Consider the following 70,235-nt stretch of genomic DNA (forward strand, 5'->3'; position numbering starts at 1 on the left):
AAGCGATACTCTTGACCCGCAGAATAATCTCCCCGATGCACATAGACCACGTAGACCCAATAAATCTTCTGTTACAGGAAACCCAAGTTTTTTACAGCTACTCTCCTTCCTCACAAAATGTAAGGCACAGAAAGGAGCCTCGAGGCAACGCTCAAAAACACATCCCTGCGCGAAGCCGGTAGACATTTAAAAGCGACAGGGGCTTCCCGGGGATCGCTCCGCAACAGGAACTGCCCGAACTACCAAAGACGCTGACCATAAAATGACTTAGAAAAAGAAAAGGAACCAGGCGCGCATAGTGCGAGCGGGACCTCCGGGATCGGACACGAGCGGCACAGAGCTTCCACAACGCTGTAAGAGGTTCAAAGCCACAAACTGAGCGGATCCCACGCTGTGGGCCACCCCCCTCCTTGTGGACACCAGCGGCATTAAAGTGTCCAGAACCCTGCAGTGCTGGGACAACAATCTCCCCTGTCTATCCCTGCTCACCTGGCTCAAAATACTCGATCAACACGATCGATACACCGGGAGAGGAGCACGCGCGCTGGCGAGCCTGCTCTGACAGCACATCCCACCTCATTGCACACACAGGGAAGGGTAACGCTCGTAGAGAGCATGCACCCCTTTTCCCTCCCGGCAGGTCCCGACGCAGAAAGGCCTCGTGCTCCCAGCCCGGATGCTGCGGGGAGCGCGGCCGCAATTGGCAGCGCCGACGTGGGTCTGGGACGTTCCTACCGTGACAGGGACCCTGTGCACAGGGTGCACGGTTACTCCACACGTGCGCAACAGCTGCCGGCCAAGGACACGTGGACCTGCGCGTGCAGCCGCAGGTGTGCCATCTATTTTCACCCATCCCAAAACTGATAGACAAATAGTGAGAGCAATGGATCATCAGTAGGAGATGCAGGTTGCCGGCTACGGCAACAGAGGAGACGCGGGCTTTGTTTGGAAACGCCGTTTCGAGACCCGGTCCTTCCCGGTACACCGCCCCCGGAACGGGCTTGCCTCGCGCTACCCTCTCCCTGCCTGACGCTCCCTACGGGGCCTCTTGTGTTTCTCACCCCCTGCGCAGCCACGCGTGACATCGGTGACGACTGGGCCTGCGACGCTATTAAACCTCAGCCTGCACGGGCAAACACGCCGCTTCCGCCGGTACCGGGGTGCTTTAGGCCCACGTCCCGAGTCGGGGGGCACGCGCTGCAAGGGGTGTGCGTGGGAGATAAGGTGCAGCTAGGCTGCTTTGGGGGTGCAGCGGGAAAACCTCGGGCATGCCCCAAACAGAACAGGCTGCAACTCCCTTATTTTATCTTTTTAGACTTCATTGCGTTTACTTTCCTTCCGTCGGACTTGCCATCTCATTTCATTTCGCTCCATTTCCTTACAATAACTTTCGTGTCGATCCACCCGGATCCCGAGCATCCCCCCCGCCCCAGCGAAGCGCTCCCGCTGGCCCAGCCCGGTTGCGGGGACGGGGGTCCCCGAGCATCCCCCGCGCTGGGGGGGGCGGGATGCGGGCGCGGAGCGGCGCGGGGAGGCGCGGAGCGGGGCCGCTGCCCATTGCACATTCTCTCCGGGCGGCGGCGCCGCGTCCCGCTCCCGCCGGCCCCGCTCCGCTCCGCCCGGCCCCGCCGCGGCCCCGCACGCCTCGGCCCGGCCCCGGCGCCACGAACATGGCGACGCCGAGCAGCGGCGGGGCGCGCCGGGCCGCCCCGCTCCCCCGCCGGCTCCTGCCGCTCCTGCTGCCGCTGCTGCTGCTGCCGGCGGCGGCGGGCGGCCATTCCGCCCTGCTGCTGCGCGCCCCCCGGCCCGCCCCCGCCGCCCAGACCCCGCGGAGCCGCCGCGACGCGACGCGACCGCCGGAGCCCATCCAGGTGTACGGGCAGGTGAGCCGGACCCCGGGGGGGGACGGGACGGGACACGAGGGGGCCGGACACGACGGTGCGGTGCAGCCCCCCCCTTTGCCCCCGAAAATACGCGTTACATCACGCCCGAGCGGCGCTTCCCCCCTCCCGGGGGGGAGGACTTGGGGTACCAACCGCGCCGCCATCCCCCCGCGCGGCCGCGGGTCGCCTGTGTCCCCGCCCCGCGGTGCCAGTGTCGCGAGTGGGGAGCCGGCCCCACGGCCTCGGGGACCGCAGCCCCCCGCGCGTCCGCTGCGGGGCTGGGGGGTCTGCGTGTGTGCGTGCGCGCGTGTGTGTATGCGCACGCTTGCTGCTGGGAAAACAACTTCCAGGCGTGCAGGGGTCGGAGCGGATCGCGCGCGGGGATGGCCGGCATCCCCTCGGCACCCGGCGGGGATGCGGGCTGCTGGCGAAGCAGCCCCGGCTCCGTCTAATCGCTCCTTCGCCGCCCGCGACTTGCTCCGCTCACAAAGTGGCAAACGTTCAGACCTTGCCGAGCTCTGCCTGCAGCTGTTCCCACCTCCCCCCCTTTCTCCCAGATCCATCTCAAACTACTGGCACTGTCGGGTTGGCATTGGACACTCGCTGGTTCGTTTCCAGCAAGACTAGCAGCGGCAGCTGCCAGGTGGCCGAGGGCACGCGCCGGCTCGCCGGATGGGAACGCGAGTCCCTCCGGGAGCGGGTGGGCGAGGGCTCATCACCTACAGATGCTGGTGTGGACCACGGCTATGCTCGGATGCCAGGCAGAGGGAGGTGACTTCTGGCAGAAGGCATTGCTATTTGTGAGCCACCGTGCCCTTCTCCGTCAGAAGGGCTCCGCTCTGCGTTTGCGAGCCAGCCTCCACCGCTCCTTGAAAAGAGGGGGAGAGCAGTTGCTCATCGCAGCAAAACATAGAAACTGCTATTTCTGAGAGTATCCCTGCTCGAGCTCGATTCTCTGGTGAAATTTGCTGCCAGGACTGTCAGGGCTCCCCTCTCTCCCGGCTTTTCCAGGCAACCGTTGCTTTCGGGGTGATACAGAATTACACTCGGGCTGCCTGGACGCCTGCTAGGGACAGCTTCAGCCTTTAAGACTCTAATTAATTCCTTACCTCTCCACACGCTACACTATGCTAAGTTGCCCCACTTGACCCTCCTTGCTTACGCTGCCTGTGTCCCATCACGTGCCCGAAAGGCTGATGGGGGGGTGGGGGGGACCTGCCCTCAGGGGGACGGGGTGCGCTCCAGGAGAGGCTTCGAGCCTTCAGTGACACCCGTGTTTGCCTCCTCGCTACTGCTTTCCCTTCTGGGGGCCCTATAATTTCCCCTTTTTGCTACTTGTAGGATGGCAAAGAGCCAGCCACGAGGCGGGCCTGGCTCTAGGGCTGCCGGAGGGGCACGCGTGGGGCTGGCGCTGCTCCTAGATCCCTGCTCCTCTTCCCCCGCTTAGAGGATGGGAAAAGCTGTTCCTACTCCCCTGGACAATCTGCTTCGCCTCCCCTACCTCCTCGACGTTTGGCTGTTTTTAGCATCACACATCTACCCCATTTTAGAAAAAAACCATCATGCTTGTCTCTCCATCTACTGAAATACATTTATAGCACTTTCCCTCGTCCTCTCCCTGTGGCTTTCCTCTAACCCACCTGCCGGGGTCAGGGAGAGAGCTGCTTCGGCCGAGCGTCCTCTATCACCGACGTGCAGTGGCACATCTAAGAGGGTGCGGTAACCCTGGTGCTATCCGGAACAGGACTAATAGGAAGCGGTGGGACTTCACTACGGTCTGCGGCTGTCTGGTTTTTTCTTGTGGCCTGAAGCTTTCAGAGGGGATTTGCCCGGGGAACGGAGCCGCTCTCACCGGCGGCTCGGCGCCCAGTTTCAGACTAGCGTAAAAAACCCGGCCCTTCCGCCGCTTTGGGGCAGGACGCACAAAATTTACAGCCGAGGTACTGCATGTCACCAAGAAGAGTTTATTGACACCAAACAACAGTTCCGAGTTCTCCCGACCGATACAGTGCGGCAATCAAAGATACAAGGAGGGAGCCCGTGTGTTACAGCCCCCCTTGCAGATCAGACCGTACAGCATTACAAACACCCGGGAAGCCAGAAAGCTGCGTAACACGCTACTTGGAAGTCTCACACCTCGTCACAAGCCCCGACCGATACCCATGTCCCCCCCCTCTCCGTGTCTCTGATGCTCCTACCAGCGTAAAACCGCATGGTCAAAAAAACAGTCCTCTCTCAGGGACATCATCGTAAGGGGCGGTGCTTGAACCGAGCATCCTACTGCCGTGCGCTGCAGTCCCTTATCTGGGGCGCAACCTGTTCATGTACGTTTGGCAGGTCGCTCGGCCATATGCTATGTGCTGGCTCGCGCCCCAAAACTCCCTGCCCTTCCCCTGCTGTCGACTGCGGTCCCCGCGCGGCCTCGTGGCACGGCACAGAGCCCCGGCTCGGCGGCGCAGGAAAGTGGGGTGCGGGAGCTTGGTGCTGCCGGTTGCCGCCACGGGAGATGTCACCAGGGGACTGGAGCCGGAGGGAGGGACCCGTCGCCCCAGCTGCAATCGAGGAGGGGAAGAAAGTCCAAAACTTTTGTGGCTCCTCGGGAGCCGAACGCAGCTTACTCGACACCATCAGCAACAGGCTCGGAGCCCTCTTGCCCTAGATACCAAAGACACAAGCACAAAACATTACTTGGGTTGCTCCTCCGGATCCTCACCACCGATCGCATCTTTGCGCCGCTTCCGCGCCTGGCTACACCAACATTTTTTGGGAACCTCAACAAACAACAAGACCGGTAGCCTACACTTCTGTGCCTTCGTGATTTTGCCCGGGTTTTTCTGGCCCTGAAACACCGGCGACCAAGAGACCGAACGCACGACTCCAGCGACCGTCAGCTTCGAGACAGAGCGGGTTTTGTTCCCTTGCGCCACCCTCACCTCTACCAGACTCTTGGCAAGCGTTACAATGGACGGACCGTAACGAAGCAGGCACCGACACGTGACAGGTCTTTTCTAGGATGCCAATGACAACAGAGAAACATCCCCAAAGCAAAACAACTGCCGCTTATGCCCCCCCGGGGCCGGCGGCGCTCCCCGAACCCCTTCCGGCAACCGCCGCGCCCTGCCTTCCTCTTCCTGCGCGAGCCCCTGGCTACCGAGGCGGTGGCTCGTCTCCTGCCCGCCCTTAACGACCTCCTTACTCCTGCCTGCGCATCCCTACTCACACCTGGATGCAATTACTTGGCACCGTGATTGTACATTTCTCGAGTACGTTCCCACCATTCCACATAAATCCCGCCCCCTCCTGGGGGAAAGCCGGCCACGAACCGCATCGCCTGTGAGGATTTATCTTCAATGCAATAAACAAGGAAAAGAAAACGAGCCGCCGTGGCTGCCTACCTGCGTGCTGGGATGAAGCGTATTCCGTGACCGTGAGTCCGTCCGTCTGACGAGTGTCGGGTCGTAGCCGCTGCCAACAGCGAGGAGAAGCGCCGAGGCAGGAGGCCTCTGTGTGCCGGTCCTGAGGGGCAAGAGAGAGCATCACGGTTATGGACAGCATTCACGTTGCAGGGCTGCTAATACAGACACAGAGGTCCCACCTTTATCTGCAGACAAACCTTTCCCTTCTTCAGAAAAGGGCTTATCTAAATCCTCCCCCAAAAGCACACGACTCACAACCTTAAGCCTTAAACTGCGCTGAGACAAAAGACATCTTATCTAACTGCTGCTGGCTCCTGCGGCGGCCAGCTCGCCCTCCCTGCTGCCGCTGTGAGGCCTCCGGCCTCTCCCCGCGCTCCCGGCCTCCGCACGGCCGTCCCCGCTGTGCCTCCCCGTCCCCGTGCCCGGCGTTGCTGCCCGCCCGCACAGCAGCTCCTCTCTTTCCCTCCCGGGAGGACCTACTCTGTCTTTCTCGAGCTTCCTCTTTCCTGGCGCTAACCAGTCCTGCCTTTGAGGAAAAGCAGACCGGGTTTTCTTCAATTCCAGGCCATTTACTACTAAATCATCTTTTATCAGCCCACCTGCTTGACCCCGACACCCCCGCCGCTCCACACTGATGAAGACCTAAGGGGATCTCCTCAGCTGCTAGCGCTCGGACTCCTACACGCTACCCCAGCCTCTGTTAGATTAAAACCAACGCTGCAGCGTGATGCCACTCAGGGATCTTTATCTTTAAGACGGAAGTTTCTCTAGACAGCCGAGCAGAATTCCTCTCCCATTAACATAACGCCACTGCATTGACCTTGTGCAGGAGACGTTAACACCTCTGTCTCTGTGGCACCGCGCGCTTGCGGAGTACCAAGGAAGCAATGCGCTCCCTGGCAGATGAGCTCCATCCTCTCGCTCATCACCCCTAGAGTGGTGGGCACCGGCCGGCAGCTGGCGAGCTACCCTAAAATACTGCTAGCGCCACATCAAAATAGCGCCTGAGCACAGAGAGCTGAAGCTTCTCTTCTTTTAACACCATCAGTGCGTCCTGCACAGAGAGCCCACCTTAGCTCCCTTCCCTCACAGCCTGCAAACTGGCAAAGAGCCCTTCTTCCTTCAGAGGAGACGGGAAAGCGCCCGGCAGGGTCAGTGCCATCCAGCTATGCAAGCGGAGACATCAATCACGCTGCATCGGAACTGAACCGTAGTTAATTTTGACCTAGTTTGCCAGCCCGGCAGAGACCTTCCCAGATTAGACTTTAACCTTCTGGATGTGCCCTGGCTGGTGACGGCAGGTCCCGGCACAGGGCCGGCAGGCGCTCCGGGACCCCCGGTCCTTTTAACCCTTCCTGCCGTCGGCAGATACCCCCCGCCCTCGCCCCGTCTGCCTGGCCTTGGGGCATCCCTGCCCCTTTCCCCGTCACCCCGGGAACGTTCCCCGCTCCCGGCGCCTGCTTTTGGGCCGGAGTTTGCCGGCTCCCAGCATTGCTGCACCTGGAAAGGGTACTGGTGTTTTCATTCCTTGTTTTCCCTTTGGCAGGTTCCTCACGGACCCCGCTGTCGGACTAAGCGAGCGTTGCGGTGTCCCAGGGGCATCGCTTAAGCTTTCTGTAGCTGTAATGACGAGCTCATGGCACGCTTCACCGGCAGCACGTTAGACCTTTTCTGCAGCCTTCCCCCGTGCCTCGGTTATGGAGTGGCTTTCGTCGGCGCTCACCCAAATTGGCCGGGGCAGCCTCAATTCCCTGTCAATTTATAAAGAGAACCCACCTCCGGGACCCTCTCGCCCAGGGATCTGCTTATTTCTGTGGTGAACGGGGCTCCGGCCTCTGCCATCCCCCTCCCTTACCCTTTTCCTTCCTCCTAGAAACAACAGCTAACTGAGAGCTCTGTTGGTGGTAGCGGAGGGAAAACAGCTCTGCCACCAGATGATTTCAGTATTAACACAATTAACATGGGCCTGGCGCGCTCCGCGATGAGTCACCCGTGTTTCATATCAATGATTTCAGACCCTGGCATTTTCAGCGCGAGCCACAAGCAGCGCTACGGCAGGCACAGACTGTATTTTAAAATATCGTGGCAGGGCTAGAAACAGATGCTCGGGACCAGAGCAGAAGGTACAGTAATGAAGCTTTAGCGGGAGCGCACGGGGGACGCGGCATGCCGGGAATGCAATAGCCGCCCCTGACGCTCATCCTCGATGCTGGGCTATTGCGTAAGCCTTGCCGGGGTGGGGGGAGGCAGAGAAAACGGGGACAAAAGCTTGTCTGCGGCGGCTTCCAGCGAGCCGAAATGACGAGGACACTAGTGAGAGCACCTATCCTTTAAATCCCCATGCTAACCCAGCGGCGGCTTCGCTTCAGACCCCTTTTAGCTATAGCTTTCTTTGACGGCTTTGGCAGCCGCTTGCAACCGTGGAGGCCCATTGCTCTCCGATACCGTCACTTATCTAGCTGTAGTAATAACCTGTTAACTCATCAGAAATTTCCCAGGAGCTGCACTGGTTTTTAAGCATCCCATTTCCAGTTACATAACCAGGGCAGGAAAAACACATCAATATTCCCTAGGAGCCCTTTTCCTGCACACCCTCCATTTTACAGCATTGAGCCTCAATCCCCAAGCAGTTGCGCCGCGTCGCCTCCTGATTAATAACGAGAGCCTGGGTCGAGCTGCGGTCTGAGCCCCATAGCCGGAGCCGGACCTCTTGACAGAGCAAACCCATCGACGCACACCGGTAGCTCCCCAGCCTGCTTCGGCGCTGGAGGAGCTCGGCACCGCACGCCACGCACCCTGCTCCGCCCGCCTCCCGACGGACGTCGCCTCGGGAGGCTCGGCAAGGCACTGCCACGGTCTCGCCGCAGCACCACGCAGCCGCACGACGTTCCCCCTCCCAGCCCAGCCTGGGAGCGCTCGGGCTCCTGTTGTGCCCCTTGAGCCCTGCGGGAGCTCTTACCTGCTCTGGGACGTGCTCCCGTGGCGGGATGGCAGCTCTAGGGGCTGTCTTCTTGCTCGGTTTCTGTGGGGTGTCCATTTATTGGAAGATTCTGTAAACCAAAACAAAAAAATATAGTATGAGCAAAGCTAGCAGCACTAACTACAGCTGCAAGCAGCCTCCGCTATGTCTTGGCTCCCGTCCTCCCCTCCTGGACTTCATTTGGCACCTTACATATTAGGAGGACAAATTAAAATTTCATGCATATTTCATATACACTTAATCGCTTGGCAAAGACCAAAACACTTCCCCGTTAAGGGGAATTTAAACTTAACTGCTGCTTCCTTTGGGCACAGGGCATTGCTCGTTCGTAGGTTAAATCAGCTCCCGGGGAAGGTTTCCCCCATCAGGGGAGGGGGGGGGAGTCTGTGACCGTGGGCTCCTGCCAAATGAGCCTCCTCCTGGCAAATAGGGCAGTGTTACTCGTGTCGGGGACAACAATGGCCTTATTGCAAAAGTTTTTTCACATAAAATGTCCCGGTCACTGGAACATCGGGTGCTGTTCACATGGGGCACAATGCAGTGCTGCTGCCTGGACAGCAAAGGCTCGGGGTGCCGTTCCTTTCTCCCCTGAGCTCCAAAGGGCCACAGCAGGGCTGCCGCTGGCAGAGACGAATGTGTGAGGCTCCTAAACCTGAGACGCTATTGCACGAGCACTTCTCAGGGGACTTACGGCATAAGGCATCCTTCTGCTGGCTTCTCTTTCTTTACACCCCTTAGTAAAATATGCTGCAGCAGCCTGTAGGTGCTCCTAAGCTTTCTGCTGAGCGGAGCCCCACGACACTCGCTGCTGCTCTTCTCCCTCCTACCAGGGAGCCAAACCTTGCTTGTGCCCAGTTTGGCCTTTATATAGGGGCTCTGCCCTAATTAGGCTGCTTGAGGTCACATGGCTCCTAATGAGTAACGAGGCTCAGCTGGCTCCTCTGAGCCCAGGCACCTTACCACCGCCCTTTGGGCTTCACTACAGCTCACAGGTGTTCCGGCTCAGAGGAGGGGTCTCTCGGGAGCTTGCTGTCTCTTCTTGCCTGTGGGAAAAAAGAAAACTGTACAGGTTTAGTGCTGAGGTTACAGCAAGGCACAAGTAGGAGCCTCTTGTGGTTTTCCTGGTTTGAAACTGTCCTAGTGTCAGATTTCTTGCAGAAAAAAAACACCCCAAAGCGCTACTGAAACTGTCACGGAGGTGGTGAGAAGCCCCTCTCGGCGGAGAGGAGCTGGGGAGGGCAGGGATGCTCGGGCACGTCTACACCAGCGGACGAATCTCCCTCTGGAGGGCCTCTCCCGGGGAAGGGCGCCCGGGCAGGGTCGCTCGCTTCAGTTTCTGAATGCGATGCTACGGGCTCCCCCTTCTCTATCTCCGCCCCCCTCCTCCAAATAACAACACAGCTCTAGACAGGCTGATAAACCTAGCCCTCTGCCTGAACCGGCAACCTCAGCCCGGGCGCGGCTGGGAACCCAAAAAAAAGCTGCACCCAAAATAACTGATACAGATGTCGGAGATGGAGATGAGGTTATTCTGCTTTTACGGGACGGGAGAGGGACTGGGAGCACAGAGCCGCTCCGGATTCCAGCCCCAAGGCTGTATGCGGGCTGCCTGGGTGGGCAGCACCAATCCCTTCTTCTCCGCCCCGTGTCCCTGCATCCTCAAACAGCATTGCTGTTTTTTTCCGGCGGGCGCGCAAGGCTACCGCTGGCTTGCTTTGTAGCGCCTGACCTAAATCTCCGCTGCCTTTGCTATCTGGGCGCTCCGACGTGGTCTGCCCGGAGGGGGGGGGCTCTGGCTGGGCAGATGGGGGTGCAGCCGGGGGTACTGGCCCTGGGGGCTGCTCGCTGCCCCCCCTGCTAGTTGTTGATTATTTAATTTTTTCCCCCTTGCGTGAGCCTATTGCATAAGAGGGATTTGAAGGCTTCTGCTTTGCTCGCCCCCCCGCCCCTTCCAGAATAAAGATCTAGTTTTTCCAAGCGTTTTACTTGCCAGTCGCTGGCGGAGGTTAAACTGGCTCCTAGCTGATCCCAGGGAGCCAGAGGGTATCAGGCCTAAGAAGGACTTAGCCCTGTGTTATGACAGCTTCCCAAGGACATGAGCTTAGGGGTTACCAGCCGTGGGCTGAGCACACGCAGCCGCATCTGCAGCCGTTGAGGTGCCCGTCCGTGTCGGAGAAACTTCACCCAGCGTCCCCAGCGATGCTGGCTGTGCCTGCATGCAGGCAGCGGTCGTTTCGGGCACCGGGTTTGCCCAGAGGCTCCTGCACTTTCAGTTCCCACCGTTGATGATGCTCCGATAGTTTTCCCTAGAAACCATCCCTTCATGGCCGGTGCTGTTACAGCACTGCCAGATACAATGCGTGCACGGGGAATGACGGGACGGCATGTGGCTGTGATTGTGTTGGAAACCAGCACGTCCTTTAGGGTACAGAAGAAGTCGCTGTAGAAAGGTGATTTTGTTTCCCATGGCCCTTCACCTGTTCAGCCTGGATTTGAAATCACTTCTTGGTCCTTGCTTTTAATTTTCGTACTTCTTATGCCCCGAATCCTGTTTATCTGAGGACGAATAACGGGAAAACTAACCCCTTTAGGCACACGCATTTTGCCAGCGTGTTCATGGGAGATGCTGCTTTGCTGTTCTCAAACATCACTCCCCAGGGAAGCCTTCTCTTCAACTCTTGGTGGCTTGCAGCGAGCGCATGAATACCTCGCTGAGGTGGCCTCGGTCTAAGTGTAACCCTCGTCATGCTGAGTGGCCGCTGGTTCGCTTGGCTCTGCTTTCAATGAGATGGCAGGAGGAGGTGGGAGTGGGATGATGGCACAGCAATCTCGGAAAATGGAAGCGGAAAGGCAGAGCCCTTAGCCCTATAGCGGTGGGCTACGCTGTTGCCTTTTAGTTCTCCAGGCAGGAGCTGAGCTCGCCCCAAGTGTGCCCATGAGCACAGCCTGGGCCCCTCCGAGGTCTGAAGAGCCTGACACACGGCGCCCCTCTGCCTTCTGGCCTGTTCAACTTCTGCCCCGGGTTTGAATGAGTTTCCCCAAAGTCTGTGTGTTTCCGAGGAGGAGCGGCACGAGCGGGTGTTTGCTCTCTGTCCCTGCGGGCGATGCTGTGGCTCAGGGTGCCCATTTCCTTGGCGTTGCAGGTCAGCCTCAACGATTCCCACAATCAGATGGTCGTCCACTGGGCGGGAGAGAAGAGCAACGTGATCGTGGCCTTGGCCAGAGACAGCCTGTCCTTGCTGGGTCCCAAAAACAGCAACGTAAGTTCTGCAACCCGGCTCTGTCCTGGGGTGCCTTCGTGGTTTCTGTGCTGGCGGCTGCCGAGCTACGACCTGCCTTTCTCTCCTGGGCTGGGAAGAGGGAAGAAAGGCCCCTGAGTCTGAGTTCAGAGACACACAAAACACCATTTACTATCCTCTCTCTTGCCCCACAGGTTCAAGCCGTGAAAGGCTGGCTCGGGCAATTTCTAAACTGTCCCCCGCTTTTAGTTTTCTGAATTTTTAACCACATCTGTCAGAAGGGGAATGAGAGCTTTGCGCTCCTCACGCTGGGGCTCCTCCTTTACAGGTTTACGTGTCATACGACTATGGCAAGAGTTTTAAGAAGATCTCGGAGAGGTTCAGCTTCAGTGGGGGGAATGGCAGCGAGGTGGCCATCGCCCAGTTCTACCACAGCCCGGCAGACAACAAGAGGGTAAGGATGTGGCAGGGGTTCTGGTGCGGCTTGTACGCAGTGTATCACTGCCGATAGCGTGATGGCACAGCCCTCGGGCCAGGGGACCCGGGTGTGTGGCCGCCCCGATCCGCGTCCGTGAGTCACGCTGAGAACCTACCTTTGCACGGGGCAAGTGCGTGCATGGGCCTTTCTGCTACGGCAGCAGGGAGGGACGGACGCCTCCCACAGATGGGGACCAAAAGCAGTTTTTGCAAGGGCCTCTGGCTTCCTGGGAGAGCCCCCCTGGTCATCCCGGGGGTCCCCAAGGCAGAGGTGTGACGTGCCAGCCATGCTGCTGTACCTCCTCTACGGCTCTGAGATGCTCAGGAGCATCAGAGTGTGGCGGGAGAGGGGGCGACTGGGCCAGGGAAAGTCCTCCCCTCCAGAGCTTGCCCTCCCAAAGGCTCCCCGGGACACGTACCTTGCTTACTGCTCCCCGAGCTCAGCTCTGACCTCCTGGAGGCTAACCGCCTGCTTGCTTTCTTCCTTATCGACCCCTCTCTTCCCAGTATATCTTCGTAGACGCCTTCGTCCCGTACCTCTGGATCACCACTGACTTCTGCAACAATATTCAGGGCTTCTCGATTCCCTTCAGAGCGGCAGACCTCCTCCTGCATGCCGGGAACCCCAGCCTCCTCTTGGGCTTTGACAGGTCTCATCCTAAAAAACAGGTGAGCACTGTGGTTTAGACGGGAGGGCCGGCGTCCTGCCTCTACCCTGCCGTCGCATTCCCCTGGCCCGTTACGTGCCCCACAGCCCTTATGGCATGCCGAAATCCACCCTGCCTCATGCCATCGCCGTGTGGTTTTGTGCTTTGACCGTCCAGAGTGTCTGATCTTGAATCGCTGTATGTAGAGCTGTCCCAAATTGGCCTGGACACCCCTTCCCTACAGGTCAGGCTGGGTTCTGACGTCTGCTGTGGTGAGGATGTGGTACCTGCAGGGTGGCTGCCTTAAACATTTGCTTTCCCTTCTCCATCATTTATGCTGGTCCTTCATCCACACCGCTCCTGACCGTATCGATCTCCCCGAGCATTGCGGTCGTAACTCACCGCGCAGCGCTGGCAGCTGAGCCAGGACTGACCTCTGCAGTATTTCACGCGGGCAAGTGGTTTGTCTTGGGGTTTTGCATAACAAATTGCTTCTTGAACACAAATCCTTTTTTTTTTTTTCTCCCCCGGAGCTATCGGCTACAGTTTGTAAGTAATTACCGCACCCTCAGATAGATACAGGCAGCGTAAGCCAAACCTGGAGGTGAAACAACTATCCCCCAAGATGTGAACGGGGACAGCGTACAGGCTGTACTCACAGTTTGTGCCAGTTTGAGTCGGGACAAAGCAGGGTGTGTGCTGGGCACCCCCGATGCCTTCCTGGGCGACGGAGCTGGCCGGGAGCGGTACCTTCCTCGGGCATGATGCTGGACTGACTGTCGAGGCTGGAGTCTGGCTGGCCGTACCCACGTACCTGCAAAAAAGAGGCAAAAATTGCAGCTCAGGTGCCACCGTAGGGCTTGGAAAAAAACCAGGCAGGTTTCAGGGACACAGGCCCTTGGAGGGATGGGCAGAGGGGCCGATGTGCCTGCGGGCTGGCGTGTTTATCGCTGCTACTTTTGTTGGTGCAATGACAGATACTATCTCTCCTCTTGACTTTTTCCTTACTGATGCCCACAGATCTGCAGCAACAGCATGTCGCTGTGCTCGAGGCTGTAACGGCCTCCGAGGGGGAGACGGCTCTGCCCGGATATTTACCCTTGCTAACGCAGTCCATGAGTACATTATAATGAGTTATTTTTATTTCTGAGGTAGTATAAAACCAAGTGGATCGACAGCCAGTGAGAATTCCTTCTGGTAGGAGACTAAGGTGCAATTTTTTCCCTTTTGGGTTATTCTCCCCTGCAGACAGAAAGGTTGCTGTTGCTTTGGGTAGCTGGCATATAAAGAGAAGTCATCAAAGCAGTTCACAGTTTTGCAATGGACGCGTGTCTGTCCTGCCGTTGCTGCCCGAGGTTGGGTCTCTCAAAGGACTGGCTCTGTTTGGTTGCCCAGTCCCACTGCCATCTCCCACCTTTGTCGTTGCAGCTCTGGAAGTCGAATGATTTTGGCCAGACCTGGATAATGATTCAGGAACACGTGAAGTCTTTTTCTTGGTACGTGTCACCCCTGTGTGTTACACCCAGCTCCTGTCGTCTCTCGCTTCTCACCTCTGGCCTCCTTTGCCGCCCTGCGCGAATCAGGGACCCGGGTACCACAGTGTGCTCCGGCTCGGGTCCCCTGCTCCCCTTGTCCAGCCGAGACCCTGCTACCGGGGATGGGGCACGGTGGGGTGACAAGAGACAGCCACCAATGCAGGCTCCTGGGATGCTCCACATTCCCCTGGTTCTTCCATGCCCACCCTCTTGATAAGGCTCCCGCTCCTTGCTACCCGCTGCCTTCTGCTTTGCTCTGCGAGTGCAGAAATAACACCACCGCCGCCTTCTTTTTGTTCTTCCCAGGGGAGTTGAGCCCTACGATAAGCCAAATACGGTGTACATTGAGCGGCACGAGCCTTCTGGGGCTTCCACTGTCATTCGCAGCACCGATTTCTTTCAGAGCCGAGAGAATAAAGAAATAATCCTGGAAGATGTTGAAGACTTCCAGCTCAGGGACAAATACATGTTTGCAACCAAGTCCGTGGTAAGTATTATGCGAGCAAATCACTGTGATGGTGGATGCTTCGGTACAGTACCACGGCCGCAGCGGGTGATCGCTCTGCTTGTGTCTAAAGTGCGGTGAGAGCGTTTGCTAGGGACGGTGCTGCTCGCTGCTGCACCTCGCGTTTAGCTTGTCCCGGAGGTGTTGCTCAGGCTGCCTGCCCCGCTTCACCTCGTGCCACCGTGGACAAAGCAACACCTACCGACGCCAGTCTCCTGGCGGGGCTCGGAGCAGTGGCGTTTCCCTACGCCTGCCTTCATCAGGCTGGGCAGAAGTAGGTCAGGCTGCGAAGTGCTGGGACCGGGGAAAAACCCTGGGAAGGCGGGCGAGGAGGGACGCGGTGGCAGGGGAAGGGGGGATGTGGCGCAGCAGCTCGGTGGTTAGGAGGCCGCTTGTCAGAGAGGATTACCATCACACATAGACTAGGTCCAAGTAGCCTACCGTGCTCCAGCCTGGTGAGAGACCTGGATTTTCAGTTTGCTTTCCTACGGAAAGAGGATGCGGGTGAGCAACAGCACTCTTTGCGGTCCCTTTGCAGCCCAGGCCCCCTGTACTTTTTGAAGCTGTTGGCCAGCTTCAGACAAATGTGAAAGAAAGCTAGCAGTCATCTGTGCTTTCTCTGAGGGCAAGTCCTTTACGGATGATCAGAGACACGACAGCGGAGAGGTTGAGTCCCATTCCTTCTAGAAGTGGTGGAGCAGTTGTCTTTATAGAAAATGCAAACATTGCTTTGCTCCCCCGCTGCTGCCGTCGAGTCTGTTTTAACGAGCAACCTTTGCCATTTCAGGGTGACTCCTTGCAAAACCCTGTAGCGTTTCCTAGGTGGTTCGCAAGTGTGTCACCTCCGGCCACCCGAGCAGCCGCAGAGTTGCTTGATGCTGGCGGGGGACGTGTTTGCGGAGCAGTTTCAGTTTCTCGGCAGCCTCTCTCGCAGGCAGTACAGCCTGCACCTCTTGGGGCCCGGCCCCTTGGCGCTACGCCTGCTCTGCAGCCTGCTGTGGTTTGCAGAAGATTTTATCTGGGCTCGCTGGTGGTGCAGAGGGAAACGTGGGGGATGGTCCGCGTCTCTGCCGAGAAGTCACCGGGCTCGGGGAGCAGCGCCCTGAAAGCATGGGGCTGGTTTGAGTCGCTACCTTTCAAGGGGTGAACTCGGTTTGGGGGTTCTTCGGGGTTGTTCCAGCTTCCGCGGGGCTCAGGGGTTGCCATCGCGCTTTGTCCTGCAGCTCTAATGACCGGCGTTACACTAAACGACATTAAAATCACCCGTATTCCAGGCTGAGGCAAAGACCTGTGGGAAACACGGAGGCTGAGAGAAAGGCCAGCCTGGCTGCGGACCCCTGGGCTTAGAAGTGATATCCCCGGGTGTGGGATGCGGCACTCACGTCAAACCCCAGAGCGGCGCTGGAGAGGGGACAGGCTGGGCGACAGAGGCGCCCAGGACTCCCAACTTCTGCTCCTCTCCGTGGGAGGTGCGGTTGCTTAGCGATATGGAGCCTAGGAAAATCAGGCCGCTTATTTTTGGAGCCTAGATCTGGGTTTAGGTTCTTACCGTTGGCATCCCATATGAAATAGGCTGCCCCCAGCTTTTTACCTTTGTGGCTTCGCACTGGTGCCTTTCATTTAGCGCGAATCATTAAAAATAGGAAGGAAAGGACAGAGTGCTCTACAGAAAGAGGAGGAATTAAACCCAGCCTCCTTACTTCCATCTGGCCAGCCAGAAAGGGCAGTTTCTCTCCTTGCTGAGCGCTGCCCATGTGGATGTACAACAGGAGTGGGCAGCTGCCAGGCTTTGCCCGCACGCAGGGAGGCACACGGTTTGTGAGTTTGCCCCAGTCTGTCTTTCGGCCGCTGCTGGAGGTGAGGGTGATTTCGGGGGCGAGAGCTACTCCTAATGTGTCCCTCTGCTCTGCTGCAGCGTTTGCAGGGCAGCTCGCAGCCGCCTTCGGTCCAGCTCTGGGTTTCCTTCAACCGCAAGCCGATGCGCGCGGCACAGTTCATAACCAAGCATCCAATTAAGGTAAGTGGCCATTTCCGAGAAGACCTCCTCTCTGCCTCCTTTGCCAAGGACGCCCTCAGATGTCAACAGCAGTTTTTTCTGCGTTTCATCAGACGCTGCGGGAGCCGGAGCTGGGAAGGGACCTCGTATGACCCCGTTCGGGGGATTAGCTGAGCAAAAGCTCATGTTCGGGTGATCTTGTTGTTTACACGATGGTACTTCATTCTAGCGATTCGTGCCTCTGGAGAAATACTGGAATACCCAGAGCACTGTGTAGGGTCAGCACTGTCCTGGGCGTGAGGCTGTCTGGAAAGAGACAGTCACCGACTTCCTCCTGCACTGGTGATGGAGACTGGCCGCAAAGCCCAGATACGCAGAGAGGGGCTGAGCTCGGTGCTCAGTGCCTTGGCTCGGCTTCTGGGGACCTTACTTCTTCCCATGGCCTGGCGTGCTAGGTCACCGAACACACACTGGTTCCACCATCATGGCCCGGAGCATCCATCTTCTCTGCGGGCAGGGGAAGCCCAGGGGGACAGCCAGGGTTTGCAGAGCTTGCGATCCCTGAGCCAGACTTGCTGTGGCGTCCCCAGGCTGGTGGGGAGGAAGGAGACCGCGAGCGGTGCGCTCCGTGTTTGGTGAAGCAGCGGGGCACGCCCCTGGCTGGGAGACGCCCCAGGCCTCAGAGGGGTCCAGGCAGAGAGAGACCTGTCACCGATGGGGCTCGGCTCCCTGCGCTGCTCCCGGGGGAATGCTGGCGGGTTGTGCGGGGCGGAGGGCAGAGGATAGCGGTCGGGGGAGGGGAAATGCAAAAGTAAAAGCAGAGGGGAAAATACCTCCTTGCAAAGTAGGAAAAGTACAAATGGGTAGAGAGAAGATTTAGCTTTCAGCTAGGTAAGAGGAAACGCTAAAGCAGCCTGTACATAAACCCTGCTGGTGTGCCCACACCTATGAAGCCTGCTCGCCTGTCATTTCCATCCAAAGGAATATTATGTTGCCGATGCCTCGGAGGACCAAGTGTTTGTGTGTGTCAGCCACGATAACAACCGTACCAACCTCTACATCTCGGAGGCAGAAGGCCTGAAGTTCTCGCTGTCTTTAGAAAACGTGCTCTACTACAGCCCGGGAGGAGCTGGCAGTGACACCTTGGTCAGGTAACGTGGGACACGCTTAATCAGATCCATCTCTCTCTAATGCGATTCTCTCTAATGAGAACATTGACCAAAGTCCCTGAAGTTTTTGGCTGCGTTTGATGGCTTGACATTCCCCACTCCCCAGACCTAGGGAGGCTGCGATTCCCAGACTCCACCTTTGTATTTCCTCGCAGGTATTTTGCCAACGAGCCCTTCGCGGACTTCCATCGCGTCGAAGGCGTGCGGGGTGTCTACATCGCCACCCTGATCAACGGCTCCTTCAGCGAGGAGAACATGCGCTCCGTCATCACCTTTGACAAGGGGGGCACCTGGGAGCTGCTACAGCCCCCGGCGCAGACGCGCTATGGGGAGCAGATAGACTGCGAGGTAGCGTGGGGCGAGAAAGGCCAGGGGGGCAAGCGTGGGAGAAGCCCCCCCCCCCCAAAATAGGCTGCAATGGCAGTCCTGCCATAAGGAAGTCCCTCCTTGCCTTTCCAAGTGTAGAGAGATGGGATAGGTGGAATGAGGACACAGGTGAGTGCGGGATGGAGGGTTAATGCCGCTGTGGTTTGCTTTTCCAGTTTTCTCAGGGCTGCTCTCTCCACCTGGCCCAGCGCCTGAGCCAGCTGCTGAATTTCCAGCTGCGTAGGATGTCCATTCTCTCCAAGGAGTCAGCGCCGGGACTGATCATCGCCACCGGTACCTCCTTCCTTCCCACAGTGTGCCAGGGCTTAGGGCACGTTGTTGTCAGGACGCGAGGAACTTGGCAGCATTTAGTTTGTATACACAGGTTACAAAAACACAATTAAATTGTGCATTTTGCTGTCCTGTCTCTGCTGCAGTCCCCGTACAGTAATTACAGCATGTAGCTTTTACTGCAGCACGGTGATGTGAGAAACCTTGCCCGCTTTATTCTGGTCCGCCTTCCTGCCACTATCCACGTGAAAGGTTTCTTTAACATACAGGAATTCCTGTTTGTCTCACTCCTTTACTGAAGAAAACACTTACGTGTTTTGTTTCATCATCTTTATAGCCGTAGGTTTTTCCCCAGCTGCTTTTAAAGCTTGGCTTAGTCTAAAATATTTGCTTCTGAAGAGATTAGTTTATAGTGTGAAAAATCAGCTCCTCAGTCATCATTTTGCTCACAGATAAAAATAGTTTAGAGGTGTCTGGCTTCGTTCTAAGCACTCGCTTTGCATTCCTCAAGAAGAATGATTTCTCTTGTTCTCCTAGGCTCCATTGGCAAGAACATGGCAAGGAAAACCAACGTCTATGTCTCGAGCAGCGCCGGAGCAAGGTGGAGAGAGGTAAGACCGCTCTTGTTCTTGCCGGCTTGGCCGATGCGGCGGTGCAGCGGGTAGGAGGTTAGCAGCAATAGAGATAAGCGATGTGCAGCTCTTGGGCATTACGGCTGACCTCCACATATGAATCCAAGAGCTGTAGCTAGAAGGTGCGGAATGTCCTTGAGACCAAGGCAAAAAGGGCTTTAAATGAAGGACCACGTGTGGGTTGGCATAGAGGTGAACAGTCGCGGTCCTCTGGGTGAAGGTGGTGGGTTCAAACGCAGGAGAGCTCCCTCCTCTAGTTCTTCTTTTTGACTGGCAGGACTTGCCATCAGCATGGGTCATCTGGCCCCTTTTAGACGGGACGGACAGGCAGGACTCTGTATGTGAGAGTGTCCGGAGAGGCTCGACATCTTCCAGAAAACTGGGATGTCGGCCTCGCTGTATGAGGAGTTTGATGCTGGGTGTTCTGGTCTGCGGCAGCATTTGTGGTCTGCCTGTGCATTCTGCTGCAAGTGTAATATGGTATTTCAACATCTGCAAGCTATTTAATCCTGCGAATTAAACGGCCTCCTTTTCCTCCCGTAAGTGCTGCGCGGTCTGGGTTAAGGTCTGGGCAGCTGCAGCGGCGGTGGGGACACGCCACGGGTCTGGCTGCTGCCAAAGGCGATGGGCTGAGAGCGGGCGCCTCCGAAATTCCGCTGGGAAGCGGCCATGGGGAGCCACCGTTTCTCCCCGCGGGAGCCTTGTGTCAAGACAGGAGCGCTCCCCAGCTGGGGAAGGGTATCCGCAAGCCAAGACTCTCAGGTGCCAACCTCCCCTGGCTCGCGGGCAGGTTTGCATTCAAGTGCCGTTAAAACATGCCGAGGAAGCGTTGACCCACGGTTAACAACACTGAGCTCCCGGCTTGTTTGGGCCCTTTGTAAGGCAAGCAGAGGTGCAGAATGACCCAGCTCTGCAGTTCCTCAGCTGAGAAGCAGTAACCCAACTCCTCCTCTCGGCTTTGGCAAGCGGCAGGCTGGAAGGCTTGTTGCTCTCCAGATCACCGGTACGGTCTCACAGCACAGAAAAGAAAGAAACAGTGCATTCAGTGCCCTGCGCAAGCACAGCCCCAAGCACGTTAGCGTGTCCTCCGAGCAGAATCAGGCACGTTCATGCTCTCTGTTTTCATCCTGAGCTGTGCTGGGCTTCCCAGACAGGAAAAAAAGGTGGTTTTTGTGTTGGTGGTCACTAGATAGAGCTGGAGATGAGCATGAAATACGAGTTTCTTTCCACAAGACAGATGTATGAACTGTCTCTGGGGCTTTTTTTTTTGCATGCCATGGCCCCACTTCTCTGTGAGCATTCAAGAAACCTTACAGCCCAAAAGCCAACGCTTACCTGCGGTCACAGGGAGGCGGGGACTCCTTATGGAGCGTCGGGAAATCCTCACAGACATAACAAAGAGCTGCAGACTGAGTCGGGGAGCGATGGACTCTGGCTTCATGTCATGGCACTTTGTTAATTCTTTCCCGGGACATGATGTGGGAGGAGCAGAATCCAGGGCGCAGTGCTGCTCTTCAACACAGCTATACGTTGGGGAAACTTGGTCTGGCTGCTCTTGACAGGAGATGTTGGCCTGTAACACTTGAATCTCTGGTGCTTCCAGATACTTGGCTCGGCCCAGGCAACCTGAAAGATTAGCTTGGGTCAGACAGCGTTTCTGACAAACCATGCTTTCCAGTCAAGCTTTTCCCTGCTCTGATGCACCCCTCAGCACCCTTTCTCTTCCAGGCACTATCTGGACCCCACTATTACACCTGGGGCGACCATGGTGGCATTCTCGTGGCCATCGCGCAAGGCACCGAGACCGACCAGCTCAAGTAAGTGGTGGGGCAGGGGCATTGCCTCTGGGGCTCGGGCTGGCGCCGGCACAGAGTGCCCTGCAGCGGGCAGGACCTGCCCCTGGCAGCTCTCCCAACCCTCGTTCTCCAGGTACAGCACAAACGAAGGGGAAACCTGGAAAACGTTCACTTTCTCAGAGAAGCCGGTGTTTGTGTATGGCCTGCTTACTGAGCCCGGGGAGAAAAGCACCATATTCACCATCTTTGGCTCATACAAAGAGAACGGCCACAGCTGGCTGATACTGCAGATCAACACCACGGACGTGCTGGGTAAGGGGACGGGTGACAGAGCCATCGCTGACACTGGTTGTGCCGGTGGGAGAGACGTTGTCTAACCACCCCATAGCTTTGCAGGTTACACGCTAATAAGCCCTTGCCTAAAATCAGCCGGTCCCCACGCTGCACAGCCTGCCCCGAGCATCCCAAAGGGTGCACGTGGGTTTTGACATACCCCCTCTGAGGGGCTGAGAGCGAGGAAGGGGCACGGGAGACGCTTTCAGAAGCCCAAAGCGATCTAGAAACCTCAGGCTACAACCTACACTATTTAATCATCTAAGCTCTTGCATTGCCACTGACGCACACGCAAAGTTGGGCGCCTAAATACGAATCGGGCAAGGAAAAAATCTTTGGTACTCTTGCCCTTCATCCTATTTTCCAAAAGAGACCCTGGAGAGGTGTCCTCGAGTCCCGTTAGCAGCAGACCCTGCTGCCCCAGCTGTCCCATGGGAGCCGGGGAGGAGAGGGCATCGCCTGTGGGGCTATGGTACCACCGTCCGTGTTTGGGTGCCCCGTCCCTCGCAGCCCGTGTCCACGTGGACCCGGCTGCTGAAGGCGGTCGCATCCCCTGCGCTCTCCCCATACCCCTTCCCTTCGCCAAGGGATTTGTTGAAAAGGAAAAGGGAAAAAAAAAAAAAAACCTTCTGAAGGCTTGTGCCTATGAATGTTTTATAACCCATTTCAGCTTTGATTGTGAGGCAGCATTTTAATCAAAGAGCAGTTAAACCCAGCAGAGAAATTTGCTTGACTAAAATTTATAACTGATTCCCTTGACATTTTGTTAGAAACGGATCTGTTTGGTAACGAGAATGACTTCATTTAAATGAGGCATTGCAAATTCACTGTCACCGCGACGGAGCTGCTTGTTGCCTCCTGTCACCGAGTGCCGCTGCACGCTCCGAGCTGAAATACTTTCTGCTCTGCCCTTTCTTTTGGGCCCGGGTTTGAGCCTTGAAACTGTGTGTGTAGGGGAAACTCCTCATTTTGTGCTAGAGGAGGGTGGGGAGGGTAAAGGGACAATGGGCATCTTCATGATGCATGAGTGGGTCCCAGCATGCCTGCCCTCGCTCCGAGCATCCTGGGTCTCCATGCCACTAGCCATGGCAAGAAGTCGAGGTTAATGAAGCCTCCTCGGAGGCTGGGCTGGCTACTCGGAGCCTGTGGCTCCCCTCGAGAGGCCTTTACACCCCTCTCCTGAGAGCAAGGCTCTCTGTGTCCCTCCCGGTCCCCGGGGTGTGGCGCAGGACACGGTAGCGTGCTTTGCACATCCTCGCCGGGCACGTATTGGCAGCAGTGACCAAGGGACATCTGTGACCCTCTTGCTTTTAAACCCTTGGTCCGGGTCACGGCAAGGAGCGCACCTTTCTTTACCCCAACCTCGTTCCTTCTCTTAGGGGTCCCTTGCACGGAGAATGACTACAAACTGTGGTCGCCCTCCGACGAGCGAGGCAACGAATGCTTACTGGGGCATAAAACCGTTTTCAAAAGGAGGACTCCTCATGCGACCTGTTTCAATGGGGAAGATTTTGACAGGCCTGTCATGGTCTCCAACTGCTCTTGTACAAGGGAAGACTTTGAATGGTAAAGACCAATTAATTTCTTTTAGTCTGGATTGTAAGTCGGAGATAAATATCTGTGACCGATCACTCAAAGTGAACAAACATCCAATTTACTTAGCTCTTTGTATCGCTGCTTGATTTTATAGCAAAGAGGAAACTAAATAGACTGAAAACATCCTTTCATTAATAACGGGGCCTGAGACTTAATTAATGTCTTTAGAGCCTTTCAGGAGCCTTTGAAAGGTTCTATAGAAGAGGGGAGTATTGTTAATGCATCACCTTTCAAATGATGGCAGACAATTTCCCATCGCGCATAGAGATCCTCCGCCAAAAAGCTTAGTGACCCTTTAGCCACAGGGATGCAACTGTCCCGGCTCTATCATTTTATCTGCGATTTGCCCATTACTGACATTGCACAGCTCTCAGGATTGGGAAACACACTCCAGGAATCTGATACAAACGTTTGGGGTCAGCAAGTGAACTGCTTTTCAGGGACCGGACTTTGAGCGGAGCTCACGGCCCGACCAAGCACGTGCCCGGTGCACACAGTGAGGGACAGGGCTCCAGACCTGCCTGTCCGATGCCGAGACAGAGACCGAGTCCGGCTCGTCGTGAGCAGACTGGGAATAGGGCTGGGGGGGACACGGTTCCTGCCTCAGAATTGCAGCCCTGGCCTCTTTGCAATATCAGATTGATGTAACCTCTTCCACGGCATTTTCCAAAGAACAGATGCACCGTCACTCCCATTTTACCGACAGAAAAAGCCAAGAGACAGACCAGTGACCTAAGCCAGCTAGCAGAACCGGGACTTGCGGCCAGATTTTCAGGGCACGCTTGCTCAGCTGTGCCTTGCTGCCTCACCTACCCCAGTCTGCTCGGCCACTGGCAAGCTTAGTCCAAAAATGTTCTTGAAATGTCCTGGAGACGGACGCTGGCTGGCCGTGAGATATTATTATGCAGCTAAATACTGATAATAAATGAATGGACTTCTGAGATCCTTCGGGTTCTTAAAACTTCTATGCAAAAATACAGCGGAGTAATAGCATAGCATAACTGCATTTTTTCCTTTTCCCCTCATCCTTCCTTACATCTTTCTTTCTCCTTGCAGTGATTTTGGCTTTAAGCTGAGTGACGACTTATCCTTAGAAGTTTGCGTCCCTGACCCTGAGTTTGCCGGGAAACCGTACGACCCGCCGGTCCCTTGCCCTGTGGGCTCAACGTACAAGAAGACTCGAGGGTACGCGTTGTGCTTGGGAGGGGAACCTAATCTTCTAAATGCTGGGTTTTATCCTCTTGGTGATTAAAAATCCCAAACAACCACAAAACCACACACAAACGCCCCATGAGCGGCAGTAAACAAATTGCATGTTTGGATATACGTTGCAACTAAGCAGCACTGCTTATTCTAGCCGTGCAGGGTGGCATGTTAACAGTTTCCATGACATAAAGTGCCTGGCTGGATGTGTTGCAGCTACCGAAAGATCTCTGGGGACACTTGTACGGGTGGAGACATCGAGTCACGGCTCGAAGGGGAGCTGGTACCGTGCCCGCTAGCTGGTGAGTACGTACGGGATTGCTTCGGGCACAAGGGCTTCATTCATAAAACCTTTGGCCGGTGCCGGAGGGACCGCGCACCAATTCCCAGAGGGCTCTCAGACAAAACCTATGACACAGGAGCTGAAATGCTTCGGTCAGTTATAAATCCATCATCTCCTGTCCTGTCCAGCGCCAAATGAGCTTCTGAGGGACCTGCTGAGGCGCAGCTTCAGCCCGCGGAGCAGAGCCCTCTCTGCTCCTGAAGACACAGAGGTGGAGCCCCTCAGTGCAGTCTCTGGGCAGGAACCCTCTTATCCCCATCACGTCCTCACTGTAGTGGGCTTGAAGCCAACCAGAAAGACAGTTGATCGAGGAGTTAGATCAAAAATACCCCTCATCCTGAGGAAACCCTTGGGAAGGTGCTGCCCTGAGACAGGCCGCCGTACGCTGTCGAACGACGGCTGTTTGGGGCCAGACCGGGGCAGATGCTGCCCTTTAATTCTCAGACACGTCCCTGCCACACTTCGCCTCCGTCCTATTTTCTCCTCTCAAACGTACCAGGCACTGAAACGGTCTCGTGCTCCTGCGCTGCCAAAGTTATTTGCATTCTGCTTGTTACAGCTTTAATTTAATCTGCCGTCACGAGCTGCGTGATTAGCATGCTGCCGCACAGCAGCTCAGGAGCGAGCCCGAGACATGGAAGAGGCTTGTGTAAGGGATGGGGCGGCACGTAACAGGGGCTGAGCTGAGCTTTTCCTGCACTGGCCTAAGATTTTTCAGGATGCAAAAGATATTCCAGGTGCAAAACAGCCCAGCGAGTGCCTGGGGAAGCGTTTCCTCTGCTGGGATTCAAGCCAACGCCGTGCTAAGTTTTCCTCCTCGTTCAGAGCCTGACACGTTGTTCACCCCTCTGAGCCCTCTCGAGCTATTTGGAGAGCTGTGTTAGTCATGCTGAGAAGGGCCCTGCCGATCGAAAAATAAACCTGCGGTCCCCATCGGGCTGGGCTTTGAAGTGCCGCGTTCCCAGAGTATTTGCTGATCGTCTTCAGATACATGTTGGCTCGCACCATGGTAACACTTTCATGTACGGTATCTGTTTCGTATCTCCGCATAATCTCATTAGGGATGCACAGCCAGAGTTACTTACTGACATTAGCTTTACTCATTAATAGCATTATTGGACTTTACCGGTAGTGTGCTAATGCTCAGGAGACTTGGTCCCGGACCAGTATCCCATTACACTGGATTCTGCGCAAATTAGAAACAAAACCCACCCTGGGATATTCACTGCGGTGGTGGCGTCCCTTAGGACTTGCAGATTTACATCACTCCCACCTTTTTTATGAGATTTTTGAGGAACAGGAGATCAGTATTTTGTTTCTAATGGGCGGCACGCTGACGTGGGAAGGAAAGGGGCACGATGGATTTTGCCGTCCTTACCTCCTCCTTCAGCCCCTGGAAGGAACAACGGCCGCAGTGTGTTCCCTGCACAAGTGTGCGCGGGACCCACATAAGGCTATTAGCGCGTTCTCATTAACCTGATCCCACCGAGACAAAGGGCCTTTGCCTCCCTTATGCTGAGGTGCTAAAACGTACAAGTTGGGGGGTAAGAAAAAAATACCTGGTGTTTTCTTTTGGCCCCTCGAGCAGCCTAAAAACGGCAAGAGGCGTCTAAACAAGGCGCTCCCTGTTCTTGCAGAGGAGAACGAGTTCATTCTCTATGCCACCCGCTACTCCATCCACCGCTACGACCTCGCCTCCGGCGTCAGCGAGGAGCTGCCCCTGGCTGGGCTGCGAGGGGCCGTCGCCCTGGACTTCGACTACGACCACAACTGCTTGTACTGGGCCGACATCACTCTGGACATTATACAGGTGAGCGCCCGTGTCACCGCGTCCTTGCACCAAGGCAGGTGTTGCGTGCACACCCTGAAATGCAAATATTTATCTTGGGTACTCCTCCTGCCTGCCCTGTCTGTTAGGGCTTGCCTCGCACACCTGACCGCGCTTCGCCTTGAGGCTGCGGAAGTTCCTCATCTTTTATCCTGATTTATTTTTTTTTTCAGCGTCTTTGTCTCAACGGCAGCTCCGGGCAAGAAATAATCATAAGCACCGGGCTGGAAACAGTGGAAGCTTTGGCCTTTGAACCTCTCAGTCAGTTGCTCTACTGGGTCAATGCCGGCATTCCCAAAATTGAGGTACGGCTGTGCCCACCCCTGCTACCAAGAAGTGATTATATCAGTGCATCTTTTGAGGTAGCCGGGACCTAAGTTGTCTGCCACCCTAAAATCTCACTGCTGGTGGGGCATTACTGAACGCTGACCCTCGTCCCACATCCCGCTTTATTGGATCTAAATGCAAACAGGGTATGATAACATTCAGCCCTGTGTACTTAGACAGAGATCAGTTCGTGAGGCCGAATCACGCAGCAGAAATGGGGGGGAAAAAAGCACCATCCTTGCGCAGTACGCATGGAGCGCTGCCGCAGGCGGCTGCTCGCTCAGTCACATGGAATTGTCCATAACTGCACCCATCTATCCTCTTTTATCGCCTGCCTCACAGTAACTGCTCCCTGCGCCCACGGCGGCTATTTTATTAGGGAGCAGTAATTACCTGCCACAGACTTCACGTAACTTTAACCAGTGCAATTGCCCTCCTCGATGCCCACAGTAAACACACCCCTCCTGGTTTTGGTTGCGACTCTAGGTTGCCAATCCAGACGGAGACCTGCGACTCACCGTCCTCAATTCCTCGATACTTGAACGGCCCAGAGCCCTCGCTCTGGTTCCCCGAGACGGGTAAGAAAGAAAGCATCGCAAATAATCTGCTGCCTTGCTATTCCCGTCCTGCACCGCCACCCTCATAAGAGGCGAACACGAGGGAGGGTGCTGCACCCTCCTGCACCTCCGAGCTTAGCAAGGATGGGGACGGGAGCGGTAGCAGGCAGTGCGGCTCCCAGTCCTGCATCCCTAAGGTGCCAGCCGCCTCGGAGCAGAGGTCACAAACTGTTTTTTTCTTTCGATTAAACTGCTATTTTCCTCCCCATACAACACATCTACCAGTAAATCACTTTTGCTGCCAGTAAAACTGGTCTGGTCAGTGGGGAAAGCTGCAGCGACGCGCGAGAATCTGAGCCGTGCTCAAATTCCAGCGCCAAACGCAAGTTACATCTGAGTATGGCTTTGGCGCGGCTGCTGCGTGCAAATGTAGCGCTGACTGTCCCGAGCTGCCTTCAGCCATATGTGCCAAAGCAAAGCGGTTCGACGCAAGGTAACCCCCAGCTGCACTCACAGCACAGAACCTGCAGCTAAATAAGCCTCTCTGCTGCTCGTAGATGTGCCAGTCGTGTTCCTTAGAACTGCAAAGAGCTCCCTTTCCAAAGGCACGTCTTGCAAGAGATGTGCAATGTCAAGTATTCAAAGCTCTGCTTCATAACCTGTTTCCTTTTGATGAGCTGTTTTGTTATTATTTCACATAACCTCCCTGCCTGTTGTCAGGTTGATGTTCTGGACCGACTGGGGAGACTCCAGAGCCGGCATTTACAGAAGCGACATGGATGGCTCATCGGCCGGGTGCATTGTTTCAGAGGGCGTGCGGTGGCCAAACGGCATTTCTGTGGATGACCACTGGATCTACTGGACCGAAGCCTACATGGACAGGATCGAGAGGGTCGATTTCAACGGGCTGCAGAGATCCGTGATCCTGGACAGTCTCCCTCACCCTTACGCTATTGCTGTATTTAAGGTAGGTATGCGGCGCCTCGTTTCTCATCAGCATGCGTTTCCATAGCAGACAGGCTCAGAGGTCATTGCGCTTATGGGGCGGGTAGTGGAAGAGCTTTGAGCACACTGGATTTGGGGGGTAGGAGCAGGCATGATGCTTGCTCTCTTTCTGCTCCGAGCAGAAAGGTGCCGTTGAAACCAGGCCCAACATCCAAGAGACGTGCAGCTTTCCGAAGCAGCTGCACTGCAGTATCTTCCCCAGATTGTTTGCCACTCAGTAGGCGTGCCTGCTGCTTCCATCCCTGCTCAAATCCCAGCTCAGGTCTTCCTCTACTTCTGCCCCTTGGGCTGGGGAGACTTTGTGCTCTCGATTGCCCGGTGTGTCCGGGTGGTTAGGGTGGCTTAGTGCAGGTACCCGCTGATGAGCGCGGCCCCAGCAGCGTGGCTCCTCGCGCTAAGAGCAAAGCCTTTGTTTCAGAATGAAATCTACTGGAACGACTGGTCACAGCTGAGTATTTTCAGAGCATCCAAAAACAGCGGCTCGAGAATGGAGATCTTAGTTGGCCGATTAAATGGAATCATGGACATGAAAATCTTTTACAGAGGAAAGACAACAGGTAATTGCATGAGTGTGCAGATGGTCTTTCCTGCAATTTAGAAATGCGTTCATCCCTCATTTCCACAAGTCCCCAGGCCACTGGGCCAGCCCGTCTCACATTTCGTGAGCCTGAATACATCCCCTTTCCTGCAGGATTTGAAGCACTCGGGAGCTGGTGTAAGGAATGTGTTTCATTAGTGGTGTGCTGGACTTCTCGGCTGCCACAATATACTCCCCATCAGGGAGGGAGTCCATAGGGCACTCAGATGTGGTGGTACCTCCTAGTTTGGGTCACAGACCACGGCCTTTCCATGCAAAATGCTGTACGGTCCAAAAAAAGTAGAGAGTCTCAGAGCTGCACCAGCTTTGTCCTCCACTCACTCGTCCGTCTGGCCTTCAGTCAGGTAGCAGCAGCCCCTGCACGGTGTACGCGCTGAAGGGACTGGCTTCAGCTTCAGATGGGTGTCAGACCATCAAAGGGCTTCGCTGGTCAGCAGCCTGCAAGAGACTGGGAAGCCCTTTAAGGCCCTTGATCTCCCCGGAGCAGACGGCTCTGTGCATTTCTAAGGGCAGCCTCAGTGCTCAGCACCACAGAGCTGGCTCCTAATGGGGCTCTGACCCCAAAGCCTGGGATGGCAGCTGAAATTGGGCTTCCCGTGGCATCTCCAGCCCTCCGTCCTGACTGTGTGCCCTTCCTCCCTCTCCTCGCGCAGGGGAGAACGCCTGCATCGCCAAGCCCTGCAGCCTGCTCTGCCTGCCCAAGTCCAACAACGGCAGGAGCTGCAAGTGCCCCGAGGGGGTGTCCAGCACCGTGCTGCCCACAGGAGAGGTGAAGTGCGACTGTCCTCATGGCTACGTCATGAAGAACAACACTTGCATAAAGGAAGGTAAAACCACGCTCGGTTCTTGCTGCTGCTTTACATTGAGAGGCGGCTTCTGCCCTTGCGAGAGGGCGGCTCAACCTTTCCAGTGCCCTTTGGGTGAGGAGGAGTACGGCCTGTCTTCTGAAAGCACAACGTCATGCCTCATGCCAGCTTGTTTTTGTTTTCCCTTTTGCACCAGAAAACACGTGTCTGCCGAACCAGTACAGATGCTTCAACGGGAACTGCATAAACAGCATTTGGCAGTGTGACAATGATAATGACTGCGGGGACATGAGCGATGAGAAGAACTGCCGTAAGTGTCCTGCGGTGGCATTCGCCCATCCAAATTTAGATGTCTGCTGTGTCGGCATTGCACCTGAGCCGATGGTCTGCGCTCCCCTGTAGTCACGGAGAGCAAGAGGTGCTCTAGGGGTGCGATTCATCTCCTCCTCGGGTACGCAGCTGCAGCTGGTGGGATGAGTCGTGTCCTGCAAGGGCCAATATTTCCCCTCTGACCAGCTCAGGTGTAAGCGTCTAAAATTCGGTGAGACTGATGCCAGCTCTCCCGTGAGGGAGCGTGTTTGTCTCTTGTAGTAATTGTCTTCTGAAGCTAATTGAGGGCACAGCAAATGCTGAGGAAAAACGTGCAGATACAAAGTGACTTTCTGGCTTCATGGGGGAGACGTGGGCCTTTTGTTGAACTAATAAATCAAGTTCACACATTAAGGATGGAGGTCACCTTTTCAAGTAAAATTAGGGACTGCCAACGCGTGCAGGAAGGGCAGATGTTACCAGGCATTGCAGAGCCTGAAGGGTTTGGATTAGCGCTCTGTGGAACAAGGGCCGGGTTTAAAGTTAGGAATCATCGGAGGAGCAGGTGTTCCTGGAGAGATGCCATTTATGCGGTTTTGTACTGATAAAGAGCTTATTTTCCTGCCAACATTGCGATACCAGTAAGCAGGGTCCAAGCCTGAGTTCGTTGCCTGGCTCTGGGTGAGGGACAGCCTCTGTGGGTACCCGTTCCTCTGCGTGGGTTTGCTGGGGGTCACCAGTTTGGCGCAGGGACCGGTTAGCAATGCTCATGCCCAGCTTTTCCCCTCCTTTGGCTGCCACTTGTGCTTTCGAGTCCCCTTTGTGGGGAGCGGGCAGCTCTACACCCTCGGCTTTCCTGCTCCCTGGCTGGGAGGCACTTGTGAGTGGACGCAGTGGGTGGCACAGGCTTCAGCCCTGGTCCCCTGACAGATAGCTAACTCTTCTTTGCTCTGCTTTACACCGAGTTCCTAATAATGCCATTAAAATGCCATAACAGTAACTCAGGCTGCACTGAGCAAAGCTCGCAGGATGCTGTCCCTCTCCCCTCGGTTCCCTGCACTAAGTGCATGCGCTCGGGCAGCAGGAACACATTGTCTAACCAGAACCTCGACTTCTTTCTCCTCTCCACCGCATTAGCCACCACCGTGTGCGACGCCAACACCCAGTTCCGCTGCCAGGGCTCGGGGACCTGCATCCCGCTGTCCTACAAATGCGACCTGGAGGATGACTGCGGTGATAACAGCGATGAAAGTCACTGTGGTGGGTGCCCTCACTCAAACCTCCTTCCCCGTCCCTCTGCAAGGGTGGAAAACCCAGCAGTGTTTCAGGCAGGGCGCTACTCGTAGACGCTGTAGGGCAAGGCAGTGCTTCACCAGATCTCCCTGTTAATCCTGGCTGCCAACCGCCGCCTCCCATCATTTAATAGGTACTGGGAAATGAGGGATGGGAGAAGAGAGTGGGGCTGTGCGCTGGTTCTCACCCTCGCTGTGGTCTGGCAGAGAGACTTTTGTGCCATTATCATCCAGCTCTCCTGCTCCGCTCCTTGGGTATTGCCATGACCTGAAGCCAAATATTCACTAGAGATCACAAGCCGACCTTGGGCAGCTGCCCAGCAAGCGCACAGGAGGCATGGGCTGCTCAGTGGTGTTGTGTTTGTGGCCATCCACCTCCGGCTCGGCGATTTGGAGAGGTGGGCTGCTGAATTGAAGGAGACAAGAGTCTGCAAACAGCAAAGCGATACCTTGTTGTCATTCAGGGCTAGGGATGAGGCAGGAAAACATGCTTTCAGGACAAGTCTGTTTTGCAGGGCTGTGTAGGCTGCCACCTCTGTGATATCAGCCTCTTCTGCTCGGTCAATAGCCCGTGTGAAGTTTTGCTTCTCCTCTCCCCTGTCCCCTCAGCATCTGATCTGTGTGTGTTTGTTTGCAGAGGCTCACCAGTGTAGAAACGACGAATTCAGCTGCAGCTCCGGGATGTGCATTCGTCTTTCCTGGAAGTGCGATGGTGATAATGATTGCAGGGACTGGTCCGATGAAGTGAACTGCACTGGTAAGCCCTTCGATGTGATCAATAACCTATTGCACACACTCATTACTTACAGCCTGAGGTGCTGCAAGACATCAGCCAATGTCTTGTGCCTCAGTTTCCCTGCCTGGCAGGGCAGCCAGGCAGCCCACAGCTCAGCTCATGGTGATGTAATGTTCCAAAAGCGAAGGGTTTCATTCCGCTAGTGCCTTCAACAGGCCGTAGGGCTTGCTCTGAATTTGCTGACTGCTTTGCGATGCTCGCGCAGCGATCCAGCTTTGCTTTTTACTTGCAAGAAGATTGCACCGACAGGCGTGCATTGCTGCGGTGGCCACCGGGCCACAGTCTGCGGCTGCCAGGCAGCCAAAGGATGCTTCTGCGCAAAAAGGGCTCCCTTGTTGCACGGAGCCAGCAAATAGGCCCATGTGCACTCATCGGATTTCACAGCTCACACTCTGACCGTTTTCTTGCCCTTAAATACGTTGCAGAAAACAGGCACGCTCTTTGCGCCTTCTCCACAATCAACTGATCTGAAGGAGGGGCAGATTTAGTTCGGGCAGTGGCTCCCTCTTCTGAGTGGCCCCACACTGCTCCGGGGGTTTGGAAATCTAAAGAGGGTGTCTTGAGTATGGAGTCACGCCTAGAAGATCCGCTCCTGTTTTTGCTTATGACTCATATTGATGCAACCTGGTTGCCAGAGATAGTGTTGTTCCTAGTTTATGCCTCTAGTGCAGCAAGGCCTACACCTGTAAGACTCATTCTCTATTTGCAGTTGAAAGTTAAAACACTGAACCGTCCTCAGCACCACAGTGTAATACCGAAGTCCTTCAGCAGTCGCTTAAAGTTAACAGACAGATGGAGCCTCATTAGATAAGGCAACAGATAACTATGTGTTGGTCTTTTCCACTAAAAACAAACAAAAACTCCAAAACCCAACCAACACAACCCAAAGTATTTGCATGAGAAGAGTTCTGAGAGTAGGCAGCGCTTCAGTCCATCAGTGAAAGACGTCATACTTGTAAAACAATAGAGGCGATATTTTAAGATAACAGCAGTGTTTTCCATGCCATGTGGAAAGAGCAAATGCACTGGTGGGCCAGGGGAGCCCCCCAGGGTACTGGCAGCAGCCCCGGAGCCACTGGGACAGACAGCGGGGCTTCCTGCTCTCGTGGGGCTCTGGCACGGGATCCAGGAGATCCCTTTCAGGCCTCCGAGCTCCTGCGAGCTCACCCCCTGTGGCATTTGCTGTGCCTCGAGCACATGGGGTTTATAGCGCAGCGCTGGGGAGCCTGGTCGTTAGTATTCCGAGTGCATGGCTATATAAGAAGGTTTAATTTATATTGGTATCACTTATCTCTCATATGAGTTTCTCTGTAGAGAATTACTACAGCAAAGGAACCTACTTCAGAAAGCATATCGGGTCTATAAAGCCTAAAGTTGAAATTATCTAAGAGGATCACAATTATTTGAGAAACATTTCATCTGACTTCACCGGCTGCAATTACTGCTCTTATCTAAAATAATTACATTTCACACTGAATACCAAATAGAATATTACTGCCACAAGATTGTAGTATTTTGAAATATCTGCAAGTGCATGTCACTTGCCAACCTAAAAATCCAGTAGCATGCAATTTAATTAAGTTGAACATTGCTTTTCTTCTCAATAACGACGAGTGCTCTCCTGGTTGAAGAGCGGTATTTGTCTGTAAAGTGACAGCACAGACTAGGCTTCAACCAAGACACCCCACAGGCAGATATTTTCGTGACAGGAGCCTAAGGAGAGCCAGGGCCCTACTCCCTTGGAAACCCAAAGAGAATTGTAGTTCTAATTTGCTTTGGCAAGAGGGAATAGCCTTGACTGCCTTAATTAAAGGCTGTCTCTGAGTCTGGCCTGCATGCTCCGCCAAGGCTCGCTTGCTCGCTGTGACGTTTCTTGCCATCTCCATCAAGATGCCACCACTGTCACCTTTGCCCACACACACCGAGGACTGAGATCAAAAGGCAAGAGGTTCTTGGGAGCTTTGTGAAGGCTCACTAGCCTCCGAAAGCCATCCCTGAGGCACGGCAGGCTGGTGAAGCAGCATGGCACAGAGAGGAAAAGACCATGGCGTGATCTAGGGAGGACCCGGACTCCTGGCAGCCTCTTGCCTGGAGCCCATGAAGTGGTCGCTTGTGCTTGCTACCTGGGCTTGGTGCTGGGACCTGCCACGGCGCGAAGTCCCGGTGCAGGCGGAGGGTGCTGGGCTGCGTGGCCTGACACAGCGTGTGCCACAGCTCAGCCCGGCGCCCCGCGCTCAGGCAGTTCCCCCCACTCTGGTTTCAGCAGTATATCACACCTGCGAGGCCTCCAGCTTCCAGTGCCAGAACGGCCACTGCATCCCGCAGCGCTGGGCCTGCGACGGCGACGCCGACTGCCAGGATGGCTCCGACGAGGACCCGGCCAACTGCGGTAACGCGCCACACGTGTGGAGGGGGCTCTGCCACAGGGCGGGAGGGATTTCTACAAACTCGCCGAGATAACCCCGCAGCAAACTCCGGGGAACGATCCCCATCCCTCCAAAAGCAGGCAGACACAGGGAGAAGGCAGCCGGGGCTTTTTGTAGCTAACTCAAGGCAGCTTAAAAAAAAAAAAACAAAAGCCACACAACATCTACCCAATTCTGAATTTCAGAAAAGAAGTGCAATGGCTTCCAGTGCCCGAACGGCACTTGCATCCCAACCAGCAAACACTGCGACGGCATCAACGACTGCTCCGACACCTCGGACGAGCAGCACTGCGGTGAGTACCGGGGCCAGGGGCAGCTGGCGGGGCCCTGGCAGCGAGGGCTGACAGCCTTCATGGCCTGCCAAAGCCCGTCTCCCTGGGAGAAAAGCCGTGGTGAGATAATGGGAAAGACTTAGTTAGCATTCACGAGCCCCCTGGGAAATCGGCTGGTCTGCGAGTGTCAGCAAAAGGCGCAGCAGGCAGGGCCGTGACGGACAGGGAGGGCGCGCTGTCGGGAGCTGTATTCAGGGGGGTGACCAAATCCTTCCTGACGCCTCTGCCAACCCGCTCGTACCCCAGCACGTTCTCGGCCTGTGCAGGGACAGAGCCCGAGCGATTTGTCTTGGAAACTTTCTGTAACTTGCTGAACTCCGGCCGCTGTGCCCAGGTCTGGGCAGCTGGCGGCATTGCTGCTGCCAAGGGCTGCGGAGGTGCCATCCCCTCTCCTCCTCACCTCCTGTTTCTCCAGAACCCCTGTGCACCCGCTACATGGATTTTGTGTGCAAGAACCGGCAGCAGTGCTTGTTCCACTCCATGGTGTGCGATGGCATCATCCAGTGTCGAGACGGATCAGATGAAGATGCCAACTACGCTGGTTGCTGTAAGTGTGATATTGCACATCTTTGCAAAAGGAGAGTGAAATAGACAATGAAACCAGAGGCATGGAGAGGAGAGCGAGTTCCCCATGGGACCAGAAAGCTGCCAGTTCTCCTGAGATGTGGCTTTGGACTGTAATGCTCTGCTTATCAATCCATGATTTCCTCTGAGTGTGCTCCTTCCCTCCTCCTCAGTGATGAGTTTCCCTCAAGTCCTTGATCTTTACACTAAACCTCTGCTGTCTCTCCATGCCACCCTGCAGCCCAGGACCCCGAGTTCCACCGGACCTGTGACCAGTTCAGCTTCCAGTGCCAGAACGGGGTGTGCATCAGCCTGGTGTGGAAGTGCGATGGGATGGATGACTGTGGCGATTACTCTGATGAAGCAAATTGTGGTGAGCAGTACCTCAGGGTCTCTTGTCACCGTAGCTCCAGCCTCCTTTGATTTTCAGGAGCATCGAGTACTGGCTTCTTCATGTTTTACACAGGCGCTCATGTGTGTACATGTACGTGAGTGGGTGTAGCATTCCACTTGCACATCGCAGAGGGTCTTACATAGAGATCAGTGTCATTTCCCCATATGGCAGGTAGGTAACGTGAAGCACACTGAAAATCCGATGTGGCTGGCACATCTTGTGGTTGACTAAGTGGTATGTGACCATATTTACTCCACATGTTCCCAGCCCAAAGCAGACAGGCAGTTTTTCCAGCCAAACTCAATATTTGCCAGTGTTCCCTGGGTAGCTGTAGGAGCTGTACCCAGCCAGACAAAGCAGCCGCGTCTTCATTTCAGAGTTGCAGGGTTTGCTTCTCCATTTTTGCAATGCTCTGTCTGAATTTCGCTGTCAGCTCTGGTTCCGAGATCATAGGTGGTGTCTGGCCATGAAGGTCCCAGCACACAGACAGTATATAATAGCAGTGGCAACAGGCTAGCGAGGGCTGTGAGGACTGGGGATGCTGGAGAAGAAGAGAAAGGACCCTGACCATGATGCTCAGGGGAATAGATAGCTGTAGCCTGGCCTGAGACGCTCCCACACCTCAGCCATACAGAAGACTGGTGAGATAACACTGGGGCTCACAGGACTCTCCTCTCATCGTCAGAAAACCCGACAGAGGCCCCGAACTGCTCCCGGTACTACCAGTTCCAGTGTGGGAATGGGCACTGCATCCCCAACCGGTGGAAGTGCGACGAGGAGAACGACTGCGGGGACTGGTCTGACGAGAAGGACTGCGAGGGTAAGGGCACAGGACTCTGCCCGTGGCAGCCCTAGCCGAGGCTGGGCTGCGGCATGCTGAAGGACCGCTCTCAGCATCTCAACCTTCCTGCAGGGCTGCTCAGGACAGCCTGCACCAGCCCCGTGCCTCCAGAAATCCCCCATGAATGGGCTGTGTGTGCACACTCATGCATCTTTTTACTCTGTGTTTTTAAAAATCCTGCTTAGGAGCTGTGCAGATACAAGGCAGGTGAAAATATTGGGCTTGTAATATTCCTGCGTCCCTCCGCTGATAGTGGCTTTCAGTCTGCTGGGAACAGGCACAGCTTAGAGCCCGTACGCGGGAGCAGGCCTCTCGGATCAGCTCTGAATGGTGTATTTTTAGGTTCTCCGGTCCATCCCGTTACTACATCGATCCCACCGACGTGTTTACCTAATCACTTCCGTTGCAACAGCGGCGCCTGCATCATGAACAGCTGGGTCTGCGATGGCTACAAGGACTGCACCGACGGCTCTGACGAGGAAGCCTGCCCGACCTCACGTAAGCTTTTCTCTTCCTCGCGCCTTTCCTTTTTCTGTAGGATCACATCTGCCAGGACTGTCAGGTCTTTCAGTCTCGGGGCCTTGCCAGATACCAGGGCTGAGTTGCACCGTGGTGCAAAAGCCTACCGCCTCCTCTCTCCTGGGGTCAGACCCCCTGCCACCAGCTGGGACGGTGCTCCAGCCCCACAAGCGACATGAATTACTACAGGTCCCTGCTCAGATGAGGTTGTTCAAACCCGATGCCGTTGTCTCAGATTGTGTAGCGGCATGGAGAGCAGGGCTGCAGGGTGGGTTTCCACCTGCGCTGAGGGTAAAAGAGGGGCTTTTCTTGCTGCCGTCCTCGCTAAGGGTTGCCGAGCTCCGAGCCGGTGCAGGACGTCTTCTGCAAACCAGTTGCTTTTCCAGCCCTCTGCAGTCAGGAGAGAGGATGGCTTAGGCGTCATCCCAGCAGAAGCCATCTACCTGCTAGATGGGAAGAGATTGCCATCTAGTGGAGTCGGGACCTGGGGACAGGTTTTTGGTGTCCCTCCTGGTGGCAGCAGCAGCCCGGCCGTGCCTTAGGCGGTCTCCTCACTCCCTGGCTGTCGTGTGCAGGACCCAACGTGACGGCCACCTCCCCGGTGCTCCCGGGACACTGCAGCAGGTTCGAGTTCGAGTGCCAGCAGCTGCACAAGTGCATCCCCAACTGGAAGCGGTGCGACGGCCTGCGGGACTGCCAGGATGGCACGGACGAGAGGAACTGCCGTAAGTGCGGGGTGAGGAGAGCGTCTTGCCTGGCGCTTTCCCTTGGGAAACTATTTGTCAGGATGGGGGTGCCGCCGAGGAGTTTTATTGCTGGTGAAATCCTTGCAGTAAATGCAGCATTACAGTAAAAAAAGGAGTAAAAATCCAAAACAACCAGTGCCATTCCCGTTAGAAGTCCTGTGGTTGTTTTTAGTGGGATAAGCTCCAGGTTCTTCTGATACCACCACGACAGGAGATGCCATCACAATGAGATAGCCCTATTTCTGACACTGTGCCTGGGCTCCAGCCCTGATGTAAAGCCACCCCAGCATCGTCCCTGCTTTTGAGGCAGCAATGCCAGCAGTGGCATCGCAAACAGCCCAGTGCTGGTGAGGGAACATTCCTGCCCCAAGTCCTGAAACCTTCCTGCCTCTTTCAGCTACTCACAGCACCCTGTTGTGCCCTAATGGTTATAAATGCGAGGACGGAGAGGCCTGCATTATGGTGACAGAGCGGTGTGATGGATATCTGGACTGCTCCGACAGCAGTGATGAGAGGAACTGCACTGGTAAGCAGCAGCCCTCTCCCGTTTCTCATGCCCTGCTCTGTGTTAGCACGCAGAGGTGATTTCCCGGATACATGACCATTCAATTCACAACATCCTAGACGTATCTGCCTCTGTTCAATTGTCCCAGCTACCTCCTTACCCATTAATAACCAGCCAGGACAAACTTTCTGGCTAGTTTCTACACTGACAATTTGTCTTCCAGCAGCCTCACACGCAGAAAAACAACTTTAGGACGGGTAAGAGCAAAGCTGTCTATTTTACACGGCCCACAGGTGAAGCAATAGTCTCCGGCTCTGTCCTCCTTTGCAAGGTGACCCTGGGAGCCACGGCGCATGCCTGAACACCATCACTGGTCCTCCCACGCTGGCCTTTGGTGGCCCCGCGGAGGCAGGCGGGACGCACGCCGCAGCCCGCCCTGGGCAGATAATGGTGATCGATCGCTGTCTCTGGCCAGCCATGAGATTCAGCTGCTTTTCTACCCAACTGCTTGGGGAGTTGAGCATCAATCAGGTTTTAGTTCTTTAATTAAATATTGACTGGGAGAGGCTAGCAGGTTTAGGGGAGGGAGAAGGAGCTGCCGAGATTCACAGCTTGGCTGCTATGCCAAAGGGAAAACCATCTCTTTTCCCTCGGATAGCTTGTCTTGCCGTGCCTGTCTGCGGACCCGCGTGCCTGCTGGGTTTCATTTCCAGTTGGGCAGGGAAAGCGAAGCAGCAGCGGTTTGGCTCTGCTCGGTTTCTGTACAGCACTGGGAATGAAGCTGAGCACCCAAGCGGGGCCAGGCCACGGCGTTTGGATGTGGGTTCCGACACACGGTACCCAGAGGGAGAGAACAGGGAATGGATTTGGGCTGTTTCAGATAAGCACCCCGAGTCCCCACCGCTGGGTCTTACTGTGCTGTTATCCCCTAAATGCCTCTCCCAAGGTCAGGCAGCAATTCAGGTGCAGAGCTGGCGTTCCAGGCAATCCCCAGACTACTGCTTTAACAACCAGCCTTCGCTTGGGTCCTTCTGCTGAAGGCAAGATGCGATAAGGAGAACCACGCAGAGAAAGGCCCTGGATGGCTTACAGTGACGGCACAGATTCGTCATATGAGTAGAAAAGTGACTTAGCTTGCACTGATCAGTTTGCACTCGTACACTTTTGGGGAGAACTAAGAGCACCGGGGGTACATTCATGCTCTGAACTGCCGTCTGAAGAGCCCACTCTTCTCCACTGATAACGCCTGCCTAAATTACACATCTAATTTGAATGCTGCAAATACTCTCTTCGGTCATCCTACTGCTTCTACCTCCCCGTGTTGTTTGTGCTATGAACATCACTCCTGTTTCTGTTCTGGGCAAAGGGCTTGTTTCCCTCCCATAGACTAACTTTTCCCGTTGCCTGCTTAGATGACACAATCGTGTACAAAGTCCAGAACCTCCAGTGGACGGCCGATTTCTCTGGCGATGTGACTCTGACATGGGCTCGGCCAAAGAGAATGTCCTCGGCCTCCTGTGTCTACAACATCTATTACAGGTACGCTGCGCATTACACTGCGTGACCCATTGCTATTCGTATCAAGTAAAAGACAGGAGAAACACAGGCATGGTATCAGTGCGCGCATGTCTACAGCAAAGTGCAGTTCAGAATCAGGCCTGAAAGGCTGAGGACTGTGCAATCTAGTTCTGCTTGGATAGTCTTTGTACTTGGTTGCAAAGGAGACCCAAAATAGCCGTAACCAGGGGGCATTTGTAAAAAGCTGTATTTATTTCCTCCAGATTGTTTACACAGACAGTAAAGTGGCTATATTTGGGCTTTTTTTTCTGCTCGGGTCTTGTCTTTGTGGGACGGCTAACAATGAGAACAAAGTCAAGAAATTAGAGCACAGCAGTTATAGAAAGCCTCAGAGGACGGTGCTTATAAGTCACTAAACTATGTTTAGTTCAGGCTTTCAAAAAGCGTCCTTTCAAGCAGGTGGTGTGGCTTTACTGAAAAGGAAACTACGCAGCAAGCTCTTAACATACAGATAGATGGTTTCACCCTTTGTTCCTAAACACTTTCCTGACTGGAGGGGTGCAACTCTCTCATGCAGGACGGTCGGTGAAAGCATTTGGAAGATTTTGGAAACCCACAGCAATAAAACCAACAGCGTTCTGAAAGTCCTCAAGCCTGACTGTACCTATCAGGTGAAAGTCCAAGTGCAGTGTCTCAGCCGAGTCTACAACACCAACGACTTCATCACCCTCCGGACACCCGAAGGATGTAAGCGGACCTGCATGGCTCGTATCGGTGACTGAGGCATGCTGCTTTGGCCAAGAAAGTAGATACCACGGAGGTATCCCCATTAGGAACAAAAGGAGTCTTTCCACAGGCCTGGGAATTGTGCTGGACTGGGAAAAAGGGCTGTGGGTTCCCTGCCTAGAGTCAGTCCTGCACTGAGTCACCAGCCTGCCCTCTTTCTTCCCCGTGATTTAGTGGTTTAGTATCACTGGGAAGTTCATCTCTTGGTACAGTGCAGTGCTGAGCCTGCAGGACTCTTCAGTACTGCACGCAAGAAGCAAGATCTTTCTAGCTGCAGAGTGGAGGTCAGGTTAAGGGATGAAATGAAGAAAAGAGCTTAGCATAATCCTAGCTTCACCCCAGTTAGAAAAAACCCCTTTACTGCTCCAGAGCAGGAGTGAAAGGGACTCGGGACACAACTGTAGGAAGAAAACCTCTCCCGTGAGCCAGGACCACGTGGCCATTCCCCCTTTATCGCAAGATTTCAGGGAGACCCTGGCCTAATCCTGCTTTTCCCTGTGTGATCCGGACACACAACTGCGACCGTCACTGACACCTCTGTTTCTCTCCCCAGTACCAGATGCTCCTTTTAACCTGCAGCTGTCCCTGAAAAAAGAAGCTGAAGGAGTGGTGTTTGGCTGCTGGAGTCCCCCCGTGATCGCCCACGGCCTCATACGGGAATTCATAGTGAGTCCTGCTGCCCAGCGGGGCCAAGTCTGGACTGGTGGTGGGATGGGGAAGGCTGCTGGGGGCTCACGGCAGCACGGCCTATCTGAACACAGATATCTCTGCAGAGGGGTCAGGCCAGGAATAGGACAGTTTGTAGAAGAAATCTGCTAAGAGCATTGGGCAAGTTGGGAGCAGAAATGCCGCAGGGCTCTAGGTAGCGACAGAGCCTTCAAGTTCATAATTTCATTTCCGGCTCCCTTTCTGAGCTGTTGTACGTCTTTCTACTGACCTTTTGACACAGAGGGACCTGTCACCTCACGGTATTGTTGACTGTGGAGCCCTCATCCCTTGTTTTGGTGCTCCTAGGTGGAGTACAGCAGGAGTGGATCCAAGGAGTGGTCATCCCTTAGAACCACCAAGAACTACACTGAGATCCAAAACTTACAGGTCAACACGTTATACACTGTTAGGGTGAGTACGTTTACAGTTCCATCTCATTACTTTTCACTAAATGGTCTAAGTCCTGCACAGTCAAGTACTTGCTAAAAAAGTATGTTGTTCAAATCCTGCCCTTTAATGACAACCCTCAATGGGGGCTTGGCATTTGCACTGCTAGTGTATATAGTTTCAAGGCCCAGATTAAGGCCCTTCATTTGCACCTTCCCCCAGAAGGCCCGGCTGTATTATGAAATCTGCACTACTAATTGCCCATTCCAATGTCACTGCAATTGCACCTGATCTGGGCCAGAGATAAATTTGGTCCTGACTGTATCACTGGGAAAAAGAAGCAGATCTGCCTGTGGGGAATGTATGCATATGGGAGAAGCTGGGTAATTATAGACAGAAGTAATAAGAATAGGAAATGAAAGTCTGCACAGTGTGCCCTGGGAAACATATACTCTGCCATTGTCCATCCTCCCTGTGCTGAATGAGCACAGGTTCTTGGGGAAGTTTGCTGGAAGGTGGCATAAACCTCTCGCCCCAGCCATGAATCAATATTATTCTCACACTTGGTTGGAGTGAGTCTTTCCTTCCTTGGTATTCCTTCCCATACTAATCTGTTACTGAATAACTCTTTGAAACTGGATTCGGTGCTCACATAGAGTTCCCTGGTGCGGTTCTTACCTACACTGCAGCCTTCACAGTCCAAAGCTCCTTATCTTGATGGACTCCTCAAAGATCTCATAAGAGAGTGGTTATCTGCAAAGAGGATGCACCTCCCTCCTTTCAGATTCCTTTAATTGACTTAAAGTAGTCTGCTTTATCTCTGTAATAAGCATTTTATGGCCAAGTAATTAAGCTATTGTTTGCTTCAAAGTCCTTTTCCCATGAGCTCCGCCACGTCCGTAACCTTGCTCTAACCTCGTTCTGTTTGCATTATACAATGTTGGCGGGGTACATTTGTTCATATTAACTAACCCTCTTATTTGAAAAGGTTGCTGCGGTAACTAGTCGAGGAGTGGGAAATTGGAGTGATTCCAAATCCATAACCACCGTAAAAGGCAAAGGTAAATGTTGTTGTTTCGGTCGACTCGGACCACATATCAAAAAGGCAGCATATAAGCCCGAAGTGTTAGCATCAGCATGCATAACCACCTCCTCGTCCTTCATTCTTCCCTATTGAGCGTTTTACACTATTTAACAACTTTGCCGTACCATTTCCCTTAACTTGAGCTGCGTCAAAGTTCAGTGGCAAGTCTGAACAGGTCACCAACTCTTCCTCTGAACTCTGTGGCACGTAGGATGGATGTACTGCCCTGGAAGCGGGTGAGAAGCCTGTCCAGAAAGTGCCTTTCTCTGCTGGACTGCAGATGGATTCCCTCTGACTTGTGTAGGCTAGATCCTACCTTTGGAGAGGCGAGACACATTACCGCTAAACTCCTTCACTATCACTGCCTGAAAGGATGCTTTCTGCACCCTCTTAGGTTATAATTATGATGGTTTCTGCATCTCATGTAGGTTAGACCACTAAAAGACCACTAAGACTCCCAGCAACTATCACAACATTACAGTCTGACAGTTGATAAATTCGAACAACACAGTAAATCATTTCCTTCCAAACTGTTTTTAGAAAAGCCTTTTGAAATCGTTTGTATTCATGCCAAGTTTTCCTTCCAAACCTATATTCGGATGTCAAAATTGTCTGCTAATTTGTTAGATAAAAGTGCGTCCTCACTATGTTAACAAAGGAAGGAAAGAAAACACCATGCTACTCAAGTTGCAGGATTCAGATAATATGAAGTACATGAGTACCTGATGGTTAGAAAAACAGAGGTAGAAAGAATCGTAACAACTTTCCCTTCAGGTTTTGCATGAGCGTTTGGCAGCTGGCCCCACCAATAGCGCCCGACCTCCCTCACCAGGAGCCACTAGCTGTGATATGAACTTGTCCCACTGAGTTCAGAAGTAAATACCTGTCTCCAGAGCTCTTTGTGTCCCGCCTGTACTGAGCCAGGCACAGATAAGGCAGCTTTTAGGTGGCTGAAAAAATGACAGAGGTACAGCGTGTCGGTGCCTTCTTTGAGCGGCGCGTGTCTTAGAGACAGGCAAGGTTGGGGCTGGAAGATGGGGGGATTCCTGGTCCGAGAGGTGATTGTCATAATGGAAGCCTGTATTTTACCTGTCCCCTCTCGATTAGTATTTGTATTTCTTTGAGTTGCGCTAACAGCTGTTTCTCTCTTTCCTTACAGTCATTCCTCCGCCTGTCATACGCATTGAGAGCTACAGCGAGGACTCCATCAGTTTCAGCCTAAAAATGACTACTAATATTAAGGTAAAATTTCAAGCTTTACTTCTGAAACTAGAGTAAAAAGGCCTGCATTGGGTAAATGCTAAATACTGGATGGGATAAGCTGTCACCTATTTAAGTATTGCAATTAATTTTTGAAGCTAGTTATTTCACGCCAAATCATTTCTTTCTACCCATAAACCGCCCTGGCACTCTTAATTAGGATAGAAAACACAATGCAAAGACTTTCAATGGCGAGTTTTTCACTGCATGCAAAACCAGCTGAACTGATAGTTCGTATTGTGTGCCCTTGCTGCTTGACAGGTCAGCGGTTATGTCGTGAACATCTACTGGACATTTGATACACACAGGCAGGAAAAAAGGACTCTGATCATAGAAGGAGAAAAGTCCATCCAGAAAGGTAAATTCTGTGCAAAGAGTAAAATTCTGCTTTAGTCAACACCCAACGGAAGGTTTTATGGAAGGCTATAGGATTTTTATTTCTTTTTTTGCAACTGAGCAGTTTGGTTTTAGGAAAACGTAAATCTTGGGAGGACAAACCAACAAATCCTTGACCTCTGTTCTTAGGACTTGGAGATTTCAATCGTATTTGGGATTTATCCCCCAGAGCTGCACTAGCCTTTTCTCATCACACAGGATTTTGTGTGTGGTTCCTTATCTACTCTCCAAAAGGTCAACAATTTCTAGGGCTTGCATACAGTACACGTCCCTGTTAATCAAAAGTCTGTTTTGGAAAAATCTCTGGTGTGCACAGTCTAGATATGGGAAAGTATAGGCTAGGTTAGATACCAGAGTCCCAGGTGCGTCTGTATGAAGGAAATTACTCAAAATTAATGAAAACACAAACCAAGAGATGTGGGCTCCTGTCTAACACTTTTTGATGATGCTGACCATTTCCTAGTGCTCTCTCCCTGCCATTGCAGTCCTTTGCCTCACCTAATAGTGCATGTTTCTCTTCTTGCTCAGTGGCAAATTTGACAGCACACACCCCCTATGAAATTTCTGCTTGGGCTAGGACGGAGCTGGGTGACAGCCCTCTGTCTTTTGTACATGTGGTGACCAGTGGGACAAGACCTGCATCGCCAAGTCTCAAAGCCAAGGCCATCAACCAGACTGCGGTGGAGTGCAGCTGGACCGGACCAAGGAATGTCGTAAGGCACCGACTCTCTTTTCTCACCAGCCAAAATAGGGTCTAGCTCAGGGCCTCAAAACACAAGAAAAAAAATCTTAAAACAGGGTTATTAGTTGGGACTGAGTTGTGAGAACCTGAAAATTTTACGCTCAAAAAATGAGGGAAAGCACCTGCTTCCCCTTAAATAGAAGAAAAGAAAACCTTCATGTTGTCTATTTGTTCAGACACTGCTCCAGGGGAGAAGTGGCTGAAATACAGATAGCATGATGCTCCAGTAGTCTTTCAGTTGACTGCTGTGTTATCAGAGCTGAGCCCAGGAATTTTGGGGTGGGGAGTGTGAGCGGACAGACTGAACCGGAACGTGGCCAGGAGAGAGTGCTCAGAGGAAAAAGGGTCTTTGCGTCATGTCCCTGAAAAGCGACAGCCAGAGAAAGTTCGGGTGGGAGCCCTGGCCCTTGCCAAACTCTGTACCGTCCCTGTTGTGCTCTTCCTCCGCAGGTCTACGGCGTCTTCTACGCCACATCCTTCCTAGAGCTGTACAGGAGCCCTCACAACACCACCACGACCTCCCACAACATGACTGTGCTGGTGCAGCAGGATGAGCAATACCTGTTTCTGGTAGGCTCCTTTTCTGCTCCCCTTCCTACCTGTGCTGCGGGCTGGAGCTTGCGACCGAAGGGTGCAGGCACAGTATTAACCGCTGCGTCATCCCTTCAAGGTCCGTGTGATGTCTCCCTACCAAGGGCCACCGTCCGACTATGTTGTGGTGAAGATGATCCCTGACAATCGGCTTCCCCCTCGGCACCTCCACTCGGTGCATACCGGAAAGACATTCGCCGTCATTAAGTGGGAATCGCCCTACGATTCGCCTGACCAGGACATGGTAATATCTCACAGCGCCTTCTCCCATCCTTTTGCACACAAAACCCTCCCTCAAAGACAGATCTCCACCCTGCTGCCGACGGACAGCTGAGTCTGAGATCAGGTCTACCCTCCATCTAAATAGTTGTCGTCAAGATGCTGACACCTCCGGGACGTGCATTTCCTGCCTTCACATTAGCGGCCATTAGCTCAGGACTATAACATTCAATGCTGCATTTAAAAAGAATCAGGTCTGGGATATCTGTTGCTGACAGTCTGAAAGCGAACTTGTGCATGTGCTAAAACACCGTTCTGGGCTTCGGCTTTGCCCCGGAGCCCCAACAGAGCCCACAGGTCGGCAGGACAAGCGTGGGCCCAGCCGGGCTGCGGGCTCTGCCTCCCACCCCGGCGCAGCCCCAACAAAGCCCGGTTCTGTTTTCTGGCATGCTGGCGTACCGTCAGGTCTTGCTCCATTGAAGGCGAGTCATTTTCTCAGCAAGCTTTCCGCTCCTATTCTGGTCCAGAGAATTTAACGGCAAAGGTATAAATCTTCCCGGCAAAAGTGGAAACTTTGACAGGGCAGGAGTTTGCATTGCATCCTTGTGATTCATTAAGAAATACAACCTGAGATTTTCCTCCTGCCCTCATCTGTTCCAGTAACTGCATTTTCTGTATCTGTAAATATGGATCTTGGGCAGGGATCCAGTGAGTGCAGCAAGAGGCTTGAAATCTTGCTTCCTGGGCTTTTTATAGACTGCAGGCATGGTTTAATTCAAATTTTGTCCCCCACCCCATCTAATGTCCTATCACTGTATGAGATTGCTAGCAAGCTGCAGGAAAGTAAGGTCTTTCACCGCGTGTGCCTTTCCTCCTCCTCCAGTTATATGCCGTCGCTGTTAAAGATTTAGTAAGAAAAACAGATAAAATCTACAAAGTGAAAACCCGGAACAGCACGGTGGAGTACACCATTAAGAAACTTGAACCAGGAGGCAAATACCACGTGATTGTTCAACTGGGAAACATGAGCAAAGAATCCAGCGTGAAGATCGGCACAGGTAAAGGGAAGAGTAGTGCTGGGCGTGTGCCGGGGCGAGTCCTTGCCGCAATGTCCACTAGAGGGAATCCAGCACCGTCCCTCCCGCCATCCATCCCACCCCTGCTCTGGCTGCAGGCTGCAGTACTGTTTCTGCATCACTTCGTCCTCTCCCACAGACAAAACCCAGCTCCAAGAGGCCTCCCCTGCTGCTCCCAGGGAGGAGAGCTCCCAGTTAAATGCCCGAACAACAGCAGCGGAGAGGAAGCCTCCCAAACGATAACCGGGGAGTTTGTCTCCTGCCTAGATGGAGCTGGGAAAGACACCTGTTTGGCTGTGTAGACACCATCAAGAACCATTATGGTCCTACTATAAAAACCCACTGAAACCCACTGAACCCAGATTATGTGCCACAGTATCCTCTCCTCCAGTACAGCCCTTTTCTAAGCAGAGTATTGTGCCGATCCCTAAAAAATACTAAGTCTCAGAAGTGACCCCGTTGCTGTTTCTCAGCCAAAAGGACATCGTCTCCAGTGTTAAAATCTAACCCGCCTGCCATTTTTTCTCATTTGCAGTTCCACTGTCTGCACCAGACGCCTTGAAAATTATAACAGAAAATGACCACATTCTACTTTTTTGGAAGAGTTTGGCATTAAAGGAGAGTAATTTCAATGAAAGCCGGGTAAGTTGCGCGGTCTCTCCTGACCTACAGGCAGTGTTTCAGAAAAACCTCCTTTCACAGACTCTTTAAAAACCACCAGTACGTTCTGGTCCTCCAAGTGTCCTTGATGAGCTCTGTGTAGAGCTCACTTCAATTCCTATCATGACTAAGGCGCTCAAGCTGATAGATCCAGTCGGTCACCTTTTAGGAACATAATTATCCTCTTAGAAAAGGTCAGTTGTCACATGCAAAAGGACTGGGAATAGGACACTGCCCCGCCGTGCCGGGAAGCACATCGCTAGCGTCTGAGACTTGTCATTATTTAGACTTTGATAGAAAATCTGTGACACATTCTCTGTCAGGGCCCGGGCAGGTAGCAAACTACGCCAAAAAAGCCATGACGGTTACCGGACTCTGTGTTTTGGGTGGTCTCGGGTGGATGCTAAGAACGGAGTGAACCAGACAGAGCGAAATTGTCTCTCCTCCCTGGACTGGCCAAGGTCAATGCACACCGACAGATGCCTGGAGGAGGCTCCACACTGCTCTCTCCCAGCTGATAGCCCAGTACGTTGCATCAAAGCTGGATTCAGGAGGAGAAACAAATTTCAAAGCCCTATCAGAAGGAGCAAACCTGACCTCTGCAGCCGAGTGATTTGGGGTTTGTGTCTTTGTTTTCACAAAGGGTTACGAGATTCACATGTTTGACAGCTTGCTGAACATCACAGCTTATCTCGGGAACACCACAGAAAACTTCTTCAAAGTTTCCAACCTGAAGATAGGTCACAACTACTCATTCACCGTTCAGGCCAGGTGCCTGTACAGCGGGCAGATGTGCGGTGAGCCGGCCACGCTTCTCTATGATGAACTAGGAACTGGTAAGTCCCTGGCGTTTTCCCCATCCTCCTTCTCAAAGACTAACGAAAGCCTCACAGACTCCTGGAGAAATGTGCTATCAGTTGCTAACGGCAATTCTTGCCCTCCCTCATCTTAGGTGAAGACTCCTCTGCCTCAAAAACCGATAGACCCACAGATGTCGCTGCCATCGTGGTACCAGTGCTGTTCCTGCTGCTGGTGACCCTCGGGATTGGGTTCGTGGTGCTGTACATGAGGCACCGACGGCTGCAGAACAGCTTCACTGCCTTCGCAAACAGCCACTACAGCTCCCGCCTGGGCTCGGCCATCTTCTCCTCGGGAGATGATTTAGGTATGTAGCCCTTGGTTTCATGCCCAGCCTTAAGGATGTGAAATCGGTGCGAGACCTAACTTCTCCATCATGCTTGGGGCTGCTTTTGGCATTAGAATCTCTATGGATTCGTTCCTCTTCCAAGAGTATAAAGCTGGCCCGGGATAAATGTTTTTAGGAACTTAAACCACCCCATCCCTAGAGGACCAGGTTGGACGGGGCTTTGAGCAGCCTGGTCTAGCGGGAGGTGTCCCTGCCCATGGCAGGGGGGTTGGAAATGGATGATCATTAAGGTCCCTTCCAACTCTAACCATTCTATGATTCTATGAAGGCAAATCTGTTAAAACCGAATATAACAGATACAACAACCAGGTAAGAGCACGAGCGAGGCCATAATATACTGGGTTTGAGGGCAGTTTGGTGGCCAGCTTCAGTAGCCGGTTTCCTCGTGCCCCATGAAACGCTGAGGGCAGCGTAACAGAGCTCTGGGTTTGTTTTTCAGGAGATGAGGATGACGAAGCCCCAATGATAACTGGATTTTCAGATGATGTTCCCATGGTCATCGCATGAAGCGCATTTCTGACTGTAAAAACCAAATGGTGTAAATATTTTATTTGATAAAAATAGTTGATTGTTTATTTTAAAAATGCACTTTGAGTTGCAATATGTTATTTTTATATGGGCCAAAAAAATTTAAAAAATACACTTTGTAGTAATCAACTGTGAATTGCAGACTAGGTTGGTTTAGTAAGAAATTGCTTTGATTTAACATTAATTTAGTCTTACAAGGCTATGCTTGCTGGGCATGCTTTTAAGTCTGTGAGATATTTTACGTTGACTAAATTGGCTACTCATTTTATTTTTCTAAGACGAGAATAAATTTATTTAAAAAAAATAATTCAGGAGATTATATATGTAGAGAGAGATAAGTAATATAGTCCCTGAAGGTTTTGCTTTTACTTAAAAAAAAAAATCCTTTGGACTTTGTTTTATATGAAAGTATTTTTGTTGTGTTAATTTATTGGGAAATCTGCTTGAGACCAGGTTTCCAAAGTCGTCAGACATTGTACACATTATTGTGTAGAACATGTGCCACTTTATCTTGCAAGGCAGTAGTATCTTGGCATCCCCATCATCGTTCTTGCCATGATAATAAAAATCCTTATTTTTACATATTTCTCCCCCTTATTAAAAGACACAATCTTTTGGCAATCTCAGAGCCCGAGTCAAGGTACTGCAGCCCATACTTTACATGTGAGTTTAGCTTTCCTGCTGCCGTACCAATAAGCCAAAAGCATCCCTACCAAACCATGCCGCCAAGGGTCATGGAAACCCTTGCGTGCGTGTGTAAGATGCCAGGGGCCATTAGCAGGAGGGTCTGGGGGCTCTGCCCGCAGGAGAGCGATTACCCCCGGGCAGCAAGCGCCCAGGCTCAGCAGTTCTGACCCTCGCTTTCAGGTGTGCGGTGACAACACACCGTTCCCTCCCACTGCTGCCCAAACCCCTTCAGAGGGCACCTGCAGTTACCAAGCTGCTGACCGTGCCCCTCACGCGCAGCCCGATAAATCTGTAGTTTATGCTAATAACGTCACTGAAAAAAATTGCCCCTACACCTTAAAACACACTTCCCAGCTAATCAGGACACCTTTCCTCCGTGGAGCTTCTCTAAGATGCTACTATGTCGGGGGGACGGAAGGGGGAGCCTCCACTGTGCGCAACTAGGAAACAGCTTCACATACAGATTTTCCACAGTCATACAGGGCTGTAATTACTAAAGAATCTAAATTCATTAGGTTTACAGCATGGATTTGATCCTCCTTCATTAGTATTTCCTAAAAGTAGCTGTAGTTGTACCTTCAGCTTTAGAAATAACATATATATATATATATATACACGTATATATATTATTTTCCCATCACTAGTCATCTTACGTTCCCAGTAGACATAATACTGACTACCAAGCTAAGCAGTAGAAATGTCTGGTTACCACTGTCGATAGCAGTGATAGCAAAACATGAATCTCACCACGAATCCAACTACTTGCCAACCCAAGAGCGACGACACGAGCAGCTATTCACGGGTCACGCCTGTCCCTGCTCTATATATGCAAAGCTTCGCACCAGTAAAATACAGCACACTGTCTTGTCACACTGTTTTCTTTGTTAAAACCAAAAGTATTTTTGCTGTGTAAATTCAGTTATAATTGCAGTCTTCCTATAGATGAAATGAGAGAGGCCAACTATGTTTTGATACATGACCAATCCATTTAATTTTGCATACAGAAAATGTATAGAAAGTTGAAGTTCTCTATGGTTTGATACTCTATAGAAATACTAACTCTATTTTCAGTTACTGGTGTTATCATTCCCGGTGACAGTTTTTTCCCCCAAAGCTGGGACCAAACAATAACAGATTTTATAAGTAGCAGAAAGCTTGCAGAGTTGCAATATTTTTACCTTGTTAGTGGGTCAGGTGCTGTTCAGGAGTAAAAATTTTGAGTACATCAACCCAGCATGTATAGTTCAATTTTGTCTAGAATTACAGCTACATAGGGAGACCAGAATCTGACCTAGAAGCTAAACTACTCTAAAGATATAAATCAAAAGATTTGATATAGGAAAGAAAGCCTAAAAGCAGAGATAGAGTACTGAACCCCTTCCTCATTAGGCAAATATTTCTGGCACAGGTAACGGAAAACTACAGTGCAGCATCCCAGAAGATGGTACTTCTCTGGTGAGAATTACTATTGGTTAAATACTGCTACTTTACTCCTCCAGGCTAAATCCTGCTCGAGTACAGCGAGTCGAATTTAGCCCATCTTGTGTCTCTATCTGGGAGGCAGATGCCAAGGGGGACCCTGGTAACCACTTTATACTCTGCAGACATCCTGTGGTTGGATGCTTTCGAGCGTCAGCTGGGGGACAGGTCACTTCTGGCCATTCTGAAAGGCTCCTTTGTACCCGTGGCTCAGCCACACTCATACGGAGCTCAGCCTATTGCCACAGCAAAGCGTGTTGCTGTAATACTGTACTCAAAAGCGATGCTCCCGGTTACCTGTGCCTCAACGTGGGTGGAACGGAGCCCTCTGAGCTCCATCAACAGAGTGGCCCCAGCGTTGGACCGGGGTTTAAGAGCACGGCAACAGGCAAGCTTCCTGCAAAGCTGAATTTACCATATATGTGGACAGTACTGTAACGCACAGGCACACCCCACCCGCAGAGACTTTCCCTTCATTGCAAAAATCACCACTGTGCTCTCAGCAAAGCAACTTCACAGGGCTCCTGTATTTTGTATAGAAATAGAGAAGTCTAAGCCCCAGGCAGGGAGTGAGCAGGACAGCTGCAGTTCTGGGTAAATTGTATATTTTTATGAACTTTTCAAGCACGGAATCTTGTTCACAGAAACGTATATGGGGTGGGAGGGTTCTGGTGTAAATATGGTACAGGGATGTGGACGCATATTTTGTTCTGGTTTTGTTTTCGTAGCCTTATGCAATGTGACATGAGTCGTTACCCTAACTTTTGGGAGGTGACTTGGGTTTACCTCATGGGAACCCAGTGAAATGTTGGGATCCATAAGGTAAAAAGGGGGTATGGGAGGAATGTTTAGGAGGAACTTCTTCCAGTTAATTTGTGTTTACATCCATTTCAGATTTCCCTGCAGGTGCCCGCTGGTACTCTTAAGTCCATTTGAACAAAAGACTAAGGTCGAACACTAAAATCTGGTGGGGTTTTGGACCGTGAGTCTTGTTTTGCTTTGGCTCGGGGTTTTTTTGAGGGTTTTTTGTGTGTTTTTCTGGGACGGGGGTTTTGCTTTTCACAAGGAGGTGGCATTTTCAAGGCTTGAGATCTGAACACCCATTCAGGATCCAAAGAGCAGTCCTTCCAGCCTGAATAAATCGCATGGCTCCTCCGTAAAACGGCTGCAGTGCCCTGCTGCTCGGTCGACGGCCAGTGCCCCGGGTAAAAGCTCAGAGGAATTTCAGAGAGGGGTGATGCACATCGTGTTGACCGCAGGGGAATACTCTGCATGCAGATATTTAATCTGCAGAATAGCTGGCGCGCCGTAAGTTCACGCCCCGGCTAACCCTGCCGTAACTTGTTCCATGTGCTCCTACCTTGACACAGCATTAGGAGGAGAGAGCTGCAGATGTAGTTCTGGGAAAAGGCTATTTTCCTTGGACAGAGATCAAGTTGCATATATGTAGATGTATACGAGCGTGTTCCCAGCCAGAAAGGGGAGGAGCGAGCATACGAGCGTGAGGGAGCATGTGGCGGGACAATGCTGGCCACCAACATCCATGCCATCGTCTTTTGGCCCCGTGGCCAAAGGACCGTTGTGTTCACAGGTCACCTTGGCGGTCACAAAACAGTATTGCTTCCTGCAGGTTTCTAGAAACCCTGGGAGGAGTGACCTGAAAGCTCCTGTCTGGGTGGAGAGGGATCTGCCTGGCCCAGGCAACCGGCAGGGCAGGATTATTTACTAACCCCGTTTCCAGAGTCACCAAAAGCAGCCCCAAACTCCCATTAGCCACCAGGGAAGCCTCCCCCGAGCCAGGGACTCTCCTTCTTCCCTCGCAGGGCAGATTTCAGTTTTAGGATCTGCATATGCTTGAAATCTCTTTGTAGGGACAGAGAAGTGTTTAACAACAAACTTCACTAATTCGCTGGTGGAAATGTAAAATTGTGTTCAGGAAAGACCGAAATAACATTTTCCAAAACAACTTTCAAGTCTCCTTAAAATGGACTTCAGAAGGGAAATAGTGCAATTGAGTTAGTTACTTGGACCCAGAGAGCACCTTCGTTGCTGGAACTAGCTGAAACATTTATAATTAATCCTTCAAAACATGCAGCAGTCTACAAGCAGCCAGTCCCTAATGAGTTTTTTAGAGCTAGTGTCAACTTCTAATCTGACTCCTTAGGCGAAGTTTAAGACTATACCATTTGAATTGCTACTCTGTGTCTTTTTTTATTTTATTATTCATTCACTGATTTCTGTGATGTTATTATTGCACAATTTTGAAGGAATTTTTGTCTGTCAGGTTTTTTTCCCACTCAATGATAATAATAAAAATGGACTGGGTAAACAAAACAAATTCTGGTTTCCCAAATTATTATCTCTGTGTGTCTAGTGCAATAACAAGGAGACTCTTTTCTGACCCATATTTCATTTTTGTTTCACATTAGAAGGACGCGTTCTATAACCTAACAGGATGATCAGAAACAGAAAAATTGAGCTTTCTGCAGAAGGAGCAGCAGAGTCCCTACTAGAAATGTGCCACTAACATTCATAATGCGATCACGTATCTGGCTAGTTCTCGGTCCCTTCCTTCAAGGTCAGCAGCAGTCGGTGAGAAACACCCCCAGACACCATTTCGAGCCTTCCTGAGCTTCACCTCCAAGTCTGCAGAACAACATCTCCGGCGCTAAGCCCGGCTTGCCGCTCACATCACACGTTATTTCCCTGATTAAAATCCATTCCCGCAACAATCCCGTCCCCGCCTTTGCACTGTTTGGCTGTTGCTGTTTGAAGCCCTGTGCGTGCAAGTACACCTGACACCCAAGCCGCCGAAAGAAAGCAGAATTACTACGCGCAGGGAGAGGTAATGAGCAGGCAGCAGTCTCTTCACACGTACCTCATTTTTTAGCCTGCATAATTGGAACAGCAACATGTGAGCTCGGTGGACATAATTGAGGCATGCAAGCATCTTAAGTGTTGCACTTCATTAATGTTTAGCTTAAGGCAACAATAACAAACAGTCATTCCCTTCCTCCCCGTTGCCCCCTTCTCCATGAATGAAGCTGATTTTTCCCTATTGTTGCTGAAATAGATTGCTCCCCCCAGGAGGTACGAGAAGTTACACCTCATTCCCATGCACCTACTTTCTGCTAAAGTAGGCAGCGTGACTCTTAAGCTTCCGTGCTAAGTGTCACTGAGAAAATCTCGACAGGCTTGACAGAAAGAAGATCTGTTCATGCCTCCCCTCCTAACAAAACTTGCAGATTTTCATGGATAGGGAAGATTTTTCCCCTAATTCTTTACTGCCTTCGTCAGAACTGTATTTATCAAGTTACCTTGTGATGAACCAAAGCAATATTGCTCTGAGCAACCCAGCCTCTCCTGGCCACCAAAGGTCCCACTCACAGACCTTTCCCTGGGCTGCTCACGGACTTTTTATACCAAGACTCTCCCCTGACCCTCACCCTCAGAGCCACCACCTGGAGGGCAGCCCGAAAGTCGCAGGTGCAGACTGAACCCACCTGCCCTGCAAGTCTGCACTGGAATTTCTTCCTCCCTCTTCTCCCTTTTTGTGGCTTTTATGACCTTACCTTACTACCTTAGCCTCTAAACACAACAAACTCTTGACAGATAAAGGAGTTTCTCGCAGAGTCTCCGTAGTGCCCGTGCGATTGGTATACCCTGCTCTCAGACACTTTAGGCAATGCTAGTAGGCAATGAGTCCCAATGAACAGTGGTATCTTAAATATTGCTGAACATGTTGGCAGTTCCCAAATAAATGTCCCAGCTTTACTCATTACCTGCCTTCATTTTCTCTTTGAGACCCCCCCCCCCGTTGTCTCTTGTTTTACATCTGGGCCTGGAATGTGCCACAGGAAGCATCCAGGTCTCTTTTCCCTGCTGCTTTCAGGCTGCACAGTCAGAGTTTCATGTAGAAACACAGGTAGGTATGATCGCATTGTTCACGCGTGTTTCTCCAAGCCCCTCTTTCCCCATAGCACCCTCCAAATCAAGCCCATCTGACAAAGGGGGAGAGATCTCAGAATATGCCACTGTCCTGTGTGATCCTTGAAGACAGGCAGCTATACAGGAGAAAGATATCCAAGCGAGCGTTCCTGCTGCAAAACATTTTTCCCCACTATAATATACATGAGAACACATTAAGGAGGAAGATTCCAACCACCAGAGGAGCTTCAGTTGGAGGACGTGGTGCAAACCCAGCCGGGAGGCCCGGATCCAGGCTCCCTTCCCTCTGCTGCTGCTGAAACTACATCTCTCCTGCCCACAGCTAACAACAGGGGCTGCTTCCAGCAGGCGGCCCCCAACCGCAGGGAGGGGAGGGTGCGGATCCACTGATTTTGGACTCGGTGAGCTGCCCGCAGGAGCGAGGAAGCCAGGTGGAAATACAGCAAGGCCAAGACTGCAAAAGCACTTCCCAGCATGGGTTAAGCATTTCACAAAATAGGTGCGCTCTGATCTTTAGAGAGAGAGCAGCTGAAGTTCTGGCTCGCTGCTCCTCCTTTGAGTAAGCAATCCGAGTTTCTTGTGCCAGACTCCTGAATGTTTGTGTTTAGCCCTTCTCGGCAGGAACGATGAAATAACTGAGGATATTTCGCAGCAGAACTCAAGCCGGAATTTGGGATGGAGGAGCCAAGAACTCCCAGATAGACCAGCCCCTGCCCTACAGAGGGAAGAGAGGGTCTGTGGGAAGGAAAGATTCACTCTAACCACCAACATCTTGGCTCCTGCCACGAACCGCTCAACCTGCCAAATGCGGGGCGCAAGAAAAATGGCAGTCAGGGGTTCTTCCAGGATGCGTGGTTTAGTTCCTCCCTGTAAATTATAGGCATCCAGAAGCCCACATCCCCCAAATTCTCATATCTGGGCTCCCACGATGCCCGGCAGATTTGCTCTCCCAGGGCCCTGCAGAGCGAAGCAGGGAGCAGAGCTGACCTCCTATTCGGCAAGGGCACCTGCGTGGGGTTGGGCTGGAAAAAATCCCACTGCTTTGGAGGGTGATGAAAAGGAACTAGACGATGATTTGGGAAGGAAAGCCAGGAAGACAGTCAGTGAATGGGGCACGGGGGTGTGAGCTGAGCAGGAGTTATTTAAATACATCCTGAGGCTTGCTGCAACCTGACGCTGGCTGTACAGGAGGGGAACATATTTTAGAGATGGAAGACCTGAGGCAGAGATGGACAAAATGTGGCATTCGCATCACCAATGGTGGCTCAGCCAAACGAGAAGACTTCTTTTCCCTGGATCTTTCTGTAGCCAGCGGAGGGAAGCAGATGCCCTCAAAGGAGGAATTCGGAACCTGAATGAGCTATTCTCAAACGTTTTCCTGCACTTTTTCATTCCCTTCCCAGTGCGAGAATGGTTGCCTGCACATTTTGTATCTCCCCAAGCCTGAGATCCTGAAGGGAAATGGCAAGGAGATAGAGAAGAGGCTGGAGGTTCCCCCTGGCCTGGCTGCTGTGTAACGTTAGGCAGGATTCATCCTTGCCCAAGCCGAGAGGGTCACTCCAGGCCCCCTCTGTAGCCAAGAAGGAGGCCCAGCAGTTCAGAGAGTGCTTTCCCTCGTCTTAAAGTAGGTCAGATATTCTTTGCTATAAAGGGAACTCAAGGTGACTAGCTCACGCTGAAGCTTGTGACTGTAGGACTGTACAGCCTATGTGAAACGAATCCCAAAACCCACAATTTCGGTACGAACATTCTCCTGCCCAGGGGAGGCATGAAGCACGTGCACTGCCTTCGGAGCACCCCATGCCGCAGCCTGGAGGAGAGACCTCGCCTTTGTAGCACCCCTTCCCCAAGAGGCTTCCCGAGGCAGCGGGGTTAGGCTGGCTTTCTGAAATTACACAGCTTTCCTTTCCCCCTGCTGTGGCTTTCTTGAGATCCCTCGGCAAGCCAGAAACAGAAGCCCAGAGGCCAATTCCCACTGGTGTGTTTAGTCACAAGACCAGCTTTCATTTTCAATCCAGTTCCACTTCGCAGTAGCTATCTGTAACTCACAGCCAACGTGTCTACGTACCCAGGAAATTACCATGGCGGACTCGGAGCTGGTAAAGACAATAGAGCGTTTGGCTCGTTCATTTGGATCGGCACCATTTCAAATGCACTTCTCCTCCTAAACTTATTTAACCTCGCAACCAAGAGCCACAAGGATGGTGAGCTATTTGTTTCGAGACCAGATCTCCTGGGAGAATAGGCACAAAGAATAGAAGGCAGCCTGGAGAGATGGAAGAGAGAAAATTGAGAAAGGGATTCGAATGCATCGCCCTTGGAGACCATGCCTGTGACCTGCTAGAGTCCAGCCATCATAAATAAATAGACTCCGTTTATTGTCTAGCCAGGCCGGCAAGCACGGTAATGCTTGAGCCGGTTCCAGCGGGTGGGGCTACCGACCAGCATCGCTCCTTCGTGCTGCGCTTTCTGAGACAAAACAGATGTCGGCCACCGAGCGCCGGTTTTGTCGTGTGATTTGTGATGCAGCCAGTCGCATGCAATGGATGAGGGCTTTGTTAACGGCCCCCCCAAACCGGAGCCAAAAACTTCTCCCGTGGTGGTGAATCCTAAGCGAGCGGCGACGGCGCGAAACGAGCGCGGTTCGAAACCTGCGACGATTAAAGCACCGTGTTCCCCTTCCCTTTGTACCAGACCCACTAGATGCTCCGCAGAAGCACCAGAGAAGCCCGAGCCAGACCCCAGCTATGCCCGTGCGAAGGGCCGAGCTGGGAACCTGCTCCATCCATACCCGAACCGATGATTCACTCTTTAACCTGTTCTGTGGCCGATTTGGTCCAAAGCGAGCTGTTCCCAGCTGGCCTCACTGCCAGCCATGTGCAGCAGATGGCAGCAGCAGCTTTAGTCACTGGCCACCAAACTCACCAGGATTCCTTCCCCCCCTTCCTTTTTTTTTTTTACTTTTTACTTTTGGTGGCCTCAAAAATTATTAGTTCCAGATGAGCTCCTGCCATTGTAATAGTCCATTTAACCCGATCCACTCTGAGCGGAGTCAGTGCAAGTTCAAATGCAGCATTTTCACATGTAAACTATACATCAGAGGCATATTTTCTGCACGGCTTTGGGCATTCCTTGTGCAGCCAAAAAGGGGAAACGCCGAAGGTTAAACCTCGCGCGCGCACACACACACGGCCCCAGCCGTGGGCAACAATGGCACTTTGTCAAGCCGGCGCTGCCAGAGCGGAGCTGAACTTATGAATTGAACCAGGAACCTCAGGACTGCTTCTCCCTTTGAAGATTAGTGCTAATAAGCCAAACCAGTGGGTATTTTGTTTTATAAGGAAAGAGCATTTCAAGTCACGTACGCTGCTATTGTTGGACACAAAACATGTACTGTCTCTGCCTGCGGTGACTCTAGTAACCGCTCCACGCTTGTCTTTTGCTGGGATTACCTTTATTTTTATACTATATTAAATTTACCTCCCACCGTCTTTCAGGCCTATTAAAACAGATGACATTTCCCATGGCTAATTACACACACACATATAGTTAAAAAACCTATTTGTACTATTTTACCGTCATATTCAAATGTTATGCCTTATGTGGATTACGTATTCAGAAACGATCACCAAAACTACCAGATTTCCCTCCTACTAGAATAATAAGCACATCCTATATAAACAAGTTACATATAAGAGGTACATTAAATGATTTGTTTCTGGTAAATGAAGACAGCTATAGCACAACACACAGAAAATTTCATGTTGTTTGCTTTTGTAATTCGCTGTACGCACGGCCTTTAATCTGAGGATCTCCGAGCACTCTGCACAGTTTAATTAAGCCCCACAACTGCCATGTTGGGGAATTATATTAAGTGTTGTTATGCTGATTCTTTACAGATGGGTAGACTCAGGGACCAAGCTGCATGCGCCAAACTCCCCTCTCCCCCTTCAGGATCGGTCCATAAAGCTCTTCCATGTGGCCTTCCCAATGACATCCAGAGAAAATACAGGAGCTTAAAGCCCCAACCGAACAAGAAAACCCTGCCTTCATGGAAGGCTGAGATTTCCAACAGCATGTTGTACCTGCAAAGCATCTGACTGCCCTCCCACTCCACCAGCGCTGGTGGAAACCTGTGCTTCTGTCGTGCAGATCAGCACGGTGCCCTGAGATGGGCCACCTGGACTAGTGGGAGGTGTCCCTGCCCATGGCAGGGGGTTGGAACTAGATGATCTTTAAGGTTCCTTCCAACCCAAACCATTCTATGATTCAATGATCTTAAATAACCCTTTCACCAGCCCACATGCAATGGTTAAACACCAAACCCGTGCATTGACATGACCTCAATATGGGGTCAGGAGCCAGACCCCGTCCAAAACTTAAACCTGCTGGGCCCCAGATCTGCTCTTTTGCTGTGGCGCTGGGAAGAAGAAAGTCCCAGCATCTTGGCTCCCAAACTCCCATTTTTCCACAGTCTTCTCTCCTGTGGGATCTGTATGGAAACCACTCGCACTGCTGAAGCCACAGGACAAATGAATGGGAATTCACTCTGCCAGTGATATCCATCACAAGAGACAACTCTTTGGAGGGGAGGGGCATGCTCGGCCCTAACCAGCTGCACATGTACAGCGTCCGCCTCTTCCAGCCCCTCGGCTCGGGGATTAAACAGTCCCTAAACCTTGGGAGCGAATCGCGCTCCCAGCGACCAGCCCGGGGCTACTGAGCACAGAAGCAGCCAAGCCATCCCGCGCTCCTGGCTCTCGCCCTCACACCTCATCCCCCTGAGGCCACCACTTCCTCAACGGCCTTGGGAATGGGAGAGCAACCAGCTTTGGCTGGGGTATGAATAGGTGCTGAAGTAATTCAGCCTTTCCCAACATTGTTCTAGCGGAGAAAAGCTCCATCTCTCCCTTTTCCTTGCTCCTTCCCCCCTCTCCTCAGCGAGTTCCTTTGTTCTCCTGTTTACAGCAGCATCGATTTGCTGTCAGAAAGCAACACGGCCTTGGAGTTTCTGTACACGCAGTCGAAACCCAGCCGACTGCAACCTGCCCCTCTCCCATCCTGATGCCCCACAACGAGCTGCACTCCCTGCTTCAGGTGCCGGTGCCCTTCCCCGCTCCCCTCAAACTCCTGCAGCACTGCGGGGGACATGCTGCTCCTCTTTTCAGATGCTGGGGAAGGTGGGGGACACAAGCCATGGCCTTGAGCCATTCTGGTCCCTCTCCTGGGGGACCAACCCTCGAGCAGGGGCTGAGGGAAAGGGCCAACAGCTCACGGCCTCTCCGCACCCCTCCACGGAGCTGTGCACACTGCATGAAAGTGCATCCCCTCCTCCCCAGGGCTTGAGCCCATTCCTGACACCCCAAAACTCTGTCAATGCAGGAATGAGCCCTGCTCCTGCTCTTCTTAATGCGGCCCCAGCTTTCCAAACCATCAACCACATGTGGATCTGCACAACCACACAGCAGCCTTCTGTCTCTGGACCTTGAAGCACTCTGCAAAACCCCACGCATGCCAGATGTCCCAGGAGGTAGGATTCCGTTCGCTCACCGGCAGAGAAACCGAGGCAGAGAGAGACTACACAACCTGGCCACGGCCACAAGGAATCACAAGAAAGTGAGCAACAACAAGGAAATCTGGTTCTTGAGACTAGCTGAGAGACCTCAAGGGCTTTGGTCATGTTTTCCTATTATGACCTGGTAAAATTTCCTTGCTGCTGCCTAAACAAGAGCATGGGTTACGTTACGAGTGAGCTGATTTGTCCTCAGTTGGTTCAGATACCCAAGCAGTTGCTTTCAGACACGTAACCCCTAGGTAAAAAGAATCTAGGCACAACCCTGCAAATCCGTGTTGCTTTTGAAAGCTCCTGCAGTCCTCCGTGTATTTGCAGAATAGATGTAATACATGTAAGGACAGGGCAAAGTTCCCACTCCTGAACCCATCTCCCTCCCGGTCTACCAGGACGTGATCCAGCTTCTGTGCCTCCTCAGTGCGTCTGTCCAAGACAAAGGATGATCACTGCCAGTCCTGCTAATGCTTTAAATGGGGCCATGGGCTACATTTCACCTCCCAATTCCCCCAGTAAGAGCAGCTGGGGAAAAAAAATTGCCAGCAGTCCCAATGCTGGATGCCATGGCCATTTCTGTGACCTGTTAACAAGTCCCAGCCTCGCTGGGCTTCCAGCAAGTGTTGCACCCAGACTACATGTCCCATGTTTGAGAGTACCGGGTCTCCGCTCAACTCTATTAACTGCCAACACACACCCCTCCAGCCCACATCAAAACCTCCCGTGGTGACTCCCCTGATGTGTGGTAACTCAAGTCCCTTTAACGGCTTCTCGGAGGGCTGAAGCCCCCATTTTTACTTGGTTCCAGTTTCCAGATCCCCTCTCTGTTCCCAGCTCCATTCCTTTCACCTGCTTTTGTTCAGCTCTCCTGTGAAAGGAAGGGTTTGAAGGGGTGACAGGTCCGTAAATATATCGTATTTTCTACTGAAAAAAGAAGGTAGAGCAGAAAGAGTGATGGATATACTCTTCCCCTCCCTGCACTTGGGACAGATGAAGGAAGATGGCAGATAATTGCTCTTTATTGTGCCCCGGGTTCACCTTAAGATGAAGGAAGTGATAAGATTTCAATTAATGTCATTTAAGATTCCCTGCAAGCTGTCCTGTTCCTTTCTTGGCTTCTTTCCTTCTCTGAAGCCGTGGTCCTCAATGCTGCTTTTGTAACCCCATGGGAACTCCCTAAATGGGCCACATCCTCACCTGGTGAGCACTGTCAAGGCGCCATCAACATCAGTGGAGCAATGCTAATTTAGACCAGATGACAATCCCCCTCCAAGCCCGCTCTCGATTTATTATAGGGCAGGATAGATAACGTACTTCATTATACAAAGCAGGGATCGTTTTCCAGCTTGCCCAAGAATGAACCGAGAAGCTTTTTCTAATCAGCTTAAACTGATCAAGATATCCAGGCACAGAAACCACGCTATCCAGGTTTCTGTGCAAGACACCTTATGCTGAGCTTTCTTACTTCCCTGAGTAATTGCATCAAATTCCTCGGGATTGTTTTCTTGAAAAGAGAAAATACAGTGAGGTGCAGACCCCAGAGCTGGCTCCTTGCTGAATAGCGCACACACACCGGGTCAGAGTGAAATCTTCACTAGATATTTTTCTTTTTAAAAAAAATCAGGAAAAAATTACTAAAAGAACAAAATGGTTGAACAAAGCTGCCTGTGAGATTCTGCATGCTAGAAACATTTTCATTTTGATCTCATTTTATCTAAAACCAGAAGAAAGCATTGAATCACCAAGGTATTCCAGAACAAGCCCCAACATCTTGAAAATGTTCGCACTGATCACTTCAGATTTTCAAAATGTCTCCTTACAAATATCTGCTGGCATGCGGTCATAACATCTTTCTTTCTGACAGTGCCGTTTTGGAAAAAACCAGAAGTTTCACAGAAAGAATGACTCCTGGGTTTCACAGATTTACTAATTCAAATCGTATATGTATATGCGTATTTTTTTTTTTACAAACAGTAGTGAAAAACCACTGAAAAAACCCCCACAAAATCAGCGCAAATAGCTGAAATTCTCCCCCCCCACCCCACCCCCCCGCAGATACACTAATGTTTATTGTCCCCAAGAGCATCCATTTTTGCTCCTCTTCTATATATACACGCATGACGTTTCCATATGTTCTTTAGCTCAGCTCCCTGGTAACATACCACCCTTCAGGGGAGGGAGGGAAGGAAGGATGGGAGCAGGGGGTCTGGAGAGTGGGATGCGGGATCGGGGTGGGGAAGGAGAGCATGAGCCGAGGGTTCGTGCTTCCTCCTCCTCCTCCTCGTGCACCTGAACCGCGCCAGCCCGCGTCCTCCTGGTAATGACAGACTCTGCGGCGAGGACCTGACATAGATGCCACAGTAAACAGTCATTTTCCTGCCGCATGTGCATCCGCTCCCCCCAGCCCGTCCCCTGCAGCAGGCTGCCGGCGCCGCAAACCTGCGCCTTACTGCCATCGGCAGCTCCTTTTTTTTTTTTTTTTTTACAATAGCCATTACCAAGGTGTGAAATCTGCGGGAGGAGGGGAGGGGGGGAAGGTTGGGAAGGTGGCCTGCATCTGTGAATATGATTACAGGCTTAAAACGTGTGAAGCCTTTTCAGATTTAATGAAGCAGAATGTGGCTTTCATTTTGGCTATGCATATTTTGAACCCTAATATATGTTTATTTAGTCTAATTAATTGCCTTTTTTTCCCCTTTAAAAGATACCTGCTCAGCTCTCCCAAGTATTTTGCAGTATCCACGCATTGCGTCTAACAAAGGCAGCTCCTCTGCAATACGTGGACCGAGACCTCAGCGTTCCTGGCTACTGCGCTGCATGATGGTAGGAGGAGGGGACGGGCTGATTGGAGAAGAAAACACCATCTTCAACAGATTAGAAAGTCATTTTTCTCCTCCTAGGTCAATACTGAGGCGTTACGTTTACCTGATCTGGTTTTAGCAGATACTGTCGTTTGAGATGGATAAGTCAGATGGGGGGTGAGGAGTTATGCAGAAACATGAGATTACCGAGAAGCAGTGATTGTGTGAACGCTGCATGCATGACCTCGACAGGGAAAGGCAGGCTACTATACGGTATTTACATTTGTCCTCTATGATTCTAGTCCTCCAGCTAAATACCGGACAATAATATGGCAAAACAAAACAGGAGGAAGCCCTTGAATACCAGCAACAGATATCCAGCGCACAACCACCGAGCGAGTCACCAGTCTTTGAGGAGCAGGTGGTACAGACTGGCAATTCGGAGATGGGAAAGCTAGTGCAGTCACAAGGACAATCCTTCCCAGTAGCCCAGCTTGTGAGCAAAGACTAAGGGCAATGCCAGCCAGAGCCTGGGCAGGAGATGGGAACATTCAACCGAGCCACCTTCCTACGCAGAAGATGATTAAATAGGTGACACAGTACACATATAGCATATATACAGTAGACATACAGCATACAGCCTTTCATCTTGAGACCTGTTTTTTCTTTTAAACGCCTTTGTTCTAGTAGTTCTGCTCAAAACTTGGTGTTTTTTTTTTCAATCATTTCCACCGTGCTCTGGACATGATGTAGACAAAACCTGAAGTACTGAGGATGAATCTATCCTGCTCAAGCGATCACTGTTGATCACGGATAGCAGAAACCCCTGACTCCACTGGCAGCAGGGAGGATCCATGTGTTCCCCCAACCAGGGGAAAGCTGTTGAGCGAGGAGGGATTTCCAAGGGCACATCCTTCATCTGCTCCCTGCGGGTCAGGGGCTCAAATCTGGATCTCTCACCGGGCAGTTACTGGTCGTGTTTTCCTGCCCTCAAGACTCTTCACCCCAACGTCAAAGAGGATTTTTTTTTTTTTTTTTCTAACTATGAAAAGTTTTTCAGGACAGGAAAACCGTTTCCTGTCCAGACCAGACACTGGCTTCCTGCACTCTCTCCAGCAGATCGTGTAATCCTACGCCCCTATTTGTAAAATGAAGATGATCGACTGCCTTTGTCTCCTCTACTTAAACGTACAAGCTGTAGTCCTTAATACACACATGTGACCAGGCATAACTCTGCCCTGATCTCATACAGCACTGCGGTAATACTCATAAATAATGACCGCGTTACGAAAGTAGGATTTACAGTAATGCGTCAGAGCGGAGAATGACAAAATTGCCTGGGTTTACTCTTGATTTACATGAGAATAAACAAGGCCAGACTTTTGCCCTAATTCTGCAGCGGGGCTCTGGTTTGTGTGTCTGCGTTCCCTCTCCTCGCTCTCCCCCAGCTACTTACATGGAAATTCATGTATTTTAACACGGTGAACTTGCGAATGGAAGTTTCCTGGAGCCACGCGGGCCTGTGGGCTCCGAGCTGGCTGGCGCGGGAAAGCCGGGCAGAGCAAGCCTGTGGCTACCAGTGTGCATCCACATTGCCAGGGACGGGACCACCTCACCCTCTGGGGAAACTGGTATAAACCTATCCAAAATAGCTTCTGCTCTGGGAAGACAGAGGAACTGAAATGGTTAACTGGCTGCTATAAGGATGAGCTCCGGTTACACAGAGAATTTTTTTTTTTAATTTTTTTTTTTTTTTAACGTTTTGGACATGGGCCACAAATGCAAATGCTCTGAAACGGGAATTGGTGTAAGTTAGACCCGGTGCTTCTGGGCTAGTATAAATAAAATGGAGGGCTTCGTAAGCGGTCGGAGGAGCGGTGGAGTTTCTGCCTGGGCTGCAGAGCAAGCCATCCTCCCGGCGGTGTGGGAGAAGGACAGGTCGTGGCACTTGTTCCTTCCATCCTACAGCCCCAAGGCCTTCCCAGCAACCGGAGATGTATAACGGGAGCCAGTGCTGGCCCGCACGGTGCCTGCTGCCATTTCGGTGGGTGACACCAGAACGCAGAGCCCCCGAGCAGCTCCGCTCCCCTCCTGACGGCACTGGCGGGGCCAGGAGTCGCCTCTCTGACCCTGCTCCCCGCAGGGATTCGCGAAATCAACCGTCAACTTTCATCCCCGGCAGCACTGCGGCCCCCCTGCCCCATACCTGACACTCATCATTTTGTTCCCGGGACCTGCTGACCCCCCTCCGTGGGCCACCCCGCGGCACACACAGCTCTGCAAAAAGCATCTCGGTGGTGGCCACGAAAGGGGACCGCGTGCCATCGCAGAGCCATGGGAGGCAGGCGGTATGTCCCGGCGGCGGGTCCAGGCATGTGATGGAGAGGGAAGGACTCTGCAGGAAAAGTAACGAGGGGGAAGAGAAGGAAAGAAGGAGGAAAGCCTCAGGGAGGTTGGAGAGGGAGCTCCATCCCTCCCCGAGACAGACTGCAGTGGCTGCCGGCAAGCGAGGGACTGGATTCGATGGCCCAGGAGGTGCCTCGTTCCTGCGGGAAGGGGGTGATGGCTGCGGAAAAGCCGGGTGCTTATGTAAGAAAAGCACCTCTGCTACGGCGGCGTGGCATGAGCCCGGCGAGAGCAAGCGGTTAAGGATGACAGGCAGGCAAATCTGCTTACTTGGCTATTCCTCTGTCAGGCAGGCACTACTAACAACTTAAATAGGAGCGCTTTTTATAGCCGGGGTCTGAAATAACAGAATCATACTCAATTACACTTCATAAAGCGCTACTTTCTACTCAAAGACCTTCACAGAGAGCAGGCTCCTGCCGGCTTTTCGCTGTTGCTGCTGCAGCGTTTATTCCAGGGTAGGAAACCAGCCTTTCCCACCAGCTGCTTTCCCCGCTCTCCTTCCTCCTGCATGGAGTCGCTGCAGCGTACTGGTGCTTTTGCTTTGTTGTTTTGGTTTGGGTTTTTTTCCCCTCTTCGCATGATGGACTTAAATGACAACAATTGCAAAAATGAGAGGAAATTAATGCTACCTATTCTATTTCAGCAGGCTAAAGGTAATAAAAATGCTATCTAGTCTCCTGCGCCATGCAAGTGAAAAACCTTCCCGCGCCGGCCGCTGCGAGCTGCCAACCCAGACAGAAGGCGGCATGGCTGCTAATTGCCTCAGACCCAAGGCTGGTCCATTAGGGCAGCATCACCAGCCTGCGCAGGGGAAGATTTTTTTCAGTTTAATTGTACCCGCACCGTACTTTGCGCCACCATTTGCTCTGACACCGCAAACACATTAATTGTCCCCCGGCCGGCAGCTTTTCTGCTTCTCATTTCTATGCCGACTGCTCCCCTCCCATTGGCCAGCCAGGAAATCCCTGCCGGCCAATCGGCAGCTGCTTTTCCATTCATGTCCTAGCAACAAGGCCTGTTCCAATCCCGCTCCGGCAAACTGACACCTGAAAAATGACATCATGATGCGAGGAGCGGGGACGGGCGGCGGGGGCCAGGGCGCTTTTTTCAGCTGTCTGCTGCAGGGTTCATTTGAGGTGTTCCAGTCTCCATTCTTAAAGCCACCCCGGCCGCGCTTTGCCCCGCTTCCCAGCCCCACAACGCAGCCCCACCGACGTGGGGAGAAGGCCGTTTAAATCCCTTCTCCCATCCCAGGCGCGATGCCACCATGTCGTGTCAACCCAGAGACAAACCCCACACCTCGCCCGGCCAAAATCCTCCCCCGCGCTAAAGGACCGCTTTGTTCTCCAGGGAAAATAACACGGTGGGAATACCCGCGGCAGCCCCTATGACACAGACATAAAACCCCATGAGGTGTTTTCCACGTATCGTTTTACCCCGCATCGGTTCAAACGTGCCGTGTCCCACCGTGCTGCCGGGGAAGGGAAGCAATATTTCCACATGCAAACACCCCACCGAGGTTGCGAGCGTGCAGAATTCAGCTTAAATCTGTGGCTAAAAGGTTTTAGCTCAGGCTGCACACTGGGTTTTTGAGGCAAAGATCAAAACCTTTTGCCTGCCCTTCCTTGCTATCATTTTTAATTAATGAAGGCAGAAATGCCTGCAGATATGGAATCAGAGAGAACGCCCTCCCCATCTTTGTACTGTATTTCCTTTAGAGGGGGAATAATGGCAGGGGAAAAAAAAGAAATCGTGATCAGCAAAGATCGTAATCATACAACAGATCCAGGTGATTAACCACAACATTTTGTAATTTTTTCAAGGCGTTGTGGACCGTGGGGATGAGGGGGTTACATCTCGGGGTTGGTCTACGATTTATGTAAAACATTTTAGCGCACCGGAAAATATACAGCAGAGAAAATCCAATTCCAGATGATTCAAAAGGCACAAAGACAATGGAAGAAAAGGACCAAGTTCAGCTCGTTTAAATGTTGTTAATTGTTCATTCCCACAGTGAGACAGTTTCTTCTACAAATGAGAGAACAAACCCTTTAACATTTTTTTTTTTTATTAGCACCATGCCAGGACTGAAGTGAACCCAAATAATCTTAATCACTGAATAGTACTTGCTGTTTTATGGCTTTGTAAAGAAAGCAGGAGAAGAAAAAGAAGAAAAGCCGCAGATAATGCCATACTGGCACAAAGAGCCGGAGCCGAGGTTGGAAGTCACTGCAATCTGCGCCCAGACCTCTTGGAGGTCTCGAGCACCGCTAGAGACCAGCAAACAGGGAAAAAAAAAAACCAAACCCACACGCCTTTCAGGGGAACAAAGTTTCATTTATCGCTCACCAGTGAGGGCTGCAAGGGGGTGGCTGTACCTTCGGCTACAGATTGGCTTTAATGCGTGAGGTGTCCGCCACTTTATTTATTTATTTATTTTCCCTGGGCGTTTACACAAGCAACATCTCATGATGCAGCAAATAGTTCCATTAGAGCCATGGCTCTGACTAAAATTTCAGCTCTTGAGAGCTCTCGGCGTTGGCAGGGGAGGTTGGAGGCTCTGGCAAGCTGCCCCTGGCTCTTTGAAGCCATGCCTCGCGTGACTATATAAGGCGAGAGGAGGAAGAAGAAGGGGCACAAGAAGAAGAAATGTTGCACATATAAATATGAACGTTTAGCAGAGGCAGGAACTCATCTAAATCCAGTTTGTCACCGGCAGCGGGGATGGATGGACGGGTGGCAGACCAGGCTGCAGGCTCTGCATCTCTCCCCTCCCTCCCCTGGTGGGCTACATCCCTCCGTCATGGGCAAGCCGAGATGGTCATGGGGGTCAGGACTCTCTTCCCAGCTCAGCAACGGTGTCCCCACATCTATCCCATCTGCACACACGAGTTCCCCGCAAAACGTGAATAATTCCCCTTCCCTCCTGGCTGTCCATCCCTTCTCTGTCTCGGTTTTGCCTCTGTAGAGCAGGAGCAGCAGCAGCCAAGTTCAGGTGGCACTGTGTTCCCCATCACCGGCAACAGTAACAAATAAATACAAGCAAGGTAAAGCACTTTTTCTAAGGAAAACAGAAAACCCTCAGATGTAGTTGGAAAACACAGAGAACAACACACTCAGCTTTCCAATCCCTTGCCCTCACACCTCCTCCCTGGGCTCTGGGAGGTCCCAGCCCCATGCTCGGCCAGCTGAGGATGCAGCTCCACTGGGACACGGGCAGGGGATGAGACTTCTGCTGGGGACCAGCCGTGGGCTGGGACCATCCCTGCCACGGCACGTCAGCTACCAAAGAAACACAGAAAATGGCAACGCTTAATTTTTCCTGCACCCTTCCTGGGGCACACTGCCGTTTGGTGTGGCCTGAGGTCTTCCCTACCATGGCCTTTGCTGGACTAACAGCAACCTGGCTGGACTCAGATGCTGGATGCGTGAAGAAAAGAGCATCCGTTTCCCTAGCAGGAAGGATGCTAGGAGCAAGGAACAAGATCGCAGCCGCATTCTCCCCGCAATGCTGCCAGGACGAGCATCCCTGCGTAGCCCGGCTATAGCGGAGGTCAAGGTTCTAGCTCTTCTCTAAGGACCTGGCCACCTAGTTTAATTTTCCATCCTTTGGTTTCTACCATTCCCCTGCAAAATGGCAATATAGTCAATATTTGCAAATCGGGCTCTCAGAGGAATTGCTGTCATTAATAGCCCCATACATCACGCACAAAACATTTGTTTTTGTCATTAGAAGAGAGTCTCTCCGCAAGCCGAAACAGATCATCTCTGTCGTCTGCCTGACAGTGTTTTTGCCCTGATCCAAAGCTCGCCAGGGAAACAGGAGTCTTTCAGTTCATTTCAATGGAGTTTGGAACAGGCCCCTCATGCAATATGCATTTAGTCATATAGTGCTCGCAGAAAAGGATCCTGAATGAGACAAAATATCTAA

At 52.4% G+C, this 70,235-nt stretch overlaps 1 protein-coding gene across 3 annotated transcripts; it reads left to right on the forward strand.

The window, feature by feature from the left end:
- The first annotated feature begins 881 nt into the window (after positions 1-881).
- SORL1 (sortilin related receptor 1) lies at positions 882-49,721 on the forward strand. Of its 3 annotated transcripts, none has more exons than XM_054223076.1 (48): positions 882-979; positions 11,423-11,539; positions 11,847-11,972; positions 12,503-12,664; positions 14,071-14,138; positions 14,484-14,664; positions 16,598-16,699; positions 17,660-17,829; positions 18,003-18,195; positions 18,390-18,507; positions 19,042-19,115; positions 20,865-20,953; positions 21,066-21,244; positions 22,645-22,831; positions 23,918-24,046; positions 24,281-24,366; positions 26,045-26,217; positions 26,409-26,540; positions 27,049-27,140; positions 27,840-28,086; positions 28,543-28,681; positions 29,376-29,549; positions 29,725-29,838; positions 30,975-31,097; positions 31,767-31,886; positions 34,189-34,314; positions 34,537-34,644; positions 35,099-35,230; positions 35,489-35,620; positions 36,327-36,461; positions 36,825-36,980; positions 37,577-37,726; positions 38,145-38,273; positions 39,665-39,791; positions 40,348-40,517; positions 41,110-41,222; positions 41,571-41,675; positions 42,640-42,712; positions 43,895-43,977; positions 44,257-44,353; positions 44,920-45,104; positions 45,584-45,703; positions 45,804-45,968; positions 46,827-47,001; positions 47,555-47,661; positions 48,323-48,515; positions 48,632-48,844; positions 49,326-49,721. In XM_054223076.1, the coding sequence occupies exons 1-48, from the start codon at positions 902-904 to the stop codon at positions 49,391-49,393; spliced, it is 6,435 nt and encodes a 2,144-aa protein (XP_054079051.1). In that variant the 5' UTR covers positions 882-901; the 3' UTR covers positions 49,394-49,721. The 3 variants fall into 3 exon arrangements, with proteins under 3 accessions (XP_054079051.1, XP_054079049.1, XP_054079050.1); XM_054223074.1 differs by lacking the exon at positions 882-979 and adding an exon at positions 1,671-1,883; XM_054223075.1 differs by lacking the exon at positions 882-979 and adding an exon at positions 1,671-1,883 and having other exon boundaries at positions 34,192-34,314.
- The last annotated feature ends 20,514 nt before the right edge of the window (positions 49,722-70,235 follow it).

Source organism: Rissa tridactyla, chromosome 17 (genome assembly GCF_028500815.1).
Source record: "Rissa tridactyla isolate bRisTri1 chromosome 17, bRisTri1.patW.cur.20221130, whole genome shotgun sequence".
Taxonomy (NCBI): Eukaryota; Metazoa; Chordata; class Aves; order Charadriiformes; family Laridae; genus Rissa; species Rissa tridactyla.

Coding starts and splice junctions, on each gene's coding strand:
- SORL1 (XM_054223074.1), top strand. CDS start 1,671: ATGGCGACGCCGAGCAGCGGCGGGGCGCGCCGGGCCGCCCCGCTCCCC. Junction 11,540..11,846: donor TGGGTCCCAAAAACAGCAAC/GTAAGTTCTGCA, acceptor CCTCCTTTACAG/GTTTACGTGTCATACGACTA. Junction 38,274..39,664: donor TGATGAGAGGAACTGCACTG/GTAAGCAGCAGC, acceptor TTGCCTGCTTAG/ATGACACAATCGTGTACAAA.